The sequence below is a fragment of the Lathyrus oleraceus genome, chromosome 7 (assembly GCF_024323335.1).
Source record: "Lathyrus oleraceus cultivar Zhongwan6 chromosome 7, CAAS_Psat_ZW6_1.0, whole genome shotgun sequence".
In the NCBI taxonomy this organism is placed as follows: Eukaryota; Viridiplantae; Streptophyta; class Magnoliopsida; order Fabales; family Fabaceae; genus Lathyrus; species Lathyrus oleraceus.
In genome coordinates this window covers 15,814,932-15,887,020 of record NC_066585.1, presented here as the reverse complement: position 1 = coordinate 15,887,020, position 72,089 = coordinate 15,814,932, and the positions used below count along the sequence as shown (strand labels likewise).

The following is a 72,089-nucleotide window of genomic DNA, read 5'->3' as shown; positions in this document are numbered from 1 at the left end:
CAAGGGAGTTGGCGCCTATGCTTGGGCTTTGGTGTATGCGCCAATTCATCTGTCGCATACACCTTAGTATTATTTTTTTTTTAATAAATAATGAAATATAATATTAAAAAAAATATTCATGATATAATAAAAGTTACATGGGATTGGCAAAAATTTAATGACCGACTCGATCGAAACGTCCCTCTGTTCCACATCCAGGTGCGTTAGTTTGTCTTCGAGGTCTCCCACGATTTTCCTGAGGTGTTTGGGGTCTTTGTGTTCTGACCTGTTCCAACGATGACTGGTGTGAAGGTCTGGCGGAAGTTTTAGCGGTATTTGATAGATGTGTTATCATTTGTTCCCAATAGCCGGGGGACTTTGGTCAATAGCGCTTCCGTAATGTAGTTCGGTGCCCATGTTGTCGTAGTTGGGTAGATGTGGTTAGGTGAATTATGGACGGTATAGTTGCCCGAATTGGGACATTGAATCATTTTGGAAACGAAGTAATGGTTCCTGGGGTGTACTATAGTTAAACAATGGTTGGATGTTTTGGTGATGGGATGTTTGGGTGGTAATTGGTGGGGGACTACGATTAAGTGACCCATATGAATCATTTGGGATATAGATGATTGTGGTTGATGCGTATGGTTGTTGGTGGGTAGGGTTTGATTCTTGGTTTTGTGGTTGGGTAGGTGGCATGAATGAATTGTGAGGTTGGGTGTTTGGTTGTTGGGTGCGTGGCATGAATGGGTTACGAAGTTGGGTGTTTGGTTGTTGCGTGTATGTAGTAGGTTCATGTTGTGGGATTGGTTGTTGGGTTTGGGTGGTTTGACATCGGTGTTGGACGGGGACTTGTTGTTAGGCGTGTGATAAGGAAGCTAGTTAGCGTGGATCAATCAAATATCGTGGCTCAGACACAAATTATTGCGTTGTTACCGACCTAAACCATGTCATATATTGTTGAGTTGGTCTAGCACTATGTACGACTGATTCATTTAAGATGGGTTGTCGTCGATTCCTTCAATGACGACACGTCTCTTTTGCAAAGTCTCTCCAGTCAGAATAATCTCATTGGGCATCGACTCTTTTTTATGTCAATCTCTCAAACACGTCGGAGGTTATGGAATATATTGTTGCATGTTGAACTGCAGTTTTACCCGGTCACTCTGGTGCATCTCCACAGTAGTGAATCGGATAATTGGTGTCTTTGTTGTCCAAACTGCAACATCATCATGGTTAACCTGATGATCAAGACCCAGATATGGTCTCTAGATAAATTGTACAACAATACGACACGATTAGATGATAAACAATTTGATAAGTATGTTTAAATTAAAGTAGAGTTGTGTAGGAGTATTACATCGTTTGGTCCAATGTGATCCAATAGATTACGTGAAAAATATGGCTGAAGGGCGATGTATTTATAGAAGGAGTAAGAAAATGCATGCGCCAAAGGGTTAGGCGTCACACATGTCAACACATGTAGGCGCCAGAAGCATTGGCGCAAGCACATGCAACTACATGCATGCGCCAGTACCCTTTGCGCCACCATGCAATGCTTCTAAAGCATGCGTCAGTGGTGTTAGCGCCTCCTCTTGTTACAAAATGGATGCGCCAGTTCATCTGACGCATCTGTTTTGAAAGCTGGTTATTTTGGAAAAAAATTGAAATATTGGTTATTTTAAAAAAAATTCTAAAATTACACCTTTAATGGTAATGATAAAAATACCACTTTTAATATTTTATTTTTTATACCAATCATAGATGGTGCAAAGAAACCTTTCAAAAATAAAAAATAAAGAAACTTTTAGATGAAGAGGAGACCAGAGAGGAGAAAGATTTTGGAATACGAAAATATGGAAGGAAAAAAATGACATGGAAAAGCTTTTATTTATAGGCGATAATCCGACTAGGATAGAAGAAAACGCTGGGAAAGGGGAATGAAATGAATTTAATTCAAAACTAACAATAAGTCACCACACACCAATTAATAAAGGGTAATGCTAATTTGTGCCCTAAGGGCACAAGTTAAGAAAGCCCCTTATAGAAAATTTATATTGGAAAAAACAATTAAAAAATTAATTTTATATTTTTATTAAAATCAATACACAATTTTCAAGATAATATTTCTTCATTTGATTCTTAACTTGTGCACTAGGGGCACAAGTTAGCATTATCCATTAATAAATATTATTAATATTAAATATTTTTCATCATTTTAGATAAAAAATAATAATGGGTCACCAAATGACTGAACCGAGAATAAATATTAATTAATACAATACATAATTATTAATATTATTCAATATTAACTAATTTTCATAAATTTTGATATTAAAAAAAATGGATCACCAAAACTTGGTCGGACTCAAATCGAATTGTTCAGTTGAATACCGCACATATGATGTTATTGTGGTACGTACTCACCCTTTTCCAAAATTTGATCGGAATGAAAGAAAACTTAAGAAGGAAATTGAACGCATCCAATCCAAAAGTAAATTAATTAATTAATTAATTAATATTACTACCTCCATTTTTTATTATATGTCATTTTGGAAAAAATATTTTGTACCACAATATAAGTCGTTTTATAATACCAATAAATCATTAATGTTATTTTTCCTATTATACCGTTAAATATTTATTATTCCCTCTCCTTTCAATTATGTTAATTTGTCTTTCCAATATCATTAATGAAGGATAATTTTGTAAAATCCTTCATAATTTATCTTTTTTATGCCATAATTATTATATTTCTTAATACGTGTGAAAAGTAAAAAACGACTTATAATAAAAAACGGAGGGAGTAATATACAACACATAATTAATTGATATTATTTAATATTAAATCATTTCATTATTTATAATGGATTGTTAAAATCCGGCCCAAATCAAACCAAAAATAAATACTATTTCTTTCTTTTTTTTATTATAAATCATTTTTGACATTTTATATATATTAAAAAGTATAATAATTATGATATAAAAAAGAGAAATTATGAAGAATTTTACAAAATTATCTTTTATTAGTGGTATTTGAAAGATAAATAATATAATTGAAAAGAGAAAGAATAATAAATATTTAAGAATATAATATAAAAAATAACATTAATGATTCATTGATATTATAAAATGACTTATATTATGTTATAAAATATTTTTCAAAAATGACTTATAATAAAAAATAAAGGTAGTAATTAATATATAACCCTCAGTTGCATACCCCCTTAGACCGTCCTCAAAATGTCAAAGCTCCATGTATAAAAACTCCTACAAAATATGGTGTCTCAAATATGAGGCTTTAATATTCGATCTTCATTGATAATTTGAAGATTGTTATTCAAGATTTTTTTTTTCAAAATAACCAATTTTTTCAAAAAAAAATCGAAAATAACCAAGTTTGGTAGAGGATGCGCCAGATGAATTGGCGTACCCCCATACCACTAAGAGGAGGCGTCAGTAGCATTGACGCACATGCATTGGGCCGCATGAGGAGGCGCAAATGCTTGTGGCGCCTGCATTGACCCTCATGAGGAGGCGTCAATGCCTCTGGCGCCTGAGTGTATTTTGCAAGGTGGGTGTATGCACTAATTCATCTGGCGCATACCCTCCATCCTATTATTTTTTCATTTTTTTATATTTATTTAGTTTTTTAATTTTTTTAATTTTTAATATTTAATATTTATTATTTAATACATAAGAAATAATAATGAAAAAAATAAATTCATTAAATATGTAATAATTGGTTACATTGGACAGACAAAAAACTAATGACCTGCCTGATTATAACGTCCCCCGGTTCCACATCCCGGTGCGTTAGTTTGTCTCCGAGGTCTCCCACGAGTTTCTTAAGGTGTTTGTGGTCTTTGGGTGCTAACCTGATCGAGCGATGACTGGTTGGAAGTTCCGGCGGTATTTGACAGATGTGTCATCATTTGCTCCCAATATCCGGAGGGGCTCTAGCCAATGACGCTTCCGTAATGTAGTTCGGTGCACATGTCATCGTAGTTATAGCGTTAGCGTTGGGTGAATTGGGGACGGTATAGTTGCCCAAATTTGGCCATTGAGTCGTTTTGAAAACGAAACAATGATTCCTGGGGCGTACTGTTAGATGCCCAAGTTTGCTTATTTGAGCTATCAAATGTGGGCATCTTTCACTCCTTTCTGTCGAAAAAGTGTTCGAAACCGCCCTTGCTTTTGTTGATTTGCAATACTATGTGAAATGATCTTGGTACCTTTAATTTGTGTGTTATTGTGCAGGAATTAGGCATGAAAGAGTAAAAAACGAAGGCACAAGAAAGATGGCAAAGGAACCAAGAAAGAAAGCAAACATCAGCAAGCTCGCTAGGCGAGTGTGGTAGCGAAGTGCTCGCTTGGAGAGGACTCAGCGAGATGCCATCGAACGCTCCCAGACTTGGACATAACCAAAATGATCAAGTACTCGCTAGGCGAGCATCCAGCGAGCAAGCAGCGAACAATTCCAGTAGCAAAACCATCAAAACTCGTTGTGGCGAGGGAAGTAGCTAAGTACTCGCTAGGCGAGCATCCAGCGAGCAGGTAGAGAGCAATTCCAGTAGCAAAAACATCAAGACTCGCTGAAGCGAATGAGAGAAGGGTGGGCTTCTCCTAGCGAAGGATTGTTCGCCTAGCAAACATATGCAAATTTTTCTGGGATGACTCCTCTGGACGCAGGCTATTCTGGTGGCTTATTTTGGAGCTCGCTAGGCGAACCATTCTGCTCGCCTAGCGAGCATGACAGCTCAGTAACCATTACTATAAGTAGCATGGGCTACTTTTTGGAAAGGACACTTAGATATTTTTCATCATCTTTTTACTTGTTTTTGGCTTAGAGGTGATTTTTGTGCCCTAGAAACCTCAATTTCTCATTCTTCTTCTTCTCTTAAGAATATTTTACAAAAAGAAGGTGGATTCCCATCCAATCTCGATTCTTCGACTCGGATGTTGATCAACCTTCTTCTGAAACTTGTTGTTCAAGCTACCATGAAAATGAGTAGTTAAGTCCTTCATTTTGTCAAGGTTAGATGTAGATGATCATAAGCTTTGTATGTATATGGGTTGATCTTCATTTGTAAACTCTTTGATGATGAATGTATGGTGAAAACCTTGTTTTATTGAAAACTCTTTGTGTTGGTTTATTATTGAAAGGTGTTTTCCAACTCTTGACTTAGGTTTTCATCCATCCTTGTTCTTTAGCTAGAGATAGTATTGAATGAGTTTGTTCACTAAAAAGTTAAACCTAAAAGTTGTCATTTTGATAGATTGTGTGAGAGATCAACAATGGATCAAAATGGGAAAAACCACAATGTGTGTTAGAAATAAACACATTGAGAGGATTTTGTGAATGTGTTTATCATCTAATGGAGTTTATGAGTTTTGTTTGATCGAACATATGCATGCAAAGTGATCGTCGAACCCTAACTTTGACAATCCTTCTCAAATCGTAAAACCAAAACTTTTACCGCAATTTCTTACTTTTTATGCAAGCTACCGTAACCGAAAACTAAAACCCCTTGTTACTATAAGTTAAGAACTTAACAACTGTCGAACGGCAGCAATATCACATAATCCCTGTGGAGACGATAACAAATCCCGATACTCTATCCATGTACCAACAAAATGGCGCCGTTGCCGGGGATTGTGAATTGATATTGCGAGCATCGCAATAGTTGCTAAATTTGTAACTTCTGAAATCTTGACTTGTGCTTGTTAATTTGTTTGGTTTAGTATGCAGCTTTTGTTTTATGCGAGGGCAGGTTCCTGAGGACCAACTTCTTTTTGATCCCGAGATCGAAAGAACCGCAAGGAGACTGAATAGCAGAACGAGACGAAGGAGGCAACAAGCTAGACAATGACAAGAACAAGGAGAAGGTTCTTCTACAACACACCCACCACCTTTCACGCATATCATGGATCCACCACCACCACCGCCCGTTTCCACACCATGTGTCAATAGTACGAGGAATACAACTCAGTTTGCCAACCACCAGGGAAGGCAAGCCGAGATGAAGACGGGAACTCTTAACTTACTATACGGAAGTCCATTCACCAGAATGGACCATGAAGACCCCTTTGCTTTTCTCACCAAATTTTACGAGATAGCATTGGCAGCCGGAGTTGATCAAAAGACTATTGTTCAAGAGCTACCGTTGTTCAAAAGACTATTTCCTCATGCTTTGCTCGGCAAAGCCAAAGATTGGTACTTGGATCAAACACCTGCAGTCATGACGGATTGGAACGTGTTGGAAGAGAAGTTCATTGAAAGATTTTTCTCCCACAACCGATTCATGGAATCCAAAAAGGCTATCTCCGTGTTTTTGCAAGGAGCCAACGAATCATTGAATGAGGCATGGGAAAGATTTAAATCCATGCTTCGGAAGTGCAAAGGGCATGATTTTGACGAATTGACGCAAATCCACATTTTCAAGAATGGCCTTCAACCTAATTGCAAGACTTTATTGGATGCTACTTCGGGTGGTTCTTTATTGTCTAAAAGCGCCAACGAAGCTACTGATATCATTAACCGTATGGCTCTAAATGACCTCCAAAGTCAAAGTAGAGGCAACACTTTGAAAGAAACCGGGAGTGCTTGAACTTGGGACAAACGATGCTATTCTTGCCCAAAATAAACTCATTTCACAACAAGTTGAACTCTTAACTCAACAAATAAAAGAATTGAGAGAGCCTTCAAAAGCTAAACAAATAGCTTGTTGTGAGCTTTGCAAGGGTGATCATGACACCGGGTTTTGTCCACCTCCCGGGTTCGAAGAGGTGAATTACATGGCGAACCAACGAGACTACCAACCGAGACAACAACAACAACAACAACCGTATCAACAACATCCTCAAAATCAACAACAACACTTTCAAGGGAATCAAGGGTTCCAACCAAGGGCTAACTATCACCATAACCAAGGTTATAGGGGTGGTACTTCTAACCGTCAAAATCCTTACCAACCTCAACAACCGCCGGTCGTGACTTCAAAGTTAGAAGAGACATTGACACGATTTATGCAATTGTCGATGGCTAATCAAAAGAGTAACGATGCGACAATCAAAAATCTCGAAACTCAATTCGGTCAACTTGCTAAACAACTAGCGGAACAACAATCCGGACCATCTTTTTCGGCGAACACGCAAACGAATCCAAAAGAGCATTGTAAAGCGATAACGACGAGAAGTGGAAGGGAGTTGATTAGTGAGAGTAAAAAAAGAGATGAGAGTGAAAAAAGAGAGGATGAGAAAAAAGATGAGGAGAAAAAAATCGAGGATAGCATTGATGGTGAAGTTGGGGAGTGGAGTGAGGAAGAAGTTGAAAAGAATGAAAAAAATGGTGAAGTAGAAAATAAAGAAAGTGTGGAAGTTGAAAAAATAAGAGTGATGAAAGGAAGGTGGAAGGAGTAAAAAAGAAAAGAGAGAAGAATTCTAGAGTTTCTAAAGGAAAGGAGGTAGTGGGCGCTACTCCAATCCAAAACCTTCCGTATCCACATGCTCCATCTAAGAGGGAGAATGAACGGCATTACTCCCGGTTCATGGATATATTCAAACAACTTCAAGTGAACATTCCGTTTGCCGAAGCATTGGAGCAAATGCCTAAGTATGTGAAATTCATGAAAGACATACTTACAAAAAAAACGGAGGTACACGGAACCGGAGACAATTGTCCTAGATGCTAGTTGTAGTGCAATCATTCAACGGACGCTTCCGAAAAAATAGGTTGACCCGGGACGAGTTACTTTGCCGGTTAAAATTAGTGATGTCTATGTCGGAAAAGGGCTAATTTATTTGGGGTCAATCATTAATCTAATACCATTGTCTATTGTGAAGAGGCTTGGCAACATTGAGATGAAGGCCATCCGGATGACTTTGCAATTGGACGATAAGTCGACTACCCATCCTCATGGGTTAGCCCAAGATGTATTGGTCAAAGTTGACAAATTCTTTTTCCAAGTTGATTTCATTGTGATTGATATGGAAGAGGATGATGATGCTCCGCTTATTCTTGGCCGACCGTTCATGAAAACCGCACACATGATGATTGACGTTGACGACGGTTTGATGAAAGTAAGGGTCCAAAATGAAGAAGTTACTTTTGATCTATTTGAAGCCATGAAGCATTCAAAGGATAGTAGTGATAGCTTTCGCATTGATGTGATCGAAGAGGCAACTTTTGATGTTTCTAAACATATTCATGAGATATCTCCTATGGAGTTAGCTCTTGATGACTCCTTTGAAGTTTTCACAATTGAAGAAGAGCAAGCTCTTGATGAATGCCTGAGGGAACTTGATCGTCTAAAAGAGTTACATCCGTGGAAAGTTGAGGAGGAAGTATTGAAGAAGGAGGTAAATGGAGAAAAATCGCCAATTGAATTGAAAATGTTACCTTCTAATTTGAAGTATGCGTTCCTCGACGAGACCGAACCAAGGCCGGTTATCATAAGCAATCTTTTGTCAAAGAATGAAGAAGCCCGTTTGATCAATGTTTTGAAAAAGAATCAAGAAGCCATGGGTTGGACTCTTTCTGATCTCAAAGGAATTAGTCCTTCCTATTGCATGTACAAGATCTTAATGGAAGAGGACTTTAAGCCAGTAGCTCAACCGCAACGCCGCTTAAATCCTACTATGAAGGAAGTTGTTAGAAAGGAGGTTATTAAGTTGTTGGATGCGGGAATGATTTACCCGATTTCGGATAGCCCATGGGTTAGTCCTGTACATGTGGTTCCGAAGAAAGGTGGCATTACCGTGATTCGAAATGAAAAGGATGAGTTGATCCCGACAAAAGTGGCAACGAGGTGGCGTATGTGCATTGATTATAGGCGGTTGAATACCACAACTCGAAAAGATCACTTTCCACTCCCGTTCATGGATCAAATGCTAGAAAGACTTTCTAGGCAATACTACTATTGTTTCTTAGATGGCTATTCTGGGTATAACCAAATCGTGGTTGACCCGACCGATCATGAAAAGACGGCTTTCACACGTCCTTTTGGAATTTGCGCACACCGTAAAATGCCCTTTGGGTTGTGCAATGCACCTGCGACTTTCCAAAGATGTGTGCAAGCTATTTTTGCCGACCTCATCGAGAAAACAATGGAAGTTTTTATGGACGACTTCTCCGTATTTGGTGGTTCCTTTGGTCTATGCTTGGACAACTTGGAAACGGTTCTTGAAAGATGTGTGAAGACAAATCTTGTTCTTAATTGGGAGAAGTGCCACTTCATGGTGACCGAGGGGATAGTGCTTGGCCATAAAGTCTCTTCAAGAGGGCTTGAAGTTGATCGTGCTAAAGTTGAAGTGATTGAAAAGTTGCCTCCTCCGGCGAATTTGAAGGGAGTCCGAAGCTTTCTTGGGCACGCCGGTTTCTATCGGCGCTTTATCAAAGACTTCTCAAAGGTAGCTAAGCCTTTGAGTAACTTGCTAGCTAAGGATCAGGTATTTCTTTTAACTGATGAGTGTTTACAAGCTTTTGAAATTTTAAAGGAAAAATTGGTTACCGCTCCAATTATAGTCGCTCCAAATTGGAATTTAAATTTTGAGCTCATGTGTGATGCGAGCGACTATGCAATCGGAGTGGTATTAGGCCAAAGAAAAAAGAAAAAATTTCATGCAATACACTACGCCAGTAAAGTTCTTAATGAGGCTCAAGTTAACTATGCCACCACTGAAAAAGAATTGCTTGCGATAGTGTATGCGCTTGAAAAGTTTATGTCCTATCTTATTGGTTCCAAGGTCATAGTGTGTACCGACCACTCGGCGATTAAATATTTGCTCACCAAACCGGACTCGAAGCAAAGGCTCATCCGTTGGATCCTCTTGTTGCAAGAATTTGATGTTGAAATCAAAGACAAGAAAGGATCGGAAAATTTGGTGGCGGATCATTTATCTCGCTTAGTTAATGTGGAGGTTACCGCTTCCGAGAAGGAAATCCGGGAAGAGTTCCCTGATGAAAAACTTTTCAAAGTTCAAGTTAGGCTGTGGTTTGCGGACTTTGTGAACCATAAGGCTAGTGGTTTGGTGCCTCTCGACCGAACTTCGAACCAAAAAAGGAAATTTCTCTCGGATGCTAAGTACTACGTATGGGATGACCCATACTTGTTTAAATTGGGTGGTGATAACCTTTTGAGGAGGTGTGTTACTGGCGATGAAGCGCAAAGTATTCTTTGGCATTGTCACAACTCGCCTTACGGCGGACACTACAATGGAGTAAGAACGGCCACTAAAGTCCTTCAGTCAGGATTTTATTGGCCTACTATTTTCAAAGACGCAAATACCCATGCGCAAAGTTGTGATAGTTGCCAAAGAAGTGGTGGGATTGGTAAGAGAGACGAGATGCCTCTCCAAAACATCCAAGAGGTTGAAGTATTCGATTGTTGGGGTATCGAATTTGTTGGACCATTCCCACCCTCATATGGTAATGAATATATGCTTGTGGCGGTTGACTATGTTTCTAAGTGGGTTGAGGCGATTGCCTCACCTCGGGCGGATGCTAAAACGGTAATAAATTTTTTGAAGAAAAACATCTTTTCCCGTTTTGGAACCCCCCGTGTATTGATTAGTGACGGAGGGTCGCACTTTTGTAATGCACCGTTAGAAAGCATTTTGAAACCTTACGGTGTATCACATAGAGTAGCGACTCCGTATCACCCACAAGCAAACGGTCAAGCCGAAGTCTCTAATCGTGAGATTAAGAGAATTCTTGAAAAAATCGTGTCGAATTCTAAAAAAGAGTGGTCGCAAAAATTAGATGAAGCTTTATGGGCATACCGTACCGCTTTTAAAGCTCCAATTGGGCTAACTCCTTTTCAATTGGTATTTGGTAAGACTTGCCATTTGCCGGTCGAATTGGAGCACAAAGCTTTGTGGGCTCTGAAATTATTGAACTTTGATAAGGATTTGTCCGGTGAAAAAAGAAAAGTGCAATTGCTTGAGTTGGAAGAAATGCGCAATGCCGCATATCACTCGAGTTGGTTGTACAAAGAAAAGGTGAAAAAGTATCATGACAAAAAGCTTAGGAAGAAGGAATTTGTGCCCGGACATTTGGTCCTTTTGTTCAATTCTAGGTTGAAGTTATTCCCCGGAAAATTGAAATCTAAATGGTCCGGGCCATTTCATGTCAAAGAAGTCAAAGAGTATGGAGTTGTTGTCATTGAGGACTTGGAGAAGAAAGAGAGTTGGACGGTTAACGGCCAACGTTTGAAGGTTTATCTTGGCGGTCTAGTGGACCGCGAGAGCTGTGCAATCTGCTTGGATGCTCCTCTGTGAGCATCTTGAACCGTCGAGCTTATTCGACGTTAAACAAGTGCTTGTTGGGAGGCACCCCAACATTGTAAGTATTTACAACTTTGTGTTGTGTGGTATTGGTGTTCAAATTGGTGGAACCTTGCTGAATTGTGTTGTGCAGTACCGTTTTGAAAAAAACAGATACTGTCATGTTCGCTAGCTGCTCGCTAGGCGAAGACAGTAGCGAGCTGATTCGCTAGTTGCTCGCTAGGCGAAGACAGTAGCGAACATTGCGTGACAGAACTTTATTCTATTTCACAGGGCCACTCATTTGGGCCCAAAACTCTTTAATTTGTTTTAAGTCTGAATATAAGGTCGAACTTACTCTCACTCTCACACTTTTCACTTCCATCTCACACAATCTCTTTGAGAATCATCCTTGTGCAAACCCTAACCGTTACATTTCAAAATCAACCAACCTCTTCAATCAGGTTTGTTCTGTCTCTATTCCTTTGTGCTTTCAATGTTGTAAATTCTGAAGAATGAGTCATTAGGGTTGAATTTGGGAGATTGGGTTTTTAGGTTTGCATGTATGTTTAGAACGATTCCTAGCATGTTAAATTACTTTGTTTCTGAAATTTGGGAGATTGGGTATCATTAGACTTTGGGTTTTCTGAAATTGGATTGTTAACAATGGAGAACTCAGAATCCCGTAACATTCGCTAGGCGAATCTGTGGCGAGCATTCGCTACCACTTCGCTAGGCGAACCCGTGGCGAAGCTTCGCTGGGTCCTCGCTAAGCGAAGCAGTAGCGACCATGACAGTATTTGGTTTTTCTGTTTTGTGGTTGTGTGCTGTTTCTTTTCTATGATTTTACAGATGGCATCCAGGTCAAGTGCTTCGAAAAAGAGAAAGGTCGGGAGCACTTCCCGCACTGTGCCAATTCAATTTGACATCGACAAATTCATCGGGGCAAAGCAAGCCGCACGTTGTGTGGCGGTGGAAAAAAGGAAAATCTTACGTGAGAAGAGGTTTGTGATCAACCCCGAAGGTGATTATCGGACATTTGCAGGGTTGATACATAGCAAGAAATGGGACAGGTTGATCGCTCCACTCGAAAGCTATGATATTGAGATAGTGCGCGAGTTCTATGCGAACGCACTGCCTAATGACGACGAGCCTTTCACTTGGACTACAAGAGTGTTAGGACGTCAGGTCGCTTTTGATCGGGATGCTATTAACCGAGTGTTGGGTGAACCGCTCCATCTTGGAGCTAATGAGAGGGATGCATACCACAGAAATCTGAGGCTCCATAGGGACACTGATTCTATTTCTGCGGCCCTGTTGTTTGAGGGAATGTCAATTGAGGTGAACTCATCTGGGGTTCCTGTGAGGTACCATCGGGAGGATATGATTCCCTTGGCTCAGCTGATCTTGATGCTGGTTCTGACTAACATTAAGCCCAAGTCACACACGTCGACCGTGCCGATCCCAGTGGCAGACTTGGTCCACTGTATTCTGACCAATGTACAGATTGATGTGGCGTGAATCATTGCGATTGAGATGAAGTCTGTGGTTGAGAGCGGGCTGAAGTCGGGGGCACGAGTTAACTGCCCCCTTGCTTTCCCTTGTCTCATCATGGCTTTATGCCAGCAGTAGAGGGTGAAGCTACCCTCCCGTAGTCAGGTAAGGATTCCGTCCGCAATCGACGATCGATATGTGGCCAAGTACTGTAAGCCGAAGAACTTTCGAGGTAGTACAGCTGCTGATGATACCGGGGCTTCTGATGGTCTCGGTGTTTTTGCTCAGGGGTTTGATCCTTTCTAGCAAGCTGTCTGCAACTACAATTGGGATTGGATGGCGGCGACTCAGCGCGCCATGATAGATATTCATGACTCTATGCAGTTATTACAGTTGCAGGTACGTGACCCTTCTGGAGAGCATCCTATGATGACGCGTGAGCAGTTCCTACAACATGCTAGCTGGCCTGAGGACAGGCCTGTTTTCAGAGAGGGGGCGGGTGCTGGTGCTTCTGGTGGCGCAGATGATGATGATGATGATGGTTCCGGTTCTGAGGTCGGTAGTGAAGAGAGTTCTGAGTCCTATGAGGACTAAGTTTTATTTTTCATGTTATGTTTTATTTTCTTGTATTTTCAGATATTTAGTATTTTGGTTATGTACTTTTTGGGGTGTTTTGTCCCCCACGCACATTTTTAACATTTTGAAGTGATGATTGTGTTTATGTTTGTAGCGGTGTATTCGTCGCTATATGATCTATTGATTAGATCATAAGCAAAGTATACAATAAACATAGAGTCGCCACCGCACTTTTATTTATCCAAAGGACTGGCTAAAAAGCGAACAAAAGCCTAAGAAGTTTTACACGTAGAAAACCAATGAAAAGATCAGAGATCGGGATAAGGGGTAAATTACGCAATGGGAAGGTGTTAGGCACCCATCACGTCCTAGGTACTCCTAGGGAACCTTTTTCGCACTTGTTGTATAAGAAAAATATTTATTTGTTTTTGACATATTGTGCAAACATGAGTGGGATGATGAGAAAAGAATGTACATGTTAATTATTTTTGTTCGAACGGATGAACCCGTTGCCTACGTACCTTCCATCAAAGGTAAGGATCAAAACGCCGTAGTTCGGCTAAAAACTTCCAAAAGTTAGTGGATTCAATTTTAAAACACAAGCTCAAAGGTCTTACGTTACCCACGGGAGAAAACTCAACCTTAAGAAACAACAAGTCCACCATGTGAGAAAAGCATCAACTTGCTAGAGAGGGGTTAACCCTATAATAAGCAAGGAAGACTTACAATTCAATCAACTAAGGACAAATAGGTGAGATTAATATCAACCAACTAGGGTAAATCAAACCTATAGCTAATGTATGAAAACTTAACAAACATGGACGAAGCCACAAAATCATTTGAATGGGTGAAGTTATTTGGATTATTTACAAAAAGGTCAAAGTATGATTAAAGTCAATTCAAAATGAAGTATTTACAAAAATGAAGTTTGGAAAATCATGGACTTAAGGTCCAAGTTTCTAATTTGAAAAGAAGTGAGAATGTTTGCACAACATGTATATACAAGTTTGAAAAGTCAACAATGTGAAAAGGATTTATAACAAAAATGGTATCGATGATGTGTAAAACTTCCTAGAGGTTCACCTCTTGAAATCATATAGGAGATGATTCAAGTGTGTCCTTTGGAATGAGGGACAAAACAAGTTAGTAAAATAAAAGACAAGGTGATACCGGACGCCACTCGATGGTCTTACTCCAATCTCACACAAAGGCGGATACCGGATACCAATAAATGGATTTACACCAATCTCCTAAAATAAAGCAATGATATCGGATGCCAATAAATGGTCTTACTCCAATCTCACAAAGCAAAACAAAAACAAAACATGGAAGTCAACTGCCAATCTATCTGGACTTAGGTTAACCTCCACATATGATCATAGGAAGACAAATGCCAAATTACATGGACTTACAATGAATCCTCACATACAACAGCAAGTTCAATCAAAGAGCAAAGAGGATATGAGTGACCAATGAAGTGGTCTTACACTCTATCCCTTCCATGTCATAGGAACAAAAGCCAATCAATATGGACTTACAATTGTCCTCAATGGGAAAACAACAATGTCACAAGGACAAATGAAATGATCATGCACCAATGGCAAACAAAGATGATAAATGCATAATGGCAATCAATGATGGTAAATGCACAATGGCAAATCAAGTAATCATGTATAAATGAATCAAGTAATCAATCACATAAATTCAAGTAGCACACACTATAACCATTCAATTAGGCTCAAGCAAAAGGGTGAGGCATTAAAGCCGACTGTAATAGGGTTCAAGTTGCTCTTAACCTTGCCATTGAGGGGCTAAGGTGAAGCAGATGAAAGGATATGAGGGGTGTGCCTCATCACTCTTATCTCTGGTCAGAGAGAGTATTGAATATCAGAAGGTGTGGGAGTTCAGAAAGATGGAACTCTCTCCACATATTAGACTCGATAGATCTTGGGTTTGGATCTCAATGCTACAACCATGAAATGGGAGCAAGGAGAAGACTCACAGAATAATGGGAGATAGGCTACATATCTCTTATATCCACCAATTGCCTTATTAAAAGGACTTTACCTGCTTGGGGACAAACATAAACAAGCACAAACATTGCCTCTTAAGGAGGACTTCAGACAGTTGCCTGGCTAAATAACAAGCCAGGTCTTCCAGATTACATGAAGAAGAAGGTGCTATACCTCAATGCAAATGCTATACAAGCAAAGCAATGCAAGTTCTTAAGAGAACTGAGCAACTAAGGGTACCTGAAATCAATCAAATATAATCAGCATCCCAACATAAACAAAACAACAACATAAGAATCAATCAACAAAGTATAATCAAATAATAATGTGCCTAGCACAAAGCCCAAGTGAACCAAGCACCCTACAACACAAACACAAGTTAATTCACATGAAACAACTCAAATATGAATCAACCTCCTTAAGGCATTAGCTTCTTAACCTGAAAAGTCAAAGTCAAACTCAAACATGAGTAACAAGACCACTAGGACAAGCCTAGGGTCCAAAGGATGGAAAAATCTTAAAACAGCTAGTGGAACATGATCAAAACCAAGATAATTCAATTAAGAAGAAGATCCAATTGATCCCATATCCAAACTATGCACCATTTTTATTTTTTGCACAACTTAAGACAAAGTGAGCAAGGTTGAATCACATATGAACAACCAGAATGATTACATCCAAACAAATATCAAAACAGCTCAATAAATTCCACAAAAATTCCAGCTCAAACAGAACACATTCAATGAGCTACATATCAAATTTCATAGCATTTGGATAAGTGGAAGTAGGTAAATTAAATTCAACATGTCATGGCATGCAAAAATCAACCTAAACTAGGTCACAAACCAAGTGTCAACTTCAATCAATTGTAAAACAGTATGAACAAATGGGAGATGAATGGGACCAAAGCCAAATTAAAGCTATACATGTTAGGAAACACTCCACCAAATTTCACATTCACATGGTAAGGGATTAGGATTTTACAAGTCATGTAAGTTTGTCACTCAATCAAAACCCAAAAAATGCTAAACAACAATCAAAAATGTCAATCAAATAGGAAATGAATCAACAATTCCTACAAAAATTCATGGTGAAACTAGACATATACAAGGTATCTCATGCAAAAAATCAGAGCCATAGGCCTAGTGAAAGCATGGAAAATTAAATCATGAACACAGCATAGCATAGTGTGACACATATTGTCACACTCAAATTGAATAAATCATATCTACCAATCCAGAGATCAAAAAATTACAAATTATATACCAAAATCTCCAGGCATGAGTCAAGAATCATCATATGAAATTTCATTCAATTTGGAGCATGTATGATTATTTAATGATTAAAATGGTAAAACATATGAATATAGCACACATGTCAAAAATCATTAAGCCAATCCAAAATTTTACCAGGCACAACTTAAGTTACTATGCCTAAAAAAAACTAGAGGAAATTCTGAATCTAACAAAAAAATTCCCACCTAATTTGGATTAAAATTGAATTTAATATGATTTTTGGAGTTTTGTTAATATTATGAAATAATTATTTAAGGTGAAATATGATTTAATTTGATACGAGTGGCAAAGTTGTAATAATGAAGCCAGGGCCTAAAACGCGGCCGTATCATTAAATTGCGTGGAGCGCTCCTATTGGTCCGGCTCGGCGGGAAACGCGTTTTCGAATTGAAACGCATGAGTACAAGATCAAACAGCCTTTTTCCAGAAAAATTCGCGAGCTTCAACACGTTCCTCACGGTTCTTCATCACCAGATTCAGTTATGAGCGATTCTTCACGAAAATGCACAAGCCGTATACCATTCTCTCCGTCTCTCAGCGTAGGTCACGATTATGTCAACGAAAGTGTCTAAAGGTTAACGTGCAAAAAGATCTAATCGAAAGAAGTTTTGGTACACAAACTTAAATCTACAATTCTTGAAAACAGAACTCAAATATTACCTGCACATGAAGAATCAATAGAAAAAGAGGCAAAAGCAATGATGAAATCTTGGAAAATTGATGAAAAGTGTTTATGTGAAAAATGGAAAAAATGAGAGAATTTTTGAGATTTTTGTGATGGATCTGAAAAAGTGATTCTTCCCCTGAGTTTCTGTTAGAATTAAGGCTTTATACCAATGTGTTAATCCACCCTTAATCATGATTAGTCAATTTTTGATGATTAGCAAATGAAGCTTATTTGTGCAATTTGGCCTTTTTGCCCTTGGATCATTAGAAGCAATGTAACAGTGATTTATCACTTTGAACAAGTCACAAATTTCATTTAGAAGCTATTGGAATTGGTCCCATGTCAAAATTCCATGTAATTTGAGTTTTGGACCATTTTGCCCTTGCATTTTAATTGGTTCACTTAAAAAATGACCTTTTTATGTGAAGGCTTTTGGCAAAATGTGATGATGGATCATGAAATTACATGTTGAATGTGGTTTGCTCAAAGAAGAACCATCCAATTTGGCCATTCCATGTGAAAGTTATGCCACGTTGAACTTAGGCATTTTCTGAAAATGATTGGACCATATCTTGTCAACCACACATGGGAATTTCAAGTTCTTGGACTTTTTGGAATGGTGAGAACAAGATCTTCAACTTTCATGTTGGATAAAATTTCATTTGAAGCTTGTATGATGAAGTAATTTTGGGGAGAAAAACTTTCCATTTTGGGCAGGTGAGAATTACAGGTCATTTCCATTTTGGGAAACTTTTTGTCTGACTTCAAATTCTTCAACCTTGATCTTTGAAATGTCAAATGAGACTTGTATGGACATGAATGAGACTTTTCCAACCATCTCACACCTTCAAATTCCTGATTAAATGCACAGTTGACCACAGTTGACTTTTGTTGACTTTTCTAGGGTTTTGGATGACTGGGCCATGTTCTGATGAATTCCAAGCCTCTTTCAATTGAGATCTTGATTCAAAATGATATAACAAGTTATATGAACTCTTGATGAATGATCATGGTGTCCAAATTCTTCAAGAATGGCCACCATCTATTGCTCAAGGCCTGATTTGACTGTTTTGACTGATGATTGCTTCAGCTGCAAGAAACAAGGTTAGATGACAATATTTTTGTACATTTGGTTAGTAAACATATGAAAAGCAAAGATATACAAATGCAATACATGCTTGGTGATCAAGAACCACACTCACAAGATACCCACCCACTAGGAGGGAAGCTAGGGTATGCAATGATCCTTGAGGCAATGATATGAGATGTTATGGGCCATGAGGGGTCTTAGGGCCAAAATTGGGGTCTTACAATGTTTTAAATTATTGTGTTTGGTTTGAATTTCTTTTGTTTAATAAATTTTTGGTTGTTGAGGGTCGAACCTTCTAGATTGGTTGCTCCTCAAAGAAGTATCCAATGAAGGTGCATCCGAGCTTGGATGGCAATGATAAAAATAAACAAGCAAATAATGCTAAGGTACATGGTTACCTCCTGTTAGAATTTTAGAATGCATTAAGAACTTTACTCTTTTCGTAATTGAATATTGTTCTTTTTGCAACATAATTGAATGAATGATTCACCTAGGACTTAGAACCACAAATTGTGAGGAAACCTCCATTGTACACTAAAATGCTGGATTCTAATAAATTGTGTTGATTCATTTGATTCATGCCTTGTCTTTTATTATTGTGAATTTGTGGAAGCAATTAGAAATGATCAAGGCGCTTGTTTTCTTTCGAGCACAACCAGTTCCAAATACAACTTACCAGTGAGCAGAGAGTATTCGTGAACCCCTTTGAGCTTAAACAGTTGAATCTCAACTTGAAATAAGGCGAGATGTCAAAATCTATTTTCTTGAAACCCTGAAATTTTTTATAATTGTTCTTTTGCCGTAAAAAGTCAAGAGCATTCACTTGGGGTGAGTAAAAGATAAGTTGGGGAGAACGAAAATGATAATCGGTAGGTGCCACAACTTTTGAATAACCGAGTAAGCATTGAAAAAAAATTTAGAAAAGAGAAACATCTGTTTTATGAATACGATGTGAAAAGAAAAAAAATAATAATAATAAAAAGGGAAAATGAAAATGAATGCTTGCTTGGAAGAAAAATAGTGAAAAACAAAATTGAGTTGTGAAATAAGAGTTGTGAAGGTTTCAAATGAGAAACAAGTGGAACGAAGTTGAGATGTGTGAATTGCTTGTACAGTGAATGTCTCTTTTGCGTCGGCAAGTTCGTTTTCAATGACCTTAGATATGACCCTTGTTTGTAAACCTGACCAAGCTACAACCGGAAAAGACCTTAGTGATCTTCGTGCTTCCGCATTTTCATTTATAATTGTTAGACATTGTATGAATTGAATTGACTTATGCATTGTTAGTTGGAGAGTGAAATTGTCCCCGCGGTTGCAAACGCGTAATTTCTTCAATCCTTATTCGAAGAGGAGAGATATGGTGATTCATTCATGATAAGATTGTTGTGGATTGATTCATGTTTTGCATTGCTATAAGGCTTTAGTTCTTGTGTATTGTGTTATTCTAACCATTGGGAACTTGTGTCTAGTTGATTCTCTTGTGTTTGAGCCATTTTATCCGATTTCGGAGAAATCTTTTTCTTTAGGCAAATCCTCTTGTCCTTCAAGAGGCATACTTTGCTTGAGGGCAAGTAAGAATCTAGTTGGGGAGAGTTGTTAGATGCCCAAGTTTGCTTATTTGAGCTATCAAATGTGGGCATCTTTCACTCCTTTCTGTCGAAAAAGTGTTTGAAACCGCCCTTGCTTTTGTTGATTTGCAATACTATGTGAAATGATCTTGGTACCTTTAATTTATGTGTTATTGTGCAGGAATTAGGCATGAAAGAGTAGAAAACGAAGGCACAAGAAAGATGGCAAAGGAACCAAGAAAGAAAGCAAACATCAGCAAGCTCGCTAGGCGAGTGTGGTAGCGAAGTGCTCGCTAGGCGAGCACTCAGCGAGATGCCAGCGAACGCTCCCAGACTTGGACAAAACCAAAAAGATCAAGTACTCGCTAGGCGAGCATCCAGCGACCAAGCAGCGAACAATTCCAGTAGCAAAACCATCAAAACTCGCTGTGGCGATGGAAGTAGCTAAGTACTCGCTATGCGAGCATCCAGCGAGCAGGTAGCGAGCAATTCCAGTAGCAAAAACATCAAGACTCGCTGGAGCGAATGAGAGAAGCGTGGGCTTCGCCTAGCGAAGGATTGTTCGCCTAGCGAACATATGCAAACTTTTCTGGGATGACTCCTCTGGACGCAGGCTATTCTGGTGGCTTATTTTGGGACTCGCTAGGCGAACCATTCTGCTCGCTTAGCGAGCATGACAGCTCAGTAACCATTACTATAAGTAGCATGGGCTACTTTTTGGAAAGGACACTTAGATATTTTTCATCATCTTTTTACTTGTTTTTGGCTTAGAGGTGATTTTTGTGCCCTAGAAACCTCAATTTCTCATTCTTCTTCTTCTCTTAAGAATATTTTACAAAAAGAAGGTGGATTCCCATCCAATCTCGATTCTTCGACTCGGATGTTGATCAACCTTCTTCTGAAACTTGTTGTTCAAGCTACCATGAAAATGAGTAGCTAAGTCCTTCATTTTGTCAAGGTTAGATGTAGATGATCATAAGCTTTGTATGTATATGGGTTGATCTTCATTTGTAAACTCTTTGATGATGGATGTATGGTGAAAACCTTGTTTTATTGATAACTCTTTGTGTTGGTTTATTATTGAAAGGTGTTTTCCAACTCTTGACCTAGGTTTTCATCCATCCTTGTTCTTTAGCTAGAGATAGTATTGAATGAGTTTGTTCACGAAAAAGTTAAACCTAAAAGTTGTCATTTTGATAGATTGTGTGAGAGATCAATAATGGATCAAAATGGGAAAAAACACAATGTGTGTTAGAAATAAACACATTGAGAGGATTTTGTGAATGTGTTTATCATCTAATGGAGTTTATGAGTTTTGTTTGATCGAACATATGCATGCAAAGTGATCGTCGAACCCTAACTTTGACAATCCTTCTCAAATCGTAAAACCAAAACTTTTACCGCAATTTCTTACTTTTTATGTAAGCTACCGTAACCGAAAACTAAAACCCCTTGTTACTATAAGTTAAGAACTTAACAACTGTCGAACGGCGGCAGTATCACATAATTCCTGTGGAGACGATAACAAATCTCGATACTCTATCCATGTACCAACACGTACTATAGTTAAATAGTGGTTTGGTGTTCATTGGTGGGGGGCTACGATGAAGTGACCCATATGAATTATTTGGGTTGTAGACGGTTGTGGATGCGGGGTTTGATTCTTGGTTTTGTGTTTGGGTGGGTGGTATGAACGGGGTGCGACGTTGGATGGTTGGTTGTTGGATGGTTGGCATGAACGGATTGCGATGTTGGGTGTTTGGTTGTTGTGTGTATGTGGTCGGTTGATGTTGTGTGGTTGGTTGTTGGGTTCGGGTGGGTTCACATTGGTATTGGGTGGTGAATTGATGTGGGGCATACGACGACGAAGCAAGTTGGTGTGGATCCATCAAATACTGCGGCTTAGATACAAATTGTTGAGTTGTTACAGACCTAAACCATGCGATATATTGTTGAGTGGGTCTTGCACCTTGGATGATTGATTCGTTCAAGATGTGTTGTCGTCGATTCCTTCATTGACGACACATGTCTTTTGCAAAGTCTCTCCAGTCAGAATAATCCCAATGTGCATCGACCCTTTTTTGATGCCAATTCCCCAAACACGTGGGAGATTCTAGAATCTGTTGTAGCATTTCGAACCACAGTTTGACCTGATCACTTTGGTGCATTTCCACCGTAGTGAATCGGATAATCGGTGTCTTCGTTGTCCAAACAAAGGGTAAAACAATACCAAATGGTTAGATGGAAAATAATTTGAGAAGTATTTTTAAATTAAAATATAGTTCGGTAGGATTATTACATCGTCATGTCCAATGTGGTCCAATAGATTTCGATAGACTACAATAGCGTGTTTCAGACACCTATTGTAGTTCATTCCCCTTACTGACCACCTAAGATAATAAAAAGAAGTGAAAAATATTATTTACTGTTAATTATAATAATAAATATAATTAACTAAATGGTGAATGGTAAAGTGTTAGACTTACTTGGTTGCAAACGGGAACACGAATGGGCGCTCATTTATCGGGGTGAGCGACGACATTCTCGACCACCCCTAAGCTTGAAGCAAATAAGCACATGAAAAAAAGTACAGGTATTCTTTTTTGCAGTTCTACACATTGCACTATATAGATGGGCCAACACAGCTGAACCCCAACTATAAGTGTTTACCTTATTAATGTTGTGTAATAAAGGTAAATACATTATATTCACAGAATTACCTGTACTTTCTGGAAACAAAAAGTTACCAAATTAAATCATAATATAACACCGAGCTTTTATTATTTTCTCATACTCGGTTGAATCGTCAGACAATACTATACTGGCATAATATTGTTTTAGGTATTTTAAATTTATACCTTGCCCCCTTGCTTGACCGGATGTGTCTCCCTCAGTTCTATCGTCTAACAAAGGGGCACCCAATAATTCATTGCATATATTGTTGTCTTGGTTAACTCGCCCATTCACTGCCTTTCCGTCTATACAAAGACCCAGCAACATGTACACATCCTCAAGTGTGACGGTACACTCACCAATCGGAAGCTGAAATGTGTGGGTCTCGGGTCTCCACCTCTCCAACAAAGCCAGAATGAACTTGTAGTCCACCGAGTACGAAACAATGTTTAGTAGATTTACAAATCCACATCCTCTAATATATGGTTCTATTAAAGGATCGTAGGATACATATTCATGTACACGGCATCTAAACCGCTTCGGATCCTAATAACAAAAAAGTAAGAAAATACAATTAGAAGAAGAAATACATACTCAACAAACACACATCTATAAGAAGTATTCCAAAAATAGAAACTAAAAAAAGAGAGATTACAAAGGTATAACACAAAGAAGATATCTATTAGAAGTATTCCAAAAATAGAAACTAAAGAGAGAGAGATTACAAAGGTATAACACAAAGAAGATATCTATTAGAAGTAATCCAAAAATAGAAACTAAAAAGAGAGAGATAACAAAGGTATAACACAAAAAAGATATCTTTAAAAGTAATCCAAGAATAGAAACTCAAAAGAGAGACGTAACAAAAGTATAACACAAAAAAGATATCTATAAGTAGTAATCCAAAAATAGAAACTAAAAGAGAGAGATAACATACAAATGTCGAGATATTCTCGATTGTGCCTCTGTGTTCATCGCCCATAGTCAACAAATACATGATCTGAATTTGCAAATCTTGAGTTTGGTAGATGAAAGAAGTGTGGTAGAAGAAAATACTTGAGTATTGATGAAGATAATTTGATATTGTTGATATGAGAGACTATTTATAGATGAATGAGTGAGTAGGTTTGGAACCTAAAAAGAGTGTGATTGGTTGCATGGAAAGGCAAGAGGAGACAAGAGAATGACAAAATTCAGAATGGAAGATAAAACTAGCATGTGAGGAATCTTCTTGGCACATGTGAAGAAAGCACATGCAAGGGAAGAGGAGCCCTTCCTCTTGGCGCCTACATGTGATTTCTCACATGCAAGGAAGAGTCACCCTTCCTCTTGGCGCCTTAGTGTAGGGAAATTGGAAGGGGCGCCCTTCCTAGTGGTGCCTAATACTACTTTTATGAAGAGGCGCCCAACACTTTGGCGCCTCAGTTACTTTATGGCGCCTAGGAAATGGGCGACTAGGTTAGAATCTTAGGGCACAAAGCTCAGAGATTCTTTGATTCCCTGGCACATGTGTATTCTTTTCAATCTTTTCTCTGCGTGCTGGATTCCTTCTACTGCATGCATGGTCAAGTCTGTACAGACAATGACCAAGTTATTAATGCAACAACCAACTTACCAATGACCAAGCTATTTATGATGTGCAGATGAACAACTTGGCAATGCATTCAATTCCAATTCCATTCAAACTATCTACATATTTAATATTTCAACATAATGTCTTCCACACAACATTACATGATCAGTGCCCATGTCGAAGGTGAAATATTTGATCATTAGTTGTTCGGTTTTTGTTTTCGAAACACAGAGGTGACTCGGTTTACAATAAATCGACGATCAAAATTTTCACATATGAAACAAAGAATAGAAAAGAAATTGCAGTGCAATAATGTGGGTTAGATCATCTATAAAAATCCGGTTTGGTTTGTAGAAACCCGGGTAAAATTTTATCAGAAGAAGATTCGAGATGATGATGATGTTCAACATATGTTTGGCAGTCACGAACAATCCGGTTACAACGATATAGAGTTGTATATATTACCACATCAACAATAGGAGTCTCAGTACATTGATCAGTCACAAGTGTTTTGTGAGATAGGTGACGAACAAGCTGAGGTGAATGTTCCAAATGACGAAGAAGAGGAACCTGAGATCATGGTTGATTCGATGGTGAACGCTGAAGAGGAAGAGGAGCCAATACCAGCAAGTCATGTATATTGCCCACCCCAACACATGACAAGGTTAAATTTGGGTTCAGATGAACCTTCGGCAGATGTATGATACAATCCTTACGTGCAAACGCAAGGATCTCTGAAACAAGGAGACACATTTCGCACAAAAGAGGAATGTGTAAAAGCCATTAAGAAATTCCACATGCAACTATCAACTGATTTCAGAGTTAGCAGAACTGACGCATCGAGGTTTAAAGTTTATTGTCTGAATGAGCACTGCCTTTTTAGGTTGTCAACTTCGTACCAGAAGAGGAGCGAGTCTTGGGAGATTGGATCAATGGGTCCAGATTACACATGCATGCTGACAAACCCAATGCAGGATCATCGTAAATTAAGCTCTCAGCTAATATGCGATGAAATATTGTCTGTCATTGGCGATAATCTGTCGTTAAAGGTGAGTACAATAATCTTGCATATTAGGGCAGAGTACGAGTACACTCCATCATATAGGAAGGCATGGATAGCTAGAACAAAAGTTGTTGAAAAAGTGTTTGGCAATTGGGAGGAGTCTTACAAACAACTTCCAAAATACCTGTTGGCTCTAAAACACTATGCTTCCGAGACAATTATCAAGATGGAAACATTGCCCGCATATACACCAGATGGTACGTGTGCTGTTGGAAATAGAATATTTCACCGTCTATTCTGGGCGTATCTACCGTGTATCATAGGTTTTTCTTTCTGTAAACCAATTATACAAATTGATGGTACATGGTTGTATGGAAAATACAAAGGAACGTTACTGATGACAGTGGCACAAGATGGGAACAACAATATTTTTCCAATCTCCTTTGCCCTAGTTGAAGGGGAGACTACTGAGGGATGGAGTTTTTTCCTAAGAAATCTCCGATTGCACGTTGCACCTCAGCCTAACTTGTGTTTGATCTCTGATAGACACCCCTCAATCATCAGTGCATATAATAACATTGACAATGGCTGGAAAAATCCTCCTTCGACGCATGTGTTTTGTATTAGACATATTGCTCAGAATTTCATGCGGGAAATCAAAGATAAGACATTGCATAAGAAGGTTGTCAATGCAGGTTATGCATTATCAGAACCTTCTTTCAAACACTACCACAAGGAAATAAGATTGTCGAACGAAGATGCGATACGGTGGATCGATAGTATTTCGTTGGAGAAGTGGACTAGGGTATATAACAACAGTCAGCGTTGGGGCCACATGACAACAAATCTTGTGGAATCAATGAACTTTGTCTTCAAAGGCATCTGTAACCTACCAATAACCGCTTTGGTGCAGGTTACATATTTCAGGCTATGAGCGTTGTTTGAAACCAGACGTTCAAAATGGAGTTCAGTGTTGCAATCTGGACAGTTGTTCAGTGATGTTTCAATGAAATTCATCAGACATGAAGCTGCCAAAGCAAACAGACACGTGGTTACGGTATTTGACCGAACTAAAGGTTGGTTTAGTGTTGCCAAGTCCATGGATCACAATGAGGGTATGTCGATGGGACAATATAGAGTCGAACTAGATAGAGGTTGGTGCGACTGCGGAAGGTTCCAAGCCTTTCGTACCCCTTGCTCTCATATCATTGTGGCGTGCTCAAAGGTTTGAAGGGATCCATCCTACTTGCTATCTGAAGTTTACAAAGTCGTCATCCTTTCAAATGTTTATAAAATTAGTTTTTCGGTAGTGGCAAAAGAGGATTATTGGCCAGAATATCAAGGGGACATCGTCTGACACAACGAAGTTATGCGAAGGAAGAAAAAGGGTCGCCCTAACAGCACCCGGATTCAAACCGAAATGGATACGGCGAACAAAATGGTTAGACTATGTAGTTCATGCCGTCAACTAGGTCACAATCGTAATAATTGTCCTAGTGTTGGAACGAGCACAACCAAATAAATTCAGATGTACCTCTGTTGCTATATATGAAAAACTAAATTTATTTCACAGTACCTCTGTTGCAATATATGAAAAACTAAATTTACTTCATAGTAGACGTCTGTGACGAAAAGACAGTTGTTCATAAAAAATAACACAAACAATTAAAGCAATTAGAATACAAAAACTATGCGATTACAACCATCAAAACAATTTTGAACATGTAATGCATCATCCTACGAGCGTCTTGGTCGGTCTTAATATCCACCCATTCGTGCACTTCTCCGTGTTGGTTGAACGTGGACACAAGCCATTGTATTCTTCTAATTCGTTCACCCTCTCTAATTTCTCCCTCTAACCAACTGTACAACGTCCTATTAAGACGTTCAAACGTATCTGTGTTCCAAAGTCGAACCTGTATCGGAGCCGTAACGGCAGAAAATATTACATCAGCATTTCGTTTCTGAATGTATGCAGGCATTCTTGAAATATAGAGAATTGAAATCGATGGTTGAACTAGACAACTTATGGTATTAGGAGATGAATTTGAGTGAAAATAATTGTATACAAGGCGTGGTATTTATAGAGACGGAACATGTATTGGACAAACCACTGGCGCCCACATGATCATCACATGCAGGCGCCAGATGAATTGGCGTCCACTTTGCAAAATACACTCAAGCGCCAGAGGCATTGACGCCTCCTCATGAGGGTCAATGCAGGCGCCACAAGCATTGGCGCCTCCTCATGAGGCCCAATGCATGTGCGTCAATGCTACTGGCGCCTCCTCTTAGTGGTATGGGGGTGCGTCAATTCATCTGGCGCATCCTCTACCAAACTTGGTTATTTTATTTATTTATTTTTTGAAAAATTGGTTATTTTCGAAAAAAAATTAAAAATATTGGTTATTTTGAAAAAAAAAATCGTTATTCAAAGCTCTTTTTAAAAATATAACTATGGTTAAAAAAACATTAAAATTAAAATTATGCATGTTAAAATAGTTTTTTTATTAATTATAAACACCATAAGTTATGTTTTTCTCCCTCTTTATTTCATTAAAAATAGTTTTTTTATAAATCAAATAGCTATTTCATTTTTTATATAAAAAAAAATTCTATAAAATTATTTTTGAAAACAACTCCCACATTAGACTTCTTAATAGAATATATATGTATATGTCAGTATTAGCCCAAATTCACTCTAAATTTTATGGAAAAATATATTTTTATTTTAAATTTTGGGATGGTTTTTCTTCTATTTTAAGAGATGGAGACGGAACGGGTATGCAAACAATAGTATTCACCATTGAATTTGTCTTGAATTGCCCCATTAGTAATTAAGATTATTTGGTTTTGATAATTTTAGTTATTTGATTAATGTATTGATATTTTAATTTTTTATTTATTATTTAAAATGTTTTAAGAAAATTAAAATTATTGTATTTGTGATATATTTTTAATGCTTGTTGGTATTCGAAATAGAATGTTTATTAAGAAAGAAACCAGTTTTTTTTATCAAAGATTTTAGTTTGTGGACGAAAAATATAAAACCCTGTTATCATGTCTGTCAGTATCATTTTTTTTAGAAAATCCAAAACAAACAACCTTTAAGTTATAGATATTGTTGAATGAAGTTAGGTATTTGCTATGAAATGAAGAGATTGTGCCAAAATAACTCCTTCAAGAAAGGGACTAGTAAAACTATAAATGCATACATCGCCAAACAAAAGAAGCTCCTGCCTAAAACAGGCATTAGTAATATTCACTACTAATAAGCTAAAGCCTAAAACCAAACAAGTTCATACATTTCAAACAATTCAAACTTCTGAATTTGAAATGTCTATATAATCTCATTTATATCAAAAAATTATTTTAGTGTTTAAACAAGTAGGAGTTTGGTTAAATTACTTCCTTTACTTACAAACTCCTTTCTTTCTTTTTCTACATATTTATATTTACAAACGTTCGAGCTCTATGTGAATTTAAGGAAGAGGAAAAAAGAGAATTTTGGAGAGAGGTAAATTAAGAAAAAGAATGTTTTTATAAAGATTGATAAATGTATTTTTCTTATTGAATTTTTAGAGTATTATGAAAAATAAATTATATTTATTGAATTTAGGGTTACATATATAATATGCTGTGCAATGTAAGCGAGATTTGCTTTAACCCCATCTAAAAGATTTTATTTCCCCCTTATAATACAAAGATTCTCTCTATAAGGTCCCCGTATTCATTATTTCAGCTCAGATTCCCTTATATTTCCAGTGTGGCATATATGCTAATGCCAGGTGGATAAAATTTGCATTTTATTTGCGCACATGGAACTTCATTGGCCAGGTGGATTAAATTTTTTTCTTCACATTTTGAAAGTGTGTTATTTAATCCCCTGTAAATGTTAGGGTTTCAAACAATCCCAAATCAGGTAACTTGTGTTGGTTGAAGATGACGATGAATACGAAGGTTGGTTGAAGGCGAAGACGAAGACGAAGACAGACAGTTGAAGATGAAGATGAACGTTGTGTTGTGGACCATTGAAGACGACATTGAAGCTTATCATGTCTGATGTAAGTTTTTGTGAATTTTCTTTTCTTCCAATGTCTGAGATTCTTTTGGTTGAAGATGACATTAGACTTTAAATGTTGTTTTGAATCCATTTCACAGGATATGCAACATTTTAATGTTAGTTTTCACCATGGGGTGAGTTTATATTTGTCAAGCAGAATAACATCATTTACAGAGGGGATGATGATACGCATGTTTTTGGGCAACACATGGACAAATGGGCAATAGAAAGCATTTGTAAGTTGGTGAATAGGTGGGGTTATAAAGAAGGGACATATAAGTTATGGACGAAAATTCTGGAAATAGATGAGAATTTCTTTTAGATATCGAAGGATGATGATGCATATGATTTTGTTGCATATGTTTGTGCAACTCAAGTTGATAAAGATATATTTTTGGAACATGACGTTGATGACATGGAATTGAGAGTAAGGATTTCTAAGTGTGTTAATGGGGTGACCGATGTGGAAGGATTAGATGATGAGGTGGTTGGATGGTTATATAATAGTCAAGATGATAGAGTCACTACTCTTGTAGATGGATTTGATGGAGTTGATGTAAATGTACCTATAAATCAAGGGAAGATAGTTGCAGGATTACTATGTAGGCCCAACAAGAAAACTGAAGATGATGAATATTAAAGTGATGAATTGGACAGCTCGGATCCAGTTGAATCTGGTGATGAAAAAGGGCCCAAGTTTGAAAGGTTTAGGAAAGAGTAGCTCATTAAGGACTATAAATTTAAGTAGGGTATGAAATTTAATTCTCTTGTTGACTTTAGAGAGATAATTCGTGAGTGGTCAGTGTTAAATGGTAGGGAAATTACATTTGTAGAAAAATGAGAGATATAGGGTAATGGTAGAATGGAAGGCTAAATGTTTTTTTTTAGTCTTATGCTCTAAAGTGGACCACAAGCATACATATGCTATTAAAACATTGGTGGATACCCACACATGTGCTAGGCTTTTGAATAATAGACCTGCAAGCTCAAAGTGGGTGGCCAAGCATGTAGTTAAGAGAATATAAACATATGAAACAGTGAGAATCTGTGATATTATGCAAGATATCAGACGAAATTTATTTGTAGGTATCAGTGTTGCTAGAGCATGGAGGGAAAAGTTGATAGAAAAGAAAATTATTGAAGGAGACGCTGACAATCAATATGCAAATCTATGGAGGTATGCTGATGAGTTAAGAAGGGTTAATCCTGGGAATACTGTGAAGATCAATGTTCAATGATCGTTGCCATCAATACAACCAATGTTTGGCTCATTTTACTTCTGTTTTGATGGCTGTAAGAATGGTTTCATAAATGGATATAGACCATTTGTTGGAGTTGATGGTTGTCATCTGTAGACCAAATTTGATGGACAACTTTTAATTGATGTGGGTAGGGATTCCAATGATCAATATGTCCCACTGGAATTTGGTGTTGTTGAAACTGAAACAAGGGAGATTTAGAGGTGGTTTCTATAATTATTGATGGAAGATATTGGACAAGAAAGAAGATATGTATTCATATCGGGTCAACATGAGGTATGGCATTAACATCCCGTGTTTTATTCATTTCATCACCTATATTTTTTGTTAAACTCGTTTATATGTTGGTAAACTGATGTTAATGTGATGCATATGTTATGTATATGTTTCTTGGATTGGTGCTTGTTTTGGAAGAAATTCTTGACATGATTGTGTCTCAGACACTTGTATGCAAATTTTAAGAAAAAGTTTAGTGGTGGAACCCTTATAAGGGATTTGATTATGGGAGCTGCTAAGGCCACTTACTATCAAGGTTGGATCCAAAATATGAATGAACGGAAGAAAGTAGATGCCAAGGCTTGGACTTGGTTAATGGTAGTTCCTACAAAATGTTGGTGTAAGCATGCATTTAATTTTTTACCCTAAATGTGATGTTTTAATGAATAATATATCAAAGAGTCATTTAATGACACTATTTTAGTTGCTAGGGACAAGCCTATTTTAACCATGTGCGAGTGGATCAGAAAGTATCTTATGAATAAATTAGCAACATCTGCCACCAAACTTGATAAGTGGCAGCATAGAGTTATGTTAATAACTAGGAAGAGGTTATATAATGAGGTGTTCAATAATGGTCAATGGCTGCCAACTTAGTCTATTTCTGAACAATTCCAGGTTACACATACTTTCGACACATAAGAATTCATAGTTGATATTGCCAAAAGATCTTGTAGATGTAACTTTTAGGAATTGGTTAGAATTCCATGTAGGCATGTTGTTGTTGCATTGAGTTATAGAAAACAAAACCTTGATGATTTTGTTGATGACTATTATACAAGAGAAAAGTATGCACTTTGTTATGGATTTTCTGTGAGTCGTATCGATGGGCAAGAGATGTGGCAAGAGGTCAAAACTGATGAATTACTACCTCCTATATATAAAAATGGACCTGGAAGACCAATGAAGGTTATGATAAGGGAATTTGGTGAGAATGGTGCTAGGAGGAGAAGACTTGATGTAGCTTATAAGTTCACCAAATGTAACAAGTTTAGGAATCATGCTTTGTCATGCAAGAGCCTTACACAAGACCCTAATGCTTTGAAAATAAAGGTAATAGAAATTTTATTTGTATGCATCTCATTGTGCTGGTTTGAATGTAACAAACAGTTTGTTTAAATTGCATTGTGTTGTTTTAAATACAGAGGAAACCAAAATCAGAACAGGCTAGAGTTGAGCCAAAGCAGAAGAATGTGCATTACAATGCTCATGTGCAGCCTAATGTTCATGTTGATGTGCAACTAGATGTCCATAGTGATATGCTGCCAGATGTCCATGGTGATGTGCAGCCTGATACAAGTCAAGCTGGTAACAAGGTTGATGCTGATAACAAATTTGTTGTAGATGACAATGTTGCTACAAGTCAAGCAAGTTCATGTGTGGTTGACACAAGGTAGATTGGTTTAAATCAAGCACAAGCAAAACAAAAGAAGGGGAAAAATATGTAATGCAGATGAGAAAAAGGCAGAGTGGAAGAATTAAGTTGAGATGTTTTCAAAAACCAATCATAGGCCAGGGTTCATCTAGTGACCAACCAATCACAATATCAAAACATGATGAATAAAAAAGTACACAGGGAAAAAGTGCTCATGGACATGATTCAAAGCTTAGAGTGCAAACCATATCATTTAAGTCTTGGAAGAAAAAGAAAAATCATATGATGTTTGAGTTACTAGTAGTATTACGAGGGGGGAATAATGCTCATTGGGGCCTTACAGAGAGAATTTATGTATTACGAGGGGGGAATAAAACAAAATCTTTTATAGGGGGTTAAAGTAAATATCGCTTACATTGCAGAGGGTGTTGTATATTTAACCCAAGAATTTATATAAGTTCTCCTAAATCGTCCTTTAATACAATTTATTAAAGTTGTGAAATTCAAATTTTTATATCAATTAGTTTTATTTAGATGAAATTGACTCACAATCTCGTGTAAATTTATCTTATATTAAAATAATATTAAAATTATTATATATAAGGCTTATATTATTTAATAAAAAAATATAAATATAATAAATTAATATAATGAAAGACATCTTAGATATGCTCGCGCTCCCTTAAATTTAACTTTAAAAATATACCATCTTTCAATACTAATGAAAGTAAAAATAACATACAAAAAAAACTTTGAGAAATTATGCCAAAATTCAAATAAAAACTCATACATAAACCATGCATCAATATGTAAACCATTAAAAAATATAAATAGACTAATATTTTAACATAATTATTAAGTAAAAATATACTAAATAATCATAATAATATGTAATATTGATAAAATTGTATCAAACTACATAATTACCTCATCAAATCATAAAAATACTCACACAAAAAAAAAATAATACAACAAATAGTTTAACAAATTTTTAAAATTGTTAAAAACAAAAAATATTCATTAAAGTAAGAGTAAATTTCTTTAAAATTAAATAAAAATGGGCAAACTCTAATAAAATTGGGTAAAATCGCTCTGATTCTACTCGATTTTAGAAAGTTTATTGTGTGGTAACTCACATAAAATCATGTTCAACTCCAACTTTACTCAGATTTGATTTTACAAGCGATTTAGCTTGAAGTTTATACCTAAGAATATAAAATCAAACGATGTTACGAGTTAAAACTTGATTTTAATAATATGTGTTGCTTGCAAACTATCAAAAATTAATTTTCGTCATATGATCATGTCAAAATTTACTTTCATGTCCTAGACATTTTTACTAAAAATGGCAATCGCCTAAACATGTTAGGCTTTAAGGGGACAATATTCTTACAAATAAAATTACTTAGGTAAAAATATGAAATCATACCACTAAGACGGTAAAGTGCGGAAAGATAAAGAACACGAAGAAATATCTTGGTTCCCCTCACAGATCGAGAGTACTCTAGTCCCCTTTCAACATGAAAGAGATTTCACTATCTGTTATAACTTGTACACGATAGACACAATCACCAAGAACAACCTCTTGTGATTCACCAAGTTGATATGATAACAATCCTCTCAAACTCAACTCTCTTGCTTCCAACAATCCTGGACAGCAAAGTGTTTACAAAATACACAATCTTATTTTTCAACAATTCTAAAAATAAGATATGGATTACAACAATGGATTGAATGTAAAATTTGTAGTATAATGATCACTCAAAGTGATATATCAATATGCTTGATCTTCTCTTCCAATGAAAATAATTCACAACACAAAGATATTAGATTGCTCAAGAATTTTCTGTTTTGAATGATATGAAAATATGTAGAAAAATCTTGAATGAAGATTTAAAACAATAAGTGTGAATTCTGAAAATTCTAAGAGATTGATTGGAAGATGTCAAATTTGAATTTGAAAGATCATGTATTTATATGCACATAACACCTCAAATAAAACATGGTAATGTTCTGAAAGAATCATGAACAATTGTCAAAGATGAAATGAAAAGATTCCATGAAATGGTGCATGAAGAAATACATAAGCTTCAGTGGTAAATCGATTTCCCTTATAGGTAAATCGATTTACCCAGTTTGAAAATGAAAAATATGATTCTAACACATTTTCCATGCACTATGAAAAGTTATGCAATATCCATATGAATACTTGAGCATCTAAGACTTTAGTGAAGGTAAGTATTCTCATTATACCTTCTTGAAGTGAAAAGCTTAACTTCTTGAATCAAGATGCTTTATTATAGAATAAAATCTTTGCCTTCTTGTTGCTTGGAGTTTTGTCTTCATCAAAAACATTCATCATAGAGAAGCTTGACTTCACATTCTCCCCCTTTTTGATGATGACAAATAATCCTCTTTGATGCGTGCAATTTCTGGAAACGAAAATTTATCCCCCTGAGATGTATAACTCCCCCTAAATTTGAGAAGCTTATGATCATGTTGACTTGATCATCTTGAAGGAGATTTGTATCATTTGTACCTTAGGAAATTCACAAGCATGCAAGCATAATTCATAACACCTTTCTTCCCCTTTGACATTATCAAAAAGAAGGGAAAGATGGGTGAAGGATAATCACATGACAAATATAAAATAGAATATACAGTATAACTTTTAAGACACCTTCAAGAGGTCAGAAAGCACAAAAAGAGAAAAGTTTAAGGGGTAAATCGATTTACATCATGGGTAAAATCGATTTACCTAGTTCAAAATATGCCAAACACGAGAAAAAAAACAATGCTACTGTTTTATGGGTAAATCGATTTACGTCATGAGTAAATCGATTTACTCAGTGAAAAAAGCTAAAAAAACACATATTTTTAACAAAGATTCATGCAAGAGGCACCCAATGAATCATGTAAAAGAAAGGAGTAGAAGTGGAGATCCATGAAATAAAATGCAAATGTAAATAGATGAGTTGGAAATGTATGTGCACCTTTGATTATTGATATGTTTTTGCCAAATTATATGTCACATTCATCTAGAATCCCAAGTTCCCTTCAAATTTTGTAAAATGGTTCTCCCGCCAAAGGTTTTGTGAAGATGTCGGCAAGTTGATTATGAGTATCCACAAATGTGACTTCGACATCTCCTTGAAGCACGTGGTAACAAAGAAAGTGATGTTGAATGTCAATATGTTTGGTTTTTGAGTGCATGGCCAGATTCTTTGTAATGTTTATCGCACTTGTATTGTCACAACAAAGAGGAATGCATCCAAGATCGAGTCCGTACTCACGAAGTTGTTGCTTAAGCCAAAGTATTTGAGCGCAACAGCTACCTGCGGCTATGTATTCTGCTTTGGCAGTGCTTAGAGAAACACATGTTTGTTTCTTGCAAGCCCACGAAACTAATGCATTTCCAAGGATGTGCCATGTACCACTAGTACTTTTCCGATCAGTTTTACATCCTGCATAGTCAACGTCAGAATAACCAACTAAATTGCAAATACTACCTTTAGGATACCATAGGCCGACATTTGTTGTTCCCTTGAGATATTTCATGATTCTCTTAACAACGGTGAGATGTGATTCTTTTGGATTGGCTTGAAAACGAGCACAAAGACACACACTGAACATAATATCAGGACGGCTTGCCGTCAAATAAAGTAAGGAACCAATCATACCTCGATACTTTGTTATATCAATCGAAACACCTGCTTCATCTTGATCAACATAAGATCCGGATCCCATCGGAGTAGACATTGCCTTGCAATTATCCATGTCGAATCTTTTTAATAACTCTTTGTAGTACTTTGATTGATTGATAAAGATGCCATCCTTCAGTTGCTTAATTTGAAGTCTAAGAAAATAATTCATCTTACCCATCATGGACATCTCTATTTCTCCTTGCATCATTGATGAAAATTCTTCACACATTTGTTTGTTTGTTGAGCCGAATATGATGTCGTCAACGTAGACTTGAACCAATAAAGTGTTATCTTTTATTTTCTTAATAAATAAGGTTTTGTCAATTTTACCTTTTTCAAATCCCTTTTCACAAAGAAAGTTGCTGAGACGATCATACCATGCTCTAGGTGCTTGCTTTAGGCCATAAAGAGCTTTCCTCAACTTGAAAACATGTGAAGGATTTTTGAAGTCTTCAAAGCCCGGGGGTTGTTTGACATAGACTTCTTCATTGATGTAGCCATTCAAGAATGCGCTCTTGACATCCATTTGAAATAATTGAAAATTTAATAAACATGCAAGCAAGTAATAAACGAATAGCTTCTAACCTTGCAATCGGAGCGAATGTTTCTTCAAAATCAATGCCTTCCTCTTAATTGTATCCTTGGGCCACCAATCTAGCTTTGTTTCGAACAATTATACCATTCTCATCAAGCTTATTCTTAAACACTCATTTGGTACCTATGATGTGTTTATTGTAACACCCCTTTTTCTACCCCAAAATACTTAACATATAATCAGAGTAAATAAGCACGCATATAAACAAAAGGGCGTCACATCGACGTTTTCAAAAACTAAGCTTTCTAAAACCAACATCATTCATCATCAATACACAACACACCTGGTCATTTAAAAATAACACATTTCCATTATCATGAATATTCAAGCATATGCGTTCGCAGCGGAAAATAATGAATACTCATGCATTTCATTAAATGATCCATGTCCCATACCATGATCATCTTTCAATAATCTCTTCAATTAAATATGTTCACAAGTAATACCATAAAGCGTATCCAAATAAGACACGAGTTCGATACTACCAATCTACCCAGTGTTACATGACCAGAGCATTGACTCACTACTTAGTCTCTAAACGAAGTACCGCAACTCTCCAGTTAATCTCGAGTGAGCTACCGTCCATTTACTTCAGCGATACTACTTCTGAGTATCTGCGCGATTCCCATGTAAAGGTAACATTCAAACAGAAAGGGTGAGAATTCAAATTATTATGAAGAAGTATTAATCAAGCACAATGATTAAATCAACAATTAAAGGCATTCATCACACTTCATATAACCATGTAAATAATATTAACCAACATCTATTTCACATGTTTCAAACATCCATCAAACTCAAGGAGTACAATATTAAAATCCAATATTATATTCTCAAATATACACATAACTACAATTATCACATAATCACATATTCAGTCAAGTTATGTATCCAAACATCATCAAATTCAATTACCATATCTCATACACACATCACAATCACATCAATGCAAACACTCAATTATCACATGACTCTAATGTGACTCAATGCAAGACATGTGACTCTATGCATGTGGTACCAATGTGAACCCAACGTTTCACCGTTTTCCGATTCAATATCTAGAATCCAAGCCACCACGTCTATTTCCAATTAAGGATCAACGTCTGCTACGCCTATTTCCAATTAAGGATCAACGTCTATTTACCACGCCTATTTCCAATTAAGGATCAACGTCTGCTACGCCTATTTCCAATTAAGGATCAACGTCTATTTACCACGCCTATTTCCAATTAAGGATCAACGTCTGCTACGCCTATTTCCAATTAAGGATCAACGTCTATTTACCATGTGAACCCACAGTTTCACCGCTTCCACCATGAAGCCGACCATGCCATGAATGAATGTACAAATACCAACACATATGCAATTAAGATCATCTCTACCTTCTTAACATTCAACATATCGCCATAATTCAACTCTATGAATTATCCACCAATGGTACATATACACATTCATAACAATATATCATTCACAATGGTACATATACACATTCATAACAATATATCATTCACAATCCAACAATGGTACATATACACATTCATAATAATATATTATTCACAATCCACCAATGATACATATACACATTCATAACAATATATCATTCACACTCCACCAATGGTACATATACACATTCATAACAATATATCATTCACAATCCACCAATGGTACATATACACATTCATAACAAATACACCATTCACATAATATGCAATTAAGATCATCTCTACCATCTTAACATTCATAACAAATACACCATTCACATAATATGCAATTAAGATCATCTCTACCATCTTAACATTCATAACAAATACACCATTCAAATAATATATATTAGAGTCACCTTTCTAATGCTTTAAACCCCAATCCAAAATGATTCACGAGTTGAAAGTTATGAATAAAACCGTGCACTAAGGCGTTATTAAAAAGTTGTTGTTTTTCTAAATTTTCCAACATAATTTTCATCTTCTTCAACCCCAAAAACGTCCATGAAATAATCTCCAAAATTATTTTATTCCTGAAACAAAGTTATAGCCTTCTGTTTCAGCTATCCAACGCTTCAAACGGCACTCGATTTGGACTTACGGATCTAAAGTTATGACCAAAACGATTCTGACCGAAAAACATAAAAAGGGCTCGCGATTGAGACGAACATAATGCAGAATTTTCCGCGGTTTTCATCGTTGGAGGACTTCCGGACCTCCGATTTCAATTCCGTAAAAATCTACACGTTCAGAAAATTATAACTCATACAATACTCTAAGTATATAACATTAATTTGCAGTTTTAACACAATTAAATCATCACAAATCAAGAATACTCATCAAAACCTAACAATCCTAAAATCATGCAAATTAGGGATTTTAACCTAAATATACATCTACCCCGTGATCCAATCATACTAACCAATAATAATAAGGATTCCCCCCTTACCTCTTCAATTTTTTGGAACCCTAGCTTTTCTCTTTACTTTTCCTCTTCTCTTTCTCTATTGCCTTCAATGATCAAATTGATCCTAATTCTCACTCTCCTCACCCCTTACTATTTATATTAGTATTCTCTTTGGGCTTAAGTCATTATACTTCTAATTTAATTAATAGGCCCAATAAGACCTAATATTTAAATATCTCTATTTAATTCAACTAAATTAAACTAACACCATATATCCACCAAGTTAATTAATTCAATTATTCATGATATCTCCTATCAACTAAATAATTAATTAACACACCAAATTAATTAATATAATCGATTATTATACTATCGAACAACCCATTAATTAATTAACACTCCAATAAAATAAAATCTAGTAATAATAGTATAATAAATAAATACTAAAAATTGGGTTGTTACAACTCTCCCCCACTTAAAAGATTTTCGTCCTCGGAAATTCACCTTAAACGAACAACTCCGGATACGATTCCCTCATCTTATCCTCGAGTTCCCAAGTAATATTACCATTGGTGACTCCGCCCCATATCACTTTCACCAAAGCAATCTCCTTACCACGAAGCTTCTTCACTTCTCGTTCTTCTCTAATCTCGTCAAGAATGCCACACGTAAGCTTCAACATACCAAGCTTCACACACGAAGACGTCGCTTCACAAACCAATCTTCCTTAGCACCAACCTCAGGAAAATAACCGTCTTCTCGAAACAGTTGATATACACTCGATTAACTTCTAACAAACACCATCCTTGAATCCGACCTCTCTTCGGGTTCAGGAAAAGCACAACATTCCCAAAACAAGTTAACTAGCCAACACTGCACTCTTGCATGCAACAACCTAATGTCCAAGCTCTATACAATTGGAACATCCAAGATAAGCAGACTCTTCTCCCCCACTTATCTCATTCCCAACCTGCAATGGAAATAAAATAAGCATCGACAGTGTTCTCACACACATGTCGCATACCTGCTCTGATATCACTAATGTATCAGACAAACAGTATCGATCGTGTCAGATACACGAATCAAATACAACGGGATGGAAAACCCTAACGACTATTAACCAACTGGTCGACCATGCCCTGATACCACTAATGTAACACCCCTTTTTCTACCCCAAAATACTTAACATATAATCAGAGTAAATAAGCACACATATAAACAAAAGGGCATCACATCGACGTTTTCAAAAACTAAGAGCTTTCAAAAACCGACATCATTCATCATCAATACACAACACACCTGGTCATTTAAAAATAACACATTTCCATTATCATGAATATTCAAGCATATGCGTTCGCAGCGGAAAATAATGAATACTCATGTATTTCATTAAATGATCCATGTCCCATACCATGATCATCTTTCAATAATCTCTTCAATTAGACATGTTCACAAGTAATACCATAAAGCGTATCCAAATAAGACACGAGTTCGATACTACCAATCTACCCAGTGTTACATAACCAGAGCATTGACTCACTACTTAGTCTCTAAACGAAGTACCGCAACTCTCCAGTTAATCTCGAGTGAGCTACCGTCCATTTACTTCAGTAATACTACTCCTGAGTATCTGCGCGATTCCCATGTAAAGGTAACATTCAAACAGAAAGGGTGAGAATTCAAATCATTATGAAGAAGTATTAATCAAGCACAATGATTAAATCAACAATTAAAGGCATTCATCACACTTCATATAACCATGTAAATAATATTAACCAACATCTATTTCACATGTTTCAAACATCCATCAAACTCAAGGAGTACAATATTAAAATCCAATATTATATTCTCAAATATACACATAACTACAATTATCACATAATCACATATTCAGTCAAGTTATGTATCCAAACATCATCAAATTCAATTACCATATCTCATACACACATCACAATCACATCAATGCAAACACTCAATTATCACATGACTCTAATGTGACTCAATGCAAGACATGTGACTCTATGCATGTGGTACCAATGTGAACCCAACGTTTCACCGTTTTCCGATTCAATATCTAGAATCCAAGCCACCACGTCTATTTCCAATTAAGGATCAACGTCTGCTACGCCTATTTCCAATTAAGGATCAACGTCTATTTACCACACCTATTTCCAATTAAGGATCAACGTCTACTACGCCTATTTCCAATTAAGGATCAACGTCTATTTACCACGCCTATTTCCAATTAAGGATCAACGTCTGCTACGCCTATTTCCAATTAAGGATCAACGTCTATTTACCATGTGAACCCACAGTTTCACCGCTTCCACCATGAAGCCGACCATGCCATGAATGAATGTACAAATACCAACACATATGCAATTAAGATCATCTCTACCTTCTTAACATTCAACATATCGCCATAATTCAACTCTATGAATTATCCACCAATGGTACATATACACATTATCGCATCCGCGAAAAATAACCGGCGGGCTAAAACAAAACAACACAGAGCCGCCACCGTGCGTTATTTATCCCAAAGAGGGAAAGGAAACGCTCGAAGTAAACCTGGGAAAAACATGGTCTCGCGACCAAAGAGAATGGGATCGGGAGTCGGTTATGCGAAGGGAAGGTATTAGCACCCCTACGCATCCGTCGTACTCGACGGGATCCACGCTCAAAAGATAGGTTAAGGTTGCTAAAACAAACATCACACACACACACACTGAAGACAACACAGGTGGAGGAAAGGGGAGAGGGCTCGCTAGGATATCGCATCCTATGCCTACGTATCTCGTCTGGAACGAGAATCAGAGCTACCGTAGTTCGGCTCACGCACGCCGAAATAAGACACACACAAACTCAGGCAAATATGGAACCCGAACGCCAATCGCTGGACTTACATCGACTTCCGAACCAAACAAACACAATCAGGATACGGACAGCCAATCGCTGGTCTTACATCCATATCCTGACACACAAGAAGAAACAAACAACAAGTTACTAAGGAGTCAGGCACTCGAGCCTAGTAACTGTCAAGCAAACACACACAAAAAGGAAAAGGGTGCCCGGAGAGACCTCGCACGGTCTCCTGCCTACGTACCTCATCTGGTATGAGGATCAGGGCGACGTAGTTCCCCTGAACGGGAAAGAAATTCTAACCAGATACAAAGGGAGACACACTACTAGGGAGCTGGACTCGAGCCTAGATGTTATCATGCATCATTGCCCTATGTTATGGTTTCTATCCTAACATGCACAGGCAGCAAGCTAATCCTAAACAGGCAAAGCAATCAAAGCAAACAATCACAAATAGCACACACTATATCCAAACAGAGGTGGCTCAAACAAGGGTTAGACTGCCAAAGCAAGTCAACTGTATCAGGGTGATGTTAGCTCTTAACCCTGACATTGAGAGTCAGGGTGAAGCCAGATGAAAGGTGAGTGAGGGGTGTGCCTCACAGCTCTTATCCCTGGCCAGGGAGAGCTTCAGACAAAGGAAGTGTGGGTCCAGAAAGTGGGAACCCTTCTACACTTATGACACTGACTCAACTGTACAACTGTACATGGATCTTGGGTTAGGATCCACAAGGCATCAACATGTAATGTGAGCCAAGGGATGACTCAACAGATTAGCAAGAGGTGGACTACACACCTCTTGTGTCTGCCAATTGCCTTAACAAAGGTCTTTTCCTGCTTGGGGACAAAAATAAACAAGCACAAGCATTGCCTCTTAAGGAGGACTTCAGACAGGTGCCTGGCCAAGTAACAGGCCAGGTCTTCCAGACTACATGGAGTTAGTGATTCTACCTCAATTGGTTTACACAACCAAGCAGCAGCACAAGCAAGTTCACAATGAACTATAGCAACTAAGGTACCTGAAATCAATCTAACATAATCAGTACTCAGCACAAACAGTCAAACAGACAAGTTAAAAGTCAACAGCACAAACAAATAGCAAGCATCAATGCACAAAGGTGCAAGCCACAAGGCCTAAGAATAATTCTCAATGCCTACAAAACAAACTCAAGTTAGTCATAAACAAGCAATAAACCAATCCCAATTGAGTGCACATCATCAAGTATAAGCAATTGTGCTCTTTGACCTGAAACAAAGCTCAAATGTGAGAACACAAACCACTAGTACAAGACTAGGGTCAAAATAGGATCAATAAGTCAAAACAGAACATGAAACTTATCAAAAATCAAGATCAATCAAATAAGAATCAAATCCAGTTGGTCTCATGTTCATATCATCAACCATTATCATTTCATGAGGCAAAGAGTACAAAGCATGCAATTTAGAACCTCAAAGGACCAAACAGAAAGATCCAATTCAAATCAACTCACAAACATTTCAATAAATTCCCAAACAATTCATGGTCAAACAGCATTCACAACATGATCTACACACCAAATTTCAGGCCATTTGGATAAGAGGAAGAAAGTCAATTAAATTTAATAAAATCAAGTCATGCTCATACAAGTCCAAACAAGGCACCAAAACATGCATCTACTTCAATTAAGCATAAAACAGTGTAGGAACATGATAAATGCACCAAACCAAAACCATGATACACTTCAAGACGTCTAAAATCACTCCACAAAATTTCAAGTCCATCCAATACATATCAAGAATTTCATAAATCAATTAAAAACATGACTCACAAAAGGTCCACATTTGGTCAAACAGAAAGGAAATTCTCAATCAAATTGGAAATGCACTCAAAAAATTCCAGAAAAATTCACATGTGAACCTAACATCCCTAAGCATTATCATGCAAAAATTCAGCTCATTTCAAATTTATATGGAATGGTAACAAAAATCATGAAGTTAGACAAGAAATGGTGTGACACAAATTGTCACACCTAGGTTCAAATGATCATATCTCACAATCCAGGAACTCAAAAATCACAAACCACATATCAAAATGTCCATTAAGATCTCTAGAATAAGCATGCAAAATTTCAGCTCCATCCAGTTAATCATCATCATTTCATGATCAAAATACCAAGCAAGGTGCATGAAACCACATACATGAACAAACCCTGGGCCATTTTTAATTCCACACGTGCACAATTTCCACAAAAATATTCATTAAATTGTAGAGATTGCAAGGATCATGGTGGAAAAAATCTCAGTTAATTTGGACAATTAGTTTGTGAGTTATGGATTTTTTCATGTGAAAATAAATATAAAAAAATGTGAAAAGGAAGCATATGAATATGAATAACATAGCATGGAGAAAATACAAGGCAAAATGAAATTTGTGTGGAGCGGGGAATCGAACGCTACAGTAACTTAAACTAGCGCGCTACAGTAACGACTAACACCAACAGCCAGGCCAAAACGCGAAAAACTGGATCAAAATAGCATTCTGGAAAAATTTCAACAGCTTCATCACGCGTTCATCACCTTCATACATCCAAGAACAAATCTCCACCAAATCACACAAACTTTATATCAATGGAAAGTTCTCACTACGTACATCATGGATCCATAATCGAATTAACCTAATTCTTGCTAATTAAAGAGAATCGAATCAAAACATAAACATGCATGAAACTTCAAATCAACATAACTCTCTCATTTCTCAACCAAAATCAGTGAAACAAATTGCAGAATTATCTACTAATCACGATCTACAAGAAGCATCAAACAATTTCAAGAATCATTGAAGTCGAAATCTGACCTTAATTTGAAGACAGCTGCGAATTTACGTGTTTTTGGCCTTGGAATTGCAAAACAAATGTGCTATGATGATGTGGAAGATGAATGGAACAAGGTTTGTTGCTCAATTACGCACGATCTAGCTCAAATCTTGAATTGCCATTGTTGCACCTCACTTTAACAGTCTTTGAATTGGCTTGGTAGTGATGAATCCTTGCTTCAATCAGCTTCAACAATGATTGTAGATGATGAAACAATGAAGATCTTGGCTAGGCTCTTGGAGAATTTGCAGAAAAATGAAGATGAAAAGTTGAGAGAATTGTGCAATCTTGGATCTAGATCTGAGATGAATGAGTGTTAATCTGATTTTCTGTTATGATTAACCATTTATATGATGCACTAATCCATTTTGTTAATCAAGTTTAGCCAAATGTGAGTGATTAGTGAAAATGCACTTTTATGCTAAATGGTAATTAGCCAATCCACCCTCACTTATGCAAATCCAATGTAACAGTAGAAATTTCTGGTTGCAGCAAGTTTGAAATGGTATTTGTGAGCTAATGCAATTGGAATCATGTGAAAACAAGGCTTAATTCTCAAAATGCACTTTTTCCCTCCCTTTTTCAAAATTGGTCCACTTGAAAAATGGACTTTTTGTGTGATGAGTTTTCATGACAGGTAATGCTTGTTTTGGATAGAGGACATCAAAAGAATTTTTCTCAAAGAAACCTCACTCCATTTGGCCTTGTGAATCAAAAGTTATGCCACTTTGAAATTCAACTTTTTTGGACAATGATCAATCCATATCTTGCCAACCACATATGATAAATTTATGTTCTTGGACTTTTTGGAAAGGTGAGAGCAAGATCTACAACTTTCATGTTGAACAAAATTTCATTTGAAGCATTTTTGGACATGTAATTTTGAGGAGAAAAACTTTCCATTTTTGGCAATTTTCAATTACAAGTCACTTTCTATTTTTGGAAAGTTTCCATCTGACTTTATTTTCTTCATTCTTGATCTTTAAAATGTCAAATGAAACTTGTTTAGACATGAATGAAGTGTCTCTAACTCTCTCCCACCTCCAAATCCACCATTTCAGGCACAGTTGACCACATTTGACTTTTTTGACTGATAGATGAATTTCAGCTTGACTGATCAAATTGAGCCTCAAACTCCTGATGAAATGGCTCAATGATGAAACCCTAGCTTCCATAAGCTCAATATAATCATATGATGATCCCCATATCCATTAAAAACCCCATCTCCTTACCAAGCCCTGATTGGCACCGTGCAGATGATTAGGGTTGACCAGTGGTCAAAACCCAAATCTCAAGGAATATGATCAAGCATAAGGAATCTCTTGGTGATGATAAAACCATGATGATGATGATGTATCATTTCAACCAAGATGAAGCTCAAACTTCCTTGAGAACCAAGAAACCCTGATTTGAATCACCAACCCTTAGATGATTAGTGATTAGTTCAATGAAACCCTATCTTGCATCTTAACCTCTTTATCTTCTGATCAAGACCTAGGAGGATGACTTGCTCAATGTTGCCACATGATATGCAACATGCTAATGACTAATTGTGAGAAAATTCTTTACTTTGAATTAATTTTGAATAATAGCAAATTGTGTGATCATAATCCAAATGTTGGTTGTGCATTACATTACATGATACATTTGTGTTTTTATTGTATTTTTATCCCATTCTATTGTTGCATAACTGTACATAAAGACCTACATTGATACATCTCTTAAAATAACACATAAAATCCATTTTGTGTCAGTATGCATCAACGCATAAGCCTATGCATCGATCCATACAGCATGTGGTATATCACAAAACTCTTTTTGTTCAGTATGCATCGATGCATACGAGTCATGTATCAACACATGAAAGGCAAAAGGCTCTATGGATTGATCCATACGATCCTTGCATCGATACATGATCAGTTGAAACAGCCTGTGTATCAATGCATACGCATTAGGCATCGATACATGTTAGTGGAAAGGTCATATGCATCAATACATACGAATTATGCATCGATACATGCTTAATTCAATTCACCAAAAACTCACTTATCTTACAGTATGCATCGATGCATACTCTCATGTATCAATGCATAAAGCTGTTTTGTGCTCTAACAGTTTCTGTTTTTCAGCATATATAAAAGATGTTGTGACAGCATTGTGTGAACACGAATTCTTTGAGGGAAAAACAATTGAACACAAGATCAAAAGCAGTGTAGCAGCAATTGTTGGAGAGCACATAGAAACCTGAAAGAAACTTCATCTTCTCAATCACTTTTCTTCAAGAACATCAACACATAACCATTCTTGTTCTCTGGATTAAAGGATTATCGAGATAACGTCCAGTGGTACGATCAAGGATCTAGCTGTGGTTTGCAGTGGAACGATCGAGGATCTAGCTGAGTTGAAGATTGAAGGGGGTTTCGAGGAAAAACCTACTGGTTTATCCTTCAAGAACTGGAGTGTTCTTTAGGGTTTGTGAGTCACGTTTGCAGAACAGATTCAGCCGCAGCGTTGCGTTTGGAGATCGGGGGATTTCGCAAGCAGGTCGTGGAACCGGTGAATTGTTTGCAATTTCGTGCAGGAAATTCTTGATCGTGCTCAGATCAAGCGACAGATTTGCAAAATTCTTATTAAATCTAGAGTAGTCATCAACTATTACAAAGCCATAGTAATTTCCTAGAAAGGTCCAAAGAGAATATAGTCCAAGTAAATCTAGAGTAGTCATCAACTATTACAAAGCCATAGTAATTTCCACCTAGGTCCAAAGAGAATATAGTCCAAGTAAATCTAGCGTGCTTAATAAGGTTGTATCTAAGGATCTAGTAGTCGGTCTACCAAAAATAAAATTTTCAAAAGACCACCTATGTGACGCGTGCCAAATGGGAAAGCAAACGAGGGTCTCTTTTAAATCTAAAAACGTAATTTCAACTTCACGACCCCTTGAGCTTCTCCATATGGATCTCTTTGGACCTTCTAGGACAAAGAGCCTAGGTGGAAATTACTATGGCTTTGTAATAGTTGATGACTACTCTAGATTTACTTGGACTATATTCTCTTTGGACCTTTCTAGGAAATTACTATGGCTTTGTAATAGTTGATGACTACTCTAGATTTAATAAGAATTTTGCAAATCTGTCGCTTGATCTGAGCACGATCAAGAATTTCCTGCACGAAATTGCAAACAATTCACCGGTTCCACGACCTGCTTGCGAAATCCCCCGATCTCCAAACGCAACGCTGCGGCTGAATCTGTTCTGCAAACGTGACTCACAAACCCTCAAGAACACTCCAGTTCTTGAAGGATAAACCAGTAGGTTTTTCCTTGAAACCCCCTTCAATCTTCAACTCAGCTAGATCCTCGATCGTTCCACTGCAAACCACAGCTAGATCCTTGATCGTACCACTGAACGTTATCTCGATAATCCTTTAATTCAGAGAACAAGAATGGTTATGTGTTGATGTTCTTGAAGAAAAGTGATTGAGAAGATGAAGAAGATGAAGTTTCTTTCAGGTTTCTATGTGCTCTCCAACAATTGCTGCTACACTGCTTTTGATCTTGTGTTCAATTGTTTTTCCCTCAAAGAATTCGTGTTCACACAATGCTGTTACAACATCTTTTATATATGCTGAAAAACAGAAACTGTTAGAGCACAAAACAGCTTTATGCATTGATACATGAGAGTATGCATCGATGCATACTGTAAGATAAGTGAGTTTTTGGTGAATTGAATTAAGCATGTATCGATGCATAATTCGTATGTATTGATGCATATGACCTTTCCACTAACATGTATCGATGCCTAATGCGTATGCATTGATACACAGGCTGTTTCAACTGATCATGTATCGATGCAAGGATCGTATGGATCGATCCATAGAGCCTTTTGACTTTCATGTGTTGATACATGACTCGTATGCATCGATGCATACTGAACAAAAAGAGTTTTGTGATATACCACATGCTGTATGGAGTGATTACTAGGAACAAGGCACGTTTAGTAGCACAAGGGTATAACCAAGAGGAGGGCATAGACTATGAGGAAACTTATGCTCCAGTTGCTCGCCTTGAAGCTATACGTCTTTTGCTTGCCTATGCGTGTTCTGAGGATTTTAAGCTTTACCAAATCGACGTAAAGAGTGCTTTTCTTAATGGTGTCATAAATGAAGAAGTATATGTTTCACAACCTCCTGGTTTTGAAAATGCTGAAAATCCAGATCATGTTTACAAATTAAAACGAGCTTTGTATGGTCTTAAACAAGCCCCTCGGGTTTGGTATGAAAGGCTTAGCAAATTCCTAATTGATCATGGATATTCAAGAGGTAAGGTGGACAATACTCTCTTTATTAAACACAAAGGGAAGCACATTCTTTTAGTTCAAGTTTATGTCGACGATATAATATTTGGTTCAACTAACATACACTTGGTCGAAGAATTTTCTAAGGTTATGCAGGGTGAATTTGAGATGAGTCTAATGGGGGAGCTGAACTACTTTCTAGGACTGCAAATAAAGCAACTTGATGAGGGTACAGCAGTATGTCAAACAAAATACTGCAGAGAACTACTCAAGCGCTTTGGAATGAATGACTCAAAATCAATTGACACCCCAATGCCTACCAACGGAAATCTAGATAAGGATGAGCATGGTAAGTGTGTAGATGTAAAAAAGTTCAGAGATGACACTTATCCATCTCAAGACTACGCCAACAGAGGTAATATCTATCCTTTCTACAATTCTCTTACTGCTAAGTGGTTGTGTATGTTAGAACAGATGTTCTTACTCTCGTTGACATAAATTTGATTGCATATATTGTTTGCCTATATTGCTTGCACATTAAAAATCTGACTTATGAATCCTTCTTGGGCATAACCATCATGACATAGTGCATAATGCATATCCATACTGCATCAAAATTCATTAAAATCTGGTTTAGCATCAGTATGCATCGACACAAAACATGTATGCATCGATCCATATATTCTGAATTTCAATTTTTTTAACAACTGGTTCAGGATGCATCGATGCATCCATCGCATGTATCGATACACAGACCTGTTATAAACAAAAATGACTAATAGGCATCGATCCATGGCCATTTGCATCGACACATACTTATGCTATTTCAATTAAATGCATTTTTTTCTCTCTCATGCATCGACACATCAGCCAATCCTATCACTTCCTATCTCAAGACTTCATATCATCTGTCCTCAAAAACCCCAAAACCAGTGGCTAACCCTAATCTTCCTCATCTTCACTCTCTCTAAAACCCTAAATCTCACATCACCATGCCTCCACGCACTATTCCAGCCAGAGCAAAAGGAAAAGGAAAAGGGAAGGAAACAGCCGGTACTTCTCAACAACCACCAGATGTTCCTTCAAATGCCTTAGACTTACTTCATCCTGCTATTGCTGCTGAATTTGAGGAATCCTTCAAGACAAGGTTAGTTATGAAACCCCATGTCTTTGATAAAACAGATGCTATTCACCTGCATCTAAATGAAGTGGTTGAACTCCTACATGCACAAAGACTTGGGTCATTTCTGTCTACAAAGGATGATTACCATGAGGATTTCATCCGGGCCTTTTATGCTGGCTTACAAACTGGTAGAGGCTATATGTTCCGGTGTTCCATTGGTGTCAGAACATATACCTTTGAAGCCTCTGATTGGGAAACGGTGTTTCAAATTCCGCATCCGTCGATGAATGTCAAGTCCTGGCATGACATGCATTTTGATACTGAATTTGACATGAAGGACTTTACTCCATCTATCCTAAAGATAGACAGACCGCTGAGTGAGGATGAACACGTCACGTCTGGTATGATCAAGCAAACTCCGCGTATTCTTCACTGGATTATCACACACGTTCTGCGTCCAGCAAACAGTGGACATTCTCGGTTGGATAGGCCAAGCATACATCTTCTCTACATTCTGCAAAATAAGGTTCTCTTAAATTGGGCAAACTACTTTGTAAAATGTCTATTTTTCGTGCGAGACAGCTCCAAGAATGTGGCTCTAGGTTATGCTTCCCAAATAATGAAAATTCTTAAGTTTTGGAAAGTTGCAATACCTATTGTTCCTCTCCTATCTCCATCTGCTGCTCAAGAGTTTGACTCTTCCACTCTATCGCATATGGGATATCGGTGGGACAAGGACAGCAAATGCTTCTACTTCTTTGAACGAAAATCCAAAACCAGAATCTACAACTTTGACGTGCCTTCGGAACGAATCCATGTTGCTGAAGATCAGCCTGATGAAGAAATGCAGGATGCGCCTGAAACAGATGTGCCTCAAGCTGAGGCCAATGCTGGTTGGGGTGATTGGGTGCCACGAAGGTGGTCTCCTACCAACTATGTACCTGAACCTACAACCCCTCCATTCTCAGGTGGTACTTCATCCTCAATACCTACTGCGGACATCACTCATATGCTTCAACAGATGGAAATTGCCAACAAAGAACGTCATGAAGAAGCACGGTATTGGAATGTACAACAATCTGAGTGGCACAAGGAGCATCGTGACTGGCATGATGAGCATACACGGATGTATCAGAATCAACACGCTTGGCACCAAGACTTGGTTAAATGGCACCAAGTTTTCTACAACGAAATGTCTGGCTTTATGGACGACTGCCGCGAAAATCCTGGTATTATGGACAGCTTTAGAAGCATTGAAGTTCAGAACCGATTTAGGCAATACTCCTTCATGGGCCAAAATCCAGACACAATGCCTCCTCCTCCGCCTCCACCAAGCTACAGAGATCCTGCCAGAGATGATGAAGAGTCATGTGGTGGCCACAATCCCAATTAACCCACCATCATTTCATCTCACTGCATTTCATCTCATATTGCTCAAGATTTTATTTTTGTTGCACAATATATGGTTTAGCTTATGTAATTCTTAAACTCGTTCGAATCCTTAAATGCTTTTCAATTTCTGTTTATCTCTATGGTTATTGCCCTTATTCGTCATTCTTTGTGAATGATTCTTTACTTTGTGAATGATAGCCTTTTTATCAATATTTTTGCCATGCCCTGCTACAACATGCTACCTTGATAAACCAGTTTCTTCCTATTTTTGATGTTGACAAAGGGGGAGAAAATGCAGATATGCATAAACTCAGGGGGAGTATCACACATCTTGCCAAGAATTTGCCATCATCAAAAAGGGGGAGTTTGTGAGAAAATTCTTTACTTTGAATTAATTTTGAATGATAGCAAATTGTGTGATCATCATCCAAATGTTGGTTGTGCATTACATTACATGATACATTTGTGTTTTTATTGTATTTTTATCCCATTCTATTGTTGCATAACTGTACATAAAGACCTACATTGATACATCTCTTAAAATAACACATAAAATCCATTTTGTGTCAGTATGCATCAACACATAAGCCTATGCATCGATCCATACAGCATGTGGTATATCACAAAACTCTTTTTGTTCAGTATGCATCGATGCATACGAGTCATGTATCAACACATGAAAGGCAAAAGGCTTTATGGATCGATCCATACGATCCTTGCATCGATACATGATCAGTTGAAACAGCCTGTGTATCAATGCATACGCATTAGGCATCGATACATGTTAGTGGAAAGGTCATATGCATCAATACATACGAATTATGCATCGATACATGCTTAATTCAATTCACCAAAAACTCACTTATCTTACAGTATGCATCGATGCATACTCTCATGTATCAATGCATAAAGCTGTTTTGTGCTCTAACAGTTTCTGTTTTTCAGCATATATAAAAGATGTTGTGACAGCATTGTGTGAACACGAATTCTTTGAGGGAAAAACAATTGAACACAAGATCAAAAGCAGTGTAGCAGCAATTATTGGAGAGCACATAGAAACCTGAAAGAAACTTCATCTTCTTCATCTTCTCAATCACTTTTCTTCAAGAACATCAACACATAACCATTCTTGTTCTCTGGATTAAAGGATTATCGAGATAACGTTCAGTGGTACGATCAAGGATCTAGCTGTGGTTTGCAGTGGAACGATCGAGGATCTAGCTGAGTTGAAGATTGAAGGGGGTTTCGAGGAAAAACCTACTGGTTTATCCTTCAAGAACTGGAGTGTTCTTTAGGGTTTGTGAGTCACGTTTGCAGAACAGATTCAGCCGCAGCGTTGCGTTTGGAGATCGGGGGATTTCGCAAGCAGGTCGTGGAACCGGTGAATTGTTTGCAATTTCGTGCAGGAAATTCTTGATCGTGCTCAAATCAAGTGAAGGTTCATACAAGAAGAAGTTCTTGGAATTTAGAATTCTGTCTTTGTATCATAACCTTGTATCAACGAATTCAGCAATAATTGATAATCAAAGTTCTCAATTTCATTTGAAATTGAGAGGGAGACGTACCCACACGTGAGGACGACGTGGGGAACTTCCTTACCAAATCTCTGCGTATCGTACTCTTACCTTACTCCTTTTTAAGTTTAAAACAGTTTTCGCAATTTCAGTTAGTGTGTTGTGATTGTTCTTTTTGCAAGACAGCAGTGGCAAGAAAACCTTTTTAATTAAACTCTACTGCTGTTCATCATTGATCACATACACACCAACTATTTGACAAAATTGTTAGCTAGGTTTTATTCATTGGAAATAGACTTTAATGATAAGTGCATTCAATTAGCTAAAATTCTGGTGTTGATTGTTTCTGTCATTCTTATTAAAATCCAGCATTAAACTCGTGTGTCCGGTTTTCTAGTAGCGGTTCAGAATAGACGGAAGTCGATTCGGGACTGATATTTTCCGCCAACTTTAAAAACTCTGATAAAACTTTAAATCCGTTAAATTTCAAAGAGGTGATCTATTCACCCCCCCTCTCGATCACTAGCCACACCGTCTAACACTAATGACCTAAAAATGATATGCAATATGTTAAGCTAGTCCCAAGAGAGGAGGGCAAATTTTGAGGTGTTACACACATTCATAACAATATATCATTCACAATCCACCAATGGTACATATACACATTCATAACAATATATCATTCACAATCCAACAATGGTACATATACACATTCATAACAATATATTATTCACAATCCACCAATGATACATATACACATTCATAACAATATATCATTCACACTCCACCAATGGTACATATACACATTCATAACAATATATCATTCACAATCCACCAATGGTACATATACACATTCATAACAAATACACCATTCACATAATATGCAATTAAGATCATCTCTACCATCTTAACATTCATAACAAATACACCATTCACATAATATGCAATTAAGATCATCTCTACTATCTTAACATTCATAACAAATACACCATTCAAATAATATCTATTAGAGTCACCTTTCTAATTCTTTAAACCCCAATCCAAAATGATTCACGAGTTAAAAGTTATGAATAAAACCGTGCACTAAGGCGTTATTAAAAAGTTGTTGTTTTTCTAAATTTCCAACATAATTTTCATCTTCTTCAACCCCAAAAACATCCATGAAATAATCTCCAAAATTATTTTATTCCTGAAACAAAGTTATAGCCTTCTGTTTCAGCTATCCAACGCTTCAAACGGCACTCGATTTGGACTTACGGATCTAAAGTTATGACCAAAACGATTCTGACCGAAAAACATAAAAAGGGCTCGCGATTGAGACGGACATAATGCAGAATTTTCCGCGGTTTTCATCGTTGGAGGACTTCCGGACCTCCGATTTCAATTCCGTAAAAAGCTACACGTTCAGAAAATTATAACGCATATAATACTCTAAGTATATAACATTAATTTGCAGTTTTAACACAATTAAATCATCACAAATCAAGAATACTCATCAAAATCTAACAATCCTAAAATCATGCAAATTAGGGATTTTAACCTAAACATACATCTACCCCGTGATCCAATCATACTAACCAATAATAATAAGGATTCCCCCCTTACCTCTTCAATTTTTTGGAACCCTAGCTTTTCTCTTTACTTTTCCTCTTCTCTTTCTCTATTGCCTTCAATGATCAAATGAATCCTAATTCTCACTCTCCTCACCCCTTACTATTTATATTAGTATTCTCTTTGGGCTTAAGTCATTATACTTCTAATTTAATTAATAGGCCCAATAAGACCTAATATTTAAATATCTCTATTTAATTCAACTAAATTAAACTAACACCATATATCCACCAAGTTAATTAATTCAATTATTCATGATATCTCCTATCAACTAAATAATTAATTAACACATCAAATTAATTAATATAATCAATTATTATACTACCGAACAACCCATTAATTAATTAACATTCCAATAAAATAAAATCTAGTAATAATAGTATAATAAATAAATACTAAAAATTGGGTTGTTACATTTATCACTTGGCCTAGGGACAAGTTCCCAAACTTGATTCCTTTCGAATTGGTTTAACTCTTCTTGCATAGCAATTATCCATTGGTCGTCACTTAAGGCTTCATAAACTTTGGAAGGTTCAATTTGAGAGACAAAAGTCATATTTAAGCATGCATCTTTCAAATTTAATCTTGTTGCAACGTCTTGACTAATATCACCAATGACTTTATCAATTGGATGATCCCGATGAGTTCTCCATTCCTTAGGTAGATCATTATTATTTGTTTTTTGCTCATCTTGATGTTTTGGTTGATCATCATTGTTTCCACTTGAAGTATCTTCGTCGGACTTCTCGTCGAACTTACCTAAACTGTCTTTGTCATTGTCGAGGATAAAACATTTGCACCCAAAAATGTGAAAGTAAGATATGTTTGGTTTCCTTCCTTTGAAGAGTTCATAGGGAGTCTTTTTTAGGATAGGTCTAATTATAATTCTATTACTTAAATAGCATGCCGTGCTTACTGCATCCGCCCAAAAATACTTTGGAAGATTTGAGTCGCTTAGCATCGTTCGTGCAAGTTCCATAAGTGACCCATTCTTTCTCTCCACCACTCCATTTTGTTGAGGAGTCCTTGGTGCCGAGAAATTATGAAAGATTCCATGTTCTTCGCAAAACTCTTCGAAGGAGGCATTTTGGAATTCTCCACCATGGTCGCTTCTTATGGAGGCAATAGTTAGCGATTTCTCATTTTGGACTTGCTTCGCATATTTCTTGAATGCCTTGAATGCATCATTTTTCCGCACTAAGAAAAAAGTCCAAGTGTATCTAGAGAAATCATCAACAATAACTAAAGCATATACATTACCTCTGAAGCTTCTTGTTCTTGATGGACCAAATAAGTCCATATGCAACAATTGTAGTGGCCTTGTAGTGGACACCACATTCTTTGATATGAAAGTTGATTTGGTTTGTTTCCCTTTTTGACATGCATCACAAAGTCTATCTTTGACGAATTTTATCTTAGGAAAACCAATGACAAGATCATGCTTTATAAGTTTATTCAAATGTTCCATATGAATATGTGCGAATCTTTTATGCCACAGCCATGACTCATTATTGTTTACCATAAGACATTTTACCTTCAAAGATAAATCATCAAGGGAAATCATAAAAATATTATTAATTCTTGTACCTTTGAATTTTACCTCATGAGAGACTTCATCTTCAATCAAGCATTCATCTTTGGTGAACTTGATTTTGAAGCCATTGTCGTAAAATTGGCTAATGCTTAGAAGATTATACTTTAGTCCTTCGACATAAAGGACATCTTCAATGGATGTGAAAGGTAGTGCTCAAACTTTGCCTATGCCAAGAATTCTCCCTTTGTTGTTATCACCATATGTGACATAACCCTTGGCCTTCAATGCTAGATTTGAAAATTTGTTTATTTCTTCCGTCATATGCTTGGAACACCCACTATCAAGATACCAAAGATTTGATGTGGTTTTCAAGCATACCTACAAAACAAAGTTACATTTTTTTAGGTATCCAAATTTCTTTGGGTCCTTCGTAAAGACAGTTTTGCTTGAACTTGGCTTGGAAAATTTTGAATAACCAAGTCCACTTTTGTCATTGGAATATCTCTGTTGGCTAAGGACACCTTCCAACCCAATTTGTCCTTTTTCATACATTTCAAGAACTCTTTTTAATTGGACAATTTGGAAAGAAAATGATTCATAATTTTTACATACAAACTTTTGTTTTTCACTAATCATCTTTTGTTTTTCATCGTTGACATCTTTTTCAATTGTCACGATTTTTTCTTCTAAAGATAAAATTGTTTTCTTTTGAGATGATATAGTTTTATACAGAATTTTGCATTCTTCAAGAAGTTCATTTATAGCACCTTGTGCATCACTATCTAAAAGAGAAAACTCATTACTAACCTCATCTTCTTCATCGTCGGAATGGTGTGAGGCCATTAATGCTAGATTTGCACATTCGTCGCTTTCTGATTCGGATGAAGAACTTATCTCATTATCTTCCCATGCAACATATGCCTTTTTATTCTTGAAATCCTTCTTGCCTTTAAAGCCACCTTTCTTTGAGAGTTTCGGACAATCCGGCTTTATGTGACCTTGCTTTCCACATTCATAACATGTGACTTCTTGCGTAGATATGGAAGCCTCCCTTTTCCTGAAATGTTTATTTCTTTTTGAATTAAAGGGTTTGTCATTTTTACTAAAAAACTTACCAAGCCTTTTAACAAGGAGCATGAAATTTCCATCTTCCTCCGATACACCATCATTTCTATCTTCCTTTGAATATACTTTTAAAGCAATTCCTTCGGATTTCTTCTCTTGATTTTCATGCTTTTCGAGTCTTCCAAGTTCAAGTTCATATTCTTGGAGTTTTCCAAATAATGATGCGGACGTCATAGTGGAAATACTTTTCTTCTCCGATATGGCTGTTACTTTTGGTTGCCATTCTCTAGTCAAGGATCTAAGCACTTTAAGGTTGAGATCATCATTTGTGAAGGTCTTTCCAAGAGCGATTAAGTGATTCGTTAAGTGAACAAATCTTTTCTGTAAAGCAACGATGGATTCTTCGGGCTACATTATGAACATTTCGTATTCTTGACTCAATGTATTTAATCTGGATCTTTTGACTTTAGTGGTTTCTTCGTGAGTCTCCACCAAGGTATCCCATATTTCTTTCGTAGATTTGCATTGAGATATGTGGAAGAACTCATCCATACTTAATTCATTTTGAAGAATGTTGATGGCCTTCTTCTCATTAAGTATTTTCTTCTTATCATCTTCATCATACGAACTTTTGATCTTTGGGGTGCCAACACCATTGATCACACTTGTTGAATTATGCGGACCATTTTCAACGGTTTCCCATATATCATCTCCTTGTGCTTCTAAATGTGCTTTCATGCGGATTTTCCAGAAATCGAAATATTCGCCAAAAAATAGAGGTGGTTTGTTGCTACTACCTCCATCTTTAAAAACCGGGTTTGCGCTTGCGGAAGCCATTGTCTGGATCTATGGAGCAAGTTACCAAAACTTGCTTTGATACCAATTGTTAGTTGAGTGGCGCCTAAGAGGGGGGTGAATTAGGATCTTTGAACACTTTTTCTGGTTTATGAAAAACTTTGTTCTTTCTTTTCTGGTTATGTTAAGCGATGAACGGTAAAGTGGGGAAAGATAAAGAACACGAAGAAATATCCTGGTTCCCCTCACAGATCGAGAGTACTCCAGTCCCCTTTCAACATGAAAGAGATTTCACTATCTGTTATGACTTGTACACGACAGACACAATCACTGATCGGAAAAATAGCAAGTGTACTATTTTTACCGATGTAGTAATAAGGAGTTTTATTTCCAAGTATCGATCTCAAGGATTGTGTAGGAAATACTTATTTAACTTTGATTCTATCAGAACAAAAAGATAATGGTTTGGTTGTTTTTGGAATTTCAGCAATAAACATAAAAGACAGTAAAAATGTAAGTGATTAAGATAAAATATGCTAGGGTGGGTGGTTGATTTAACCAGTTAAGAATTCAGTCAATATTTCCTTAATACGCATGAAACATTTAATTACCTAACCTCAGAATGTTCTTCCTTAAGTCCTCAAGAAAGAAACTATTAAACTACCAATTCTTATCAAATGTCCATTCAATAAATCCTTGATTTTAATCATAAATAAAATCGAGGTTTTCGGTGGTTTACAAAAGTTACTAGTCCTAGATTATGCAATCATAAACCCAATTGTGTGAAAACCCTAACAATCACAATCCTGTTATTGATAGTCATAGATCAATTTGTATTTGTCCGATACAAAAGCATAATAACATCACACGATTAAATTGAAATAAGTAACATAGTAATAAGGAAATCATTTGTTCAAATTCATAACATACGATCAAATCAGGACCACCCCCTAACATAGGGGTTTTAGCCTCTCATAGTATTAAACGAAATCATAGTATGAAAATTAGACATTACAAAGAACCGGGAGATTTTGATCTTCAATGGTCGGAACCCTTGAATCTCGCCGTCCTCGAATTCTCCGTAGTAGTTATCCTCTCAATGCAGTGTTTTCTTTTGTCCGTCAAAAAAATGTTTTCTCTATCTCTCCAAAGTCTTCTAATAGCCTCCAATGGATTTTTCCCAGCAAAAAGTCCAAACTACCCTTAATGAACAAGGCAGATCCACACAACAAAAAGTGAAATTTCTCAGCCGCACTCATCAACACGGGCAGTGTGTACACACACGGGTGCCCATGTTGATTCACACGGGCAGTGTGTATACACACGGGTGCCCGTGTTGCTCTTCAAAAGTTGTGATTTTTAAAGCAAGCTACAGAGGCATCAACACGGGTCATGTTCCTACACACGGGTGCCCGTGTTAATGCACTGTTTTAAATAACACGGTCGTGTGTCACCACACGGGTGCCCGTGTTACTCTCTGTTTTTTCTCTCCAAGTTTGCTTTGCCTAACCAACAACACGGGCAGTGTTGTAGCACACGGGGGGCCGTGTTGACCTGCTGCCTCTTCATATTTTTGCCTTTCTGGGTATCCACAACTCCATTATTAGTGCTTTTAAACTTGTGCAACGACCTGTAACAATAACACTACCAAAACGAAGCGTAAAAGAGACATTTTTGACATAAACATGTAATAAAATGAAATGTGATAACAAACTAACAAAACATGAGAAATGTCTATGAAACAACTATAAACAAACATAAATCTTACCAAAGTGATGAAAATATGTCGGATTAACGGTGGGAATTCAATGGAAATGGTGACCGATTAATCACCAAGAACAACCTCTTGTGATTCACCAAGTTGATATAAGAACAATCCTCTCAAACTCAACTCTCTTGCTTCCAACAATCCTGGACAGCAAAGTGTTTACAAAACACACAATCTTATTTTTCAACAACTCTAAAAATAAGATATGGATTACAACAATGGATTGAATGTAAAGTTTGTAGTATAATGATCACTCAAAGTGATATATCAATATGCTTGATCTTCTCTTCCAATGAAAATAATTCACAACACAAAGATATTAGATTGCTCAAGAATTTTCTGTTTTGAATGATATGAAAATATGCAGAAAAATCTTGAATGAAGATTTAAAACAATAAGTGTGAATTCTGAAAATTCTAAGAGATTGATTGGAAGACGTCAAATTTGAATTTGAAATATCATGTATTTATATGCACATAACACCTCAAATGAAACATGGTAATGTTCTGAAAGAATCATGAACAATTGTCAAAGATGAAATGAAAAGATTCCATGAAATGGTGCATGAAGAGGTGTATGAACAGCCACTGATTTTTCAGAAACGCACAGTGGTAAATCGATTTACATAATGGGTAAATCGATTACCCTGTTGCAACGTTTAAAAATTTTCAAAATCTTTCAGTGGTAAATCGATTTCCCTAAGAGGTAAATCAATTTACCTAGTTAAAAACTTAAAATTTCGCTTCTGGATAAGTAATGCTCTAGTGGTAATTCGATTTCCCTAAGTGGTAAATTGATTTACCTAAGTGAAAAAATTAATTTTTGCTTTTAAAAAATATGTAAGCTTCAGTGGTAAATCAATTTCCCTTATAGGTAAATCGATTTACCCAGTTTGAAAATGAAAAATATGATTCTAAGACATTTTCCATGCACTATGAAAAGTTATGCAATAGCCATATGAATACTTGAGCATCTAAGACTTTAGTGAAGGTAAGTATTCTCATTATACCTTCTTGAAGTGAAAAGCTTAACTTCTTGAATGAAGATGCTTTATCATGGAATAAAATCTTTGCCTTCTTGTTGCTTGGAGTTTTGTATTCATCAAAAACATTCATCATAGAGAATCTTGACTTCACAGATACATGCCATACCCTTATTTCACCCTAGCATATCATCTCATTCATTAACACATAATCTCATTAGCATAGAATTTGGTTCTTAGTACTCAAACATGTTTTATCCTGAATAAAATGTAAGAGATTGACAATTAGGGTTTCTTGATACCCTAACTTTATGTCAAAGTGTGCAAGATGGAATTGAGAAGGTTTTGGTCTTAAGTCAAAATCAAGAGGAACAAAGGATCATAGTCAAGACTTAATCATCATGGAATTATGGTTTTATCAAGGTTCAATCAATATTTTCTCATTTGGTTTTTAAATGATCACCATTGTTCCTTGGGATTCAAGAAATTGTCAAAGAATGCAAGTTAGTACATGGTTGGTTGGCCTAGTTTTAAAGTTTGGCCTACCTTTGGGTATAAACCCCATAACTTTCTCATTTCTAAACCTTTTGAAGATCTACTTCGAGCCAAATATCAAAAATGGAACCCCCTACAACTTTGTTTCAAGAATCAAACCCTAATTCAACTTCTAAGGACCTAAAATTTTGCATTGGCCAAGACAAGCCAGGTTGCCTAGGCAGGCCCGAAACCATATCATGACCACTACTTGACACCTATGCCATTTTCACCTCCAATCTCCTTTTGACCTAACTCTTTTTGCATCTTATTAAGGTCATGGCAAAAAGTGTTTGGCCTAAGTTTGTCCTAAAATGCATGAGCCAATTTCACCTGCCCCAAGCCTAAACATGGTGCCCTGCAAAGCTGTGCACGAAACTAGACCAAACCAAACATCCTTTTTCATGTTTCCAAGTCACCAAACCATGTGCATTTAACCTCAGGTAACTAATTCATTTTGAAGGCAACAAATGCAGGCCCAATTGAAGGTCACAATATGGTACATGTGTCGCAAAATAGTAAGGTCTCAAGAAGCATAAAAATGCAAACTCAGGTACAAAGCAAAAATGCAAAAATCAAGAGCTTCTACAATAAGTGGGGACCACCACTGATTCACAATTGATTCCTTTCTATACTGCACGAAATGAGAGGAGGATTGCATACTCACATGCCAGCTCACCCACCCTTGGTAAATAAGTCTCTATTTTTCACCTTTTCTGGATTCACACGAGTTTCATCATTTTGGCACGTATCACTCACCCTAATTTATCTTCACTCACTCTATAAATACAAGGTAATGTTCCCTTACTATTCCAAGCTTGACAGCCATCAAACCTCTGCAAAAATCACTTCAAAACAGAGCAATCGGGTTCATAGTTCCAAGCCTTTTCCATACCATTTTTGCATCGAAACACCTTCTCTGAACTTTCTTGAAGCTAACCAGACCAAGAGAACAGTTCAAACCAAGCTCACATGAGCTCCCCTAATCCATCAGAATCCACCTTTGCAACTTTTTCTGGCAAGGTAAAAACCACCACTTTTTCACTTCAAAGAAGTTACCATTATGCTTATTATGTCCCACTGATGTTTACCCTCATGTTTTGAGCTCTTATTGCTTAACAATTGCTATTTAATTTTTAAATTAGGGTTTTCACTCCATTCGTGTTTGGCTGAAATTCTCCATACTCATAGCCAATCAATAACTCATGAGTATGGAGGGAGCAACAATGACCAAAGGGGAAGTGGAATCCATGTTTGATTCCACTTAAAACCTTGAGTTGCAGGAGTTGGATTTCCAGTTGGCTCGAGGTTGAAGATGAACCCATGGTTGTTGCTTCCCGCATTTTATATTTTCATTTAAATTCAAACATTTTTGTTGGCACGTGTTGATTGGTTGTGTTAGAGTGAGGTGGCTCTCAATGGTCATGTGGCCTCTAGTTAAAATGTGTCCACTTGTTCCTTTTGACATGGGCCTTTCCTTCTACATACTTTTTTTAGTATTTAGACCCAATGAATGTCATAGGTCCTCTGGGCAGCGTGTCAGACCTTTGGATCAGATCCAACAAATCTGATCAAGTAGGGGTTTTAGTTGACTCTTTTGGTAAACTCTGAGTGGGTGATTGGGCTTCAATACTTTAGGCCTACTAGATTCACTTTCTGGACCCCATTTTTCATATGCACCCCCTTTTTCTTATTTTATTTTGTTTTTGTTTTTTTTTTCTTTTAATTGTTTATTAATTAATTGTTATTTTTAATTATTTTTTTTAAATTCTGATTTTTTTATTTTACTTTTAATTATAAATCTTGATTTTTATTTTCCATCAATTTTAAAATTACAAAATAATAATTAATATTATTTTTGCAATTTTAATTGATTTTTATTGTTTACCTTTTAATTGATTTAATTTGCAATTTAATTTCCATAGTTAGTTTTGCAAATTAATTTTGATTAAAATGTCTATTTTAATTCATGTATTTTTACACTTTTATTTTGAAATTTAATTTCTATATTACTTTGTAATTTGAATGTTACTTTTATTTTACATTTTGATTTAATTTGTAATTTAATAATTAATATTAATATAGCAAATTATTTTGTCTTTTCATTTTTGTTTGATCAAATTTCATTTTCATTTCTACATTGCAACTTAATCTTTGTTCTACTTTGCAATTAATTTTGGTTTTGTTGCTTTCACTTTGACTAATGGTATTGATTTGTACATTAATTTGATGATCCATTCAATTGTATAAATCTCATATAACCACTAACTACTAACTCCTTGTTATATTTAAACAGATATTATCTTTTGTGACTGTCTGATTGATAAGATCTTCCATACTTTAAATCATTGATAGATGAATGTTTTGGTTGATTCAATCTTCTTTGATTCAAACTTATTGATAAATGATCATTCGATCATTTTTTACCCTTTGAATCAATGATATGTTATCTCTTAATGCGCCAAATTTTAATTACACAACAATCACATTTTAAACACAGTTTATACTCTAGGAAATCAGTATATGCACCAAATGGAAGGTGTAAGATTGATCAGTTTAAGTTTGCTTTAAGAGATGAAATTCCTCACAATATTTCACAGAGAGAGTTTTCCACCTACATTGAACTGTTGAGACAATGCTACATCATTGAAAATAGCATGAAGAAGATTCTGGAAGAAAGAGAGCCATTTAGGTTTGGTCAAAGAGACCTAGGCATACCAAATCATCATATAAAGATTAAACCTTTACCTTTCAAATGGAAGCAAGGGCGGAGTGTAGGGCCTGCTCAACCCCCTCAGTGTCAATTGTGTAAGAAATTTCATTTTGGGAGATATGCCACCAGGATTATTAGATGTTATTAATGCCAAGGAGAAGGCCACACGGCTAGAAATTGTCCATAGAAGAAGGTTCAGGTGCAAGTAAAGAGTATCGATCGAGTTTATACCTTGGATGCTAAGAAGGCTAAGGGTAATAACGAATTGATCATTGGTACGCGACATTTGAATAACCATCATTGCTTTGTATTATTTGATTATGGAAACACACTCTTTTATAGCAATACAATGTATGAAGCGTCTTGGACTCGAATGATGGTAACAACCGCCATGGATAATATTGCAGAGACGCATTGGATGTGTGAAAATTGTACGTTATCAGTGAATGGTCAAATTTTCCAAATTTACCTCATATACTTACTGCTTAAGAATATTGACACGATATTAGGGATGGATTGGCTTTTTGTCAATTCGGTATACATTGGCTGCAGGGAAAAGGTAATCTTTATTCCAACCGATGAATCCATTTCTAATGATGTAGTAACCACTCTCTTAGAAGGCATGGTCAGCATGGTCAATTGTTTATTCGAGCAAGAAATGTTTGTTCTCTTGATTCTCACCAAGGAATTGAGCGAAGAAATGAATGTTACACAAATTCCCGTAGTATGTGAATTTCTCGAGGTTTTCCCTAAGGATGTCACCTATCTTCCTCCAAAAAGAAAAGTGGAATTCTTTATTGATTTGGTACCGGGGACGACTTCAGTTTATGTCGCTCCATATCATATGTCACCGCTTAAAATTAGAGAGTTGAAGAACCGGTTGGAAGAGCTATTAAGTAAGCATTTTATTCGGATAAATGTCTCACCATGGGGAGCCCTAGTGTTGTTGGTAAATAAGAAAGATAGTGGAATGCACTTATGCATTGAATATCGATAATTGAATAAGGTTACCATTAAAATAAATATCCATTACCCCAGATAGACGATATGTCCGATCGATTGAAAGGAGCATGTGTGTTCTCGAAGATCGACTTACAATCATGTTACTATCAAACCCGAGTCAAAAGTTTGGATACACTGGAGACTGCATTTAGAACTCGATATGATCATTATGAATTTCTTGTAATTCCATTTGGAGTGACTAGTGCACTTGATGTCTTTATGGATTACATGAACTAGATATTTCAACCCTACTTAGACAAGTTTGTAGTAATATTGATTGATAATATCCTTATATATTCCTATACTTCACAAGAGCATGGGGACCATTTGAAGATTTTTCTATTGGTGTTGCAAGAGAGCAAGTATTTTCCAAGCTTAGCAAGTGTGAATTATGGATGATTGAAGTGTAATTTCTTGGTCATGTCATATTGCAAGGAGGAGTATAGATCCATCTAAAATTGAATCAGTAATTAATTGGGAAAGGCAGGAGAATGCTTCCGAAGTCATAAGTTTTCTAGGATTGACATGGGTATTAAAGGAGATTTATTCAAGGATTCTTGCAGTTAGCCTTATCAATGACATGACTCACTCGGAAGGAAATCCCTTTCAGTTGGGATTTAGAATGTGAGTGAAGTTTCATCAAGTTAAAGAAAAAGTTAACTATCACATCCATTTTGATAATTCCAAATCCTAGTAGACCTTACGAAATATTTTGTGATGCCTCCATGAAAGGACTAGGTCGAGTCCTGGTGTAAAATGGCCAACTTGTAGCGTATGTATCTCAGCAACTGAAACCTCATGAAGAGAATTATCTGACACATGATCTTGGATTAACAATTGTTGTGTTTACATTGAAGGTGTGGCGCCATTATTTATATGGAGTGAATTTTGAAATGTTAAGCGATCACAAGAGCTTGAAATACCTATTTGACCAGAAAGAGTTGAAAATGTGACAGAGAAAATGGATGGAGTGCCTGAAGGAACATGATTTCAAGTTAAAATATCATTCGAGTAAGGCAAATAAGCTAGCGGATGCATTAATACGAAAGGAAATGCACACGGAGAAATTAATGATGTCTGGGTATGACCTGTTAGAAAAGTTTCAAAAATCTTAACCTTCAATTTGCATGGACTCATACTAGTGTCTTGATGGATTATTTGAATGTCACTTGTGAATTTAGGGAAATGATTTAAAATAGTCAATTATTAGACGAGGGGATGCATGCCATGTTAAATTAGTCGGGCTTCACCTGAGCCATGGATGGAGTTCTTCTATTTAATCAAAGAATGTGCTTTCCGAATGATACAGATTTAAGTAGGACATTTTCAGAAGAGGCACATAATAATGTGTTTACCATTCATCTGAGTTCATAAAAAATGTATCAAGACCCGAAGAAGAATTATTGATAGACTAGTATGAAGAAGATTATTATTGAGTGTGTAGTTGAATGTGTGGTGTGCCAACAGGTAAAGATTGAACATCAAAAACCATGTGAATTGTTGCAACCATTGGTAGTTTTAGTGTAGAAATGGGATAGTATTCTCGGGACTTTGTTGTAGGATTGTTGCATGCTCATAGTGGTCACGACTCGATCTAGGTAATTATGGATCATATAACTAAGTCAGCCCATTTTCTAGCTGTGAAAACCACATACAAGGATATTCATCTCGCAATATTATTCATTACAGAATTTGTGAGATTACATGGTATTCCCTCTAGTATCGTCTCTGATAGAAGATTCAAAATTTACTTCATTATTTTGGGCGGCATTTCAACATGACTTGGGTTCGAAGTTATGTTTGAGCCCAAGGTACATTGTACCATATCAGATCATCGGACGGGTCAGTGAAGTGGAATACCGATTAGTTTTACCACCTTTACTATCCAGATTGCATGATGTATTTCACATATCTGAATTTCAGAGATTTGTTCCTAAATCTCTTTAACCCATTCTTCCATACACCGTTAAGGTTGAATCATATCTCTCATTCTAACCTCAACTAAGTTGAGTTGTGGATCATGCAGTTAATACATTATGGGACAAGTATATACCTCTTGTTAAAGTTTTTAGGAATAATCACACACTGGCGAAGCTATATGAGAGCTAGAATTCGATACGCGGGAAACGCACCCTCACCTTTTTCAGGTAAATCTTTTAAAATTCGAGGACGAATTTTATTTAAGGGGGAGAATGTAATATCCCATATTTTCTTAAATGCTAAATTCCTTATTAAGTGAGACAAATTGAGTAATTATTGAGTTGATAAGAAATTAATTTTTAATCAATCATCTTAATCCTTACTAATTAGTAAGGAATGACAACTTGGTAATTTCGAAGAGTGGCTTTTTGGAGAATATGAGAATCAGGAAAGGGCATAATGGCCAATGCACAAGTTAAGTTCACTAATAGACAAAAGATATTACTACATATAATATACCAATTTCGCATTCTCTTTATTCTTGTTCTCATATCTAGTAAGAAGAGTGAAAGAGGGAACTTGAAGGAAGGTTGAAGACAAGAGAAGAAGAGCTTGGAACAAAGAAGAAGGAAAGAATTTTATCTCATCTCATCTCTAAATCATCATCATCTTTCTTTCTAGAGATGGGTTCTTAGATAGCTGTAGCTTTGAGGGATTTTTTTGCATGAAATTGGGTTTTAGGGTTATGCGGTTTCTTGATTTGTTTGTGAAATTGGTACTTGAAACATGATTCTTTCTATGTCATGTGTTGTTGTTGTTAATCCATGAAGTTACATTGTGTTGATCTTGTATGGATTTTGTGTTATTGTTGTATTAATATTGTAATGATTTTGTGTGAATGTGTGATGAAGCCACGTTGTTGTGGTTGTTGCATGATGTTATGTCATTTTGATGATATGATATTGTGTTGTTGTGGTTAGAAGATATATTTATGGATTCATTAGAAATTAACAAGAGTGAGGTTGTTATGTATGTCATGATGTTGAAGGAAGTGTTATGATGTGTTATATGATGATAAAATGAGTTGGATTGGAGAAATTAATGATGATAAGAAATGATAAAAACATGGTTATATATATATATATATATATATATATATATATATATATATATATATATATATATATATATATATATATATATATATATATATATATGTATATGTATATATATGTATATGTATATATATGTATATGTATATATATATATATATATATATATATATATATATATATATATATATATATATATATATATATATATATATATATATATATATATATATATATATATATATATATATATATAATGTTGAATTCATGGTATGAAATGCTTGTATATGTTAGAACATGATTGGACATGGTTTTTAGTGGTTATAGGTGAATAAGATGGGTTTAAAAGTGAGTTTTGTACTAAAGTTGCAGAGGAAAATCGATTTACCTTCCAGGGAAATCGATTTACATGCTAAATTTTCATGTTTTGGGTTGGCAGGGAGGAGGGAAATCAATTAACATGTGTGTTCTCCCAAAATCTGTTGTCAGGGAGGCAATAAATCGATTTACTCCCAATGTCAATCAATTTCCTCCCCTACTTTATGATTAATCTCATTTTTTGAAAATTCTAAGCTACGATGGGTTCCGTATAACTTATACTATGATATATATTAATTGAATGAACAATAATTGATAATATTCTATGATAATGAATAAATTTAAAAGTAAGATCTTAATTAGGTTTAGATTGTAAGTAAAGGTGAACTTAGGTTATAATGAATAACTTATGTTGGGATGCTCGGTTGTGAAAGATATCTCGGTGTGTACACAAGACGAGTAGTCACTTGTGCTGAATCATTCCATCTACGAGAGTGCCCAAATGACATGGATGGTGAATGATAGTCTAGATGCGAGTCTAATCGGCTTTGTATGGAAGGATATTATGATGGTATGATTTGTTACAATAATCACGTAGTGATTTATGAGGGTAATCACGTATTCAGGAATAACCCATATTTGTGCTTGTTCCGAGTCCGACCCTTATGCAATGCAATGACGGGATAGAAAAATCATAGAAATGGAATACTGTGACCCTTGTCTTGACCCATATAAAAGGTGTTTATTGGGGAAAGTTTTCCAATTGATGTAGAAAGACTATAACCCGTGTCTTGACCCATGTAAGATGTGATTTCTGGGGAAAGTACTTTAATTATTATGGGAAATCCGTGACCCATGTCTTGGCCTATGTGAGAGGCGCTTTCCGGGGAAAGACATTCCTAAATGTGCAAAAATCTGTGAGTTGTGTCCATATTCCTAGACATAGAATAAGCTGGGGAAATATGTCCAACATGACAGAGATCCGTGATCCGTGTCCATAGTCCCATATGTGGGATTGGTCGGGGAAAGATACTTTGTTGTTGCATTCCTAAGTAGTGGTTTACTGGGTTATATGGACCCGAGTTCATATGTTTCCATATGAATCAAGATTCCATAGATACTCAAATTATTATTCTATCGTGTGAATGATCTACTTTATAGTATCACATAGTAACCCCTTTAGAGCCGAGTTAACCCATAATATATGAGAATCTATTGAGATTATTATGTCACCCCAATTATATTGTTGAAATTCCAGGTAACTCAAGGCAGGATAAAGGGAAAAGTAAAGTCACATGAATATGTTTCAAAGACTTTATGATGTTTCTTAGTAGTTTTTGTTGTATCTATGTGTATATCCTAGCATTTTATTAGGCACTCATGTATATCATGTGCTATATATTATATATTAGTATTTTAGAAATGTATATATATGATTTCGTTAGGCACTTATGTTGTATCAATACAAATTAATGATGTGTATGATATTATTCTAGATGTATATTAAATATGGTTGTTGCAAATTACCTCATTCCCACGCTACTGAGAGCGGTAGCTATTTCCTAGAAGCCTGAGATCGAGGCCCAAAGATCTCTATAAATATCTCACTTATGGGGTTGAGAGGACCTAATCTCATTTTCACAGATACCTCATATACAAAGCTTTTCATCTCCCCACATGAGCTAGCTCTACACTATACATCAAACCCTAAAAGCTTTTGACAAATGATAACTCACAATGTGTGAGGCACTCTAGACCTTCATACTTGATTTTATTTTATTATTAAATGAGTTTGTTAGGTCAATTTAAGTTTATTTTGTTGTCTTAAATAATTTTGTGAAGAGAACAATAGGTGCTATCTTTTGTGAGTTTTTATGTGTTTGTCACATGTGTAGGAACACTTTCTGATAAGTTATAGCGCGATAAAACTGGAGCATCACTTTAACCTCAACTTTCAGCTAAGTGTCAATTGCAAATAAGGTTATAATGAGTGAATGTTCATGGAAGTAGGGCACACGTGGAAACAATCAACGAATTTTAGTGCAAATGAGCTAGAAACGAGAATATATAATATTAAGCACTACAAGACAAAATCTGCAAAAGTTGTATTGTGCAGAATGGCGTGCGTTGTGTCTGGCTGCGCAACAGCCCTACAACAGAACATGTTGTCCCCTATAGTCCAGAAATCGTACTACCTAGAGCTGATTTAAATGCACAGAGAAAGAATATGTTATGATTAATGGAACAAAACTAATGAATATCCACAAGGTTTGTGATCTTATGACAAGACAAGACGGTAAAAGTTAGGGTATAAAAGGAGCCTCTTGGACGAAAAAGAAAGAGGTTCAGAAGTTGAAAACTTGAGAAACACGCTAAATAATTATCTTACTTAAGAATAAGAATATTGGACCACAGTGAAGAGTTATTTCCTTCCATCCCCCATTGAAGAAGTGATGAGCATCTTAGCGTGACAAAACTCTTCTCCCGTTGATTGAAAGATTGTAAGGAGTAGAGTGGCATACTTAGGTTTACTTTTTATTTTCATTTGTGTTTAGAAATGTCGAATGTAAGAACTTGTGTTGATGTATTTCTTTTGCTCATCATGAGTTAAAAATCTATATTTTGAGCAATGCGAAGTTTAATGAAAATCAGTGTTTTGTGTTAACATGATGTAATTTTAAATGATATATTTTGCTATATGAAATAATGATATACATTTGTTTCTTTGACTCATCACTTTAGAAATAGGTAAAAGTTGGTTAAGGGTTGAGAGATTGATTAATCGACGGACTTCATAAGCAAATGTGGTTGAAAATAGTATGATAGAAATATTCACTAGATTAGGCACTTAAGAGATAAAGGACTACAGCCATATGGGAAATCGGGAAATGCAAAAATACATGCTTTAATGTTATTGTGAGACCTCGAGATTTGTTCCCCCGACTTATTATGTATGCCTTGATGTTGTATACTTATACCACTAGATCATCTTCAGCCTCATATATCACGACAGATATCATCACACACACACAAAATATGTACTTCATTAGATGTATCATTCTCCAACATGCCTTTTACTATTGATTTAACTTATTTATGTTCACATATATTTTATTGTATTTTAATCTGCACCTGTGACAAACCAATATTACTGTTATCCTTTTTGCTCATGACTATTCACAAGATTTTGAAAGAAGAATCAATTTAATTTATCACAATCTATGTGAGATCAATACTCTTACTTTTACATCACTCGTTACTATTTGATTGTGCATACTTGTACATAACAATAGTTCACACACCAATAACCCTTAATTACTAGGGATTATCATGTATTGTACTTTTAACAAGTACACAATTCATAAAGATGAGTCTTGTAATCCATCATAATGATTAGGGATGGGCACAACTCGCAAACATGTTAAAAAACAACTCAATTGAATAAGTTTGTTGAAAATGAATAAGATCATATGGATTGGATTGGACTGAACGGGTCATGATGAAGAAAAACACATTATACCTAAACTCGCCCGTAAAAAGTAACTTATAAAAATATGACTTTTAACTCACTTTCAAACCTAACTCCCTCTTCAAATTTGTTTTTACCTTTTTTTTCTTCTCTCACCTAAGATACTCATAACCTCTCTATCGTTAACACATTCATCTACCAAATCTCTCTAGAATGATCAATCACTTAAAATAATTATTATATATTTTTTTAATTGAGTTATCGATATTATCAAAACTAAAAAACCCACAATGTACAATATATTTTGGTTAGCCGCTAGTTATATTGAACATAAATAATTTTATTACCAAAATGAAGTTAATTTTTGCGTAAT

General features: G+C 36.4%; 1 protein-coding gene across 1 annotated transcript; it reads right to left on the bottom strand.

The window, feature by feature from the left end:
- Positions 1 to 35,225: 35,225 nt before the first annotated feature.
- On the bottom strand, positions 35,226 to 35,945 carry LOC127101739 (secreted RxLR effector protein 161-like). The gene is made up of 2 exons (XM_051039185.1): positions 35,849 to 35,945; positions 35,226 to 35,767 (listed from the first exon to the last, which is right to left on the bottom strand). The coding sequence occupies exons 1-2, from the start codon at positions 35,943 to 35,945 to the stop codon at positions 35,226 to 35,228; spliced, it is 639 nt and encodes a 212-aa protein (XP_050895142.1).
- Between the last annotated feature and the right edge of the window lie 36,144 nt (positions 35,946 to 72,089).

Excerpts from the sequence above, each read along its gene's own strand:
- LOC127101739 (XM_051039185.1), bottom strand. The coding sequence starts at position 35,945 with ATGGATAATTGCAAGGCAATGTCTACTCCGATGGGATCCGGATCTTAT. Across the intron at positions 35,768-35,848 it reads TGATATAACAAAGTATCGAG|CCAATCCAAAAGAATCACAT; the intron begins GTATGATTGGTT and ends CTCGTTTTCAAG.